The sequence below is a fragment of the Dufourea novaeangliae genome, unplaced genomic scaffold (genome assembly GCF_001272555.1).
Source record: "Dufourea novaeangliae isolate 0120121106 unplaced genomic scaffold, ASM127255v1 scaffold418, whole genome shotgun sequence".
NCBI lineage: Eukaryota > Metazoa > Arthropoda > Insecta > Hymenoptera > Halictidae > Dufourea > Dufourea novaeangliae.
This window is the reverse complement of record NW_015374285.1, coordinates 1-72,089: the sequence shown is the minus strand read 5'-3', so window position 1 is coordinate 72,089 and position 72,089 is coordinate 1. Positions and strand designations below refer to the sequence as shown.

At 32.5% G+C, this 72,089-nt stretch overlaps 4 protein-coding genes across 4 annotated transcripts; 3 read left to right on the top strand and 1 right to left on the bottom strand.

Moving 5' to 3' along the window:
- Positions 1-2,163: 2,163 nt before the first annotated feature.
- On the bottom strand, positions 2,164-7,253 carry LOC107192763 (adhesive plaque matrix protein-like). Its single transcript, XM_015582096.1, has 3 exons — positions 7,188-7,253; positions 4,778-5,041; positions 2,164-2,565 (listed from the first exon to the last, which is right to left on the bottom strand). The coding sequence occupies exons 1-3, from the start codon at positions 7,251-7,253 to the stop codon at positions 2,164-2,166; spliced, it is 732 nt and encodes a 243-aa protein (XP_015437582.1).
- An 18,322-nt stretch (positions 7,254-25,575) lies between these two features.
- LOC107192762 (mediator of RNA polymerase II transcription subunit 15-like) lies at positions 25,576-28,052 on the top strand. Its single transcript, XM_015582094.1, has 3 exons — positions 25,576-25,596; positions 26,165-26,267; positions 26,905-28,052. The coding sequence occupies exons 1-3, from the start codon at positions 25,576-25,578 to the stop codon at positions 28,050-28,052; spliced, it is 1,272 nt and encodes a 423-aa protein (XP_015437580.1).
- A 19,418-nt stretch (positions 28,053-47,470) lies between these two features.
- On the top strand, positions 47,471-56,108 carry LOC107192761 (mediator of RNA polymerase II transcription subunit 15-like). The gene is given in 7 exon segments (XM_015582093.1): positions 47,471-47,491; positions 47,716-47,845; positions 49,419-49,667; positions 51,799-52,099; positions 53,546-53,815; positions 55,308-55,973; positions 56,021-56,108. Coding segments are annotated over 7 exon segments (1,725 nt in total).
- A 10,338-nt stretch (positions 56,109-66,446) lies between these two features.
- LOC107192760 (RNA polymerase II degradation factor 1-like) lies at positions 66,447-68,222 on the top strand. Its single transcript, XM_015582092.1, has 2 exons — positions 66,447-66,543; positions 67,786-68,222. Exons 1-2 carry the CDS (start codon positions 66,447-66,449, stop codon positions 68,220-68,222), a joined length of 534 nt encoding a protein of 177 aa, XP_015437578.1.
- The last annotated feature ends 3,867 nt before the right edge of the window (positions 68,223-72,089 follow it).

The following is a 72,089-nucleotide window of genomic DNA, read 5'->3' as shown; positions in this document are numbered from 1 at the left end:
AATATAAGTATTAAGAAGATGCGCTTACTTTAAAACATACGTATAAATACTATTGAATTACAGAAATAATGTTATTTCGTATAAATGAACGTAATTCTTATTTTGGAGGCTAAAATGGTTTCAAATATATTGCAATTTATTTGCATGACATTTAATCGTTAAAGGATATGGACTCGTCCTAAAGAACCATGTATCTTCCCTTGAGAATCGTGAGATTCTTATGAGCTTATTGCAATACTGCGGAGAACGGCGAAAGGTTGCTCGATGAAAGTATCGTGACCCCGAAGTGCGCGGGATTGTGCTCGCATTTGAAAAGGAAATTGCTATGCAAAACGCAGGGCGTCGGCCAGGTAATGCGACGTAGAGAAACCGATTGATCGGCATTCGTCAAATATCGAATGCTTAGTTTCTTAATATTTTTTATTCTACTACGATACGTCACATCTATCAGGAATTTTTATCAGCTTTCTACTTCATCAGTTTTATATAGATTTACAAATTTATTTAACTTGATTTGGAATAATATTTATTTTGAATATTACCTAAGAATTTCATTGGTTTTAGAAGAAAACATGCATAAAATTAATGAATCAATCATCAGTATCTGTTTTATGGTAAAAAATCTGTTGTATATCTTTTGTTTAAACGGTTGAAGATAGTAAAATTATTTAATTGGTTATTGTCATTAGCCACTGTGATTAAAGAATTTAATTATTTTTTATCGAACACGTACTAAAAATGTCAGGGGTTGAAGTTCAGCTTTGCTACTGCAGTTTTAGAACAAAACAATACAATAAACAATAATTGCAACATACTAATACTTACTAAAATTTTGTATAGGATATACATATGTCAGAGGGGAGCTTCTACTTTGAAGCAGAAAACAAAATTATAAAACGGGTACAGCTATAATATAATATGTAAACGATATATGTTGTATTTGTTTAAAAAACATAGTAATTCAATCATTCTGGAACGCAGTCACTATTAAACTGATATTTCCGCATTCAGGTTGATATCAACAGAATCTGACGAGGGGAAAGAAGATTCATTCTATAGATCAACAAGACTTTCCAGTAAGGGTAATGTATCGTAATAATGCCAATCTTTGCGTGACTCAATGTATAGAATCGGCGAAAATATAAACGAAAGAATTGCTTTTAATTGAGATAACTCACTCGTTAATTTAATTCACTGGTTACATTTCCTTAGAAATTTCTGCAAAATTTCTGTAGTCTTTTATAGGAAGCATGACTTGTTCATGCCGGTAAGCCTTGTGGTAAGATCATGGACAAGGCTCTGATTGCCTACAATCTCTTGATTATGAATGCATGATCGCGTATGCAAATCAATGTTCTACTATTTCCGCGTCTATAATTTATAAATACGAGAAACTGTTCAAATTGTATACCTCATTCCTACTGGCTAATGACATTTTTAACTTAACAGATTTTAGATGAGTTGAAATTGAATGATATTATATTTCCAATTAATATTATGTAGAAGCACGGCATTTTTAATAAATTTCAAATCAAAATTCTTTAATTTATTTAGTATTACACTTTGAGCAAAGAGAAAAATAAAAGTATAAATTCACAGACTTTTCTCAATCGATGTATATGAGAACTTCAATATGTTGCAGATAATGCTTATACATATATGTATGTCTATGTTATAAACCCAGCCTAAAATGTTTGATTCTTATGTACTGTCACAGACGAGGTATAGGAGTAAACATTTCATCTCATGGGAGTTGGTGGCCCACCTAAAGTGTAGTATCGACACCTTAATAAGCCTGTGATTGTAGTGACCTCTACGTTAAAAGACCGGTGAATAGGTAGCGACACTAAAATGGAAATGGGGCGACGTCGCCCCAAAAAAGTGGGGCGAAACAATACATTGGATGAAGTGTCTACTCCTATACCTCGTCTGTGGTACTGTGGTTAAAATACAAAACGGACCAACTATGCCATGTCTGCAATCGTGTTCAGAAATAATGTTTCTTCAGAAAAGGATAGATTAGATTCTCCAGAAAAAAGTGGTTCGTGTGTAGTTCAACTACAATACATAAGGATTTTAATTTTTAGGGTGATTTTCAGAGGTATGCCATGCAGCGTAGTACTGAACGTGTTAAATATCGTTTCAGATCCCGTTGAAGAGGACTTAGCTTTTACTGAACGTGTAGGAGTAACCATCGGGTGTCCTGTTGAAGCTCAGCTTACCCGGTGGATAGAATCTTCGCGGGGATGGCGTTGTAATTTCGTTGTATTGGGGCAACGGCCTGGCCGGGGGTTGATACTGCGGCCGTGGGTTGTACGAAGGTATGGGTGGGATTTCATGTGGTGGCTGAGGCCTGTACGGATACTGCGGCTCTGGCTGGTATACAGGTTGAGGCTCTTGCTGCGACTCGTACACCGGTTGACTCGGTCGTTGATACGGTTGTTGTTGTGGAGGTGGATTGTACCTCGATGGTTGATAATCCGGTGGGTTGTATTGTGGCAGGGGCACGTATTCGGGTTTGGGCGGCACTTGCGGAGGTGGAACGGGAATACCGTCGCCACTTGCCTGTAACATTGACAAAATGTAACGAATGAGAATTATTTGTAAATTATTGCTGGTATAATTATTAACTTTTTATATACCAGGGAGGGAATACTTTATGTCCACTATATTACTATTTTAGGAATTTCCTCTAAAATAATTACTTAAAAATTCTGAGAAAATCAGATATTATGTACAATTATTACGAGAATTTTATACAAGAATTTAAATATTGTTTCCTGGAAATTTGAGAAAAGTTTGAAAAATAATCAAAATAGTCTCAATTGCGTAAAGGAAGGCCGTAGCAAACGTGAAAAATGCAATACACTAATCAAGAGAATAATTATATAGGGTGTAACAAAAATGTTGTCCGACCCGGAAATAGGGCACTTGGGGGATGAATTGGAACAAGTTTTTCATTAGCAACAATGTAATCTGTGGCTTCGTTACCGAGATATTAACGAAAAACTCGCGCTGTGATTGGTCGCGGTTTTTCGTTAATATCTCGGTAACGAAGCCTCAGATTACATTGTTGCTAAGGAAAAACTTGTTCCAATTCACCCCCTGAGTGCTCCATTTCCGGGTCGGAGAACATTTTTGTTACACCCTGTATATGGTTCCGGTAACAGATATGTATGTGGGAAACAGTAAAGGAACTGTTATACAGGGTGTTTTCGAAATAGTGATACAACCTAAAAGGATGTGATTCTAAATGTAGAGATAAGTCGAAAATGTAGAATAACATTTTTTCGTACGATGCTTGGTTTCCAAGATAATCATTTTTTAGAATTTATTCAACGCGTATGTAGCATATTTATGGGACAATAAGTAGAAACAGAACGCAATAAGCAGACGCGTTAGGCAAGACCTATTCAATTGCACGCATATCCAGCAGATATTCGAATTCGATTTTCACGAAAACGAAACATTGTACGAGAAACCGTTATTCTAGATTTTTAACATATTTTTTCACGTTGAATCACATCCTTTCGGGTTGGAAACACCCTGTATGACAGGATTGTGATGATTGTCAAAGTGAAAGTGATTGAATTCGCACAAGGCTTATCTTGAAACAAATTCTATATTTTTAAAAAAGTACTTATAATGCTGTTTATTCGCAGGAAATTAAAAAAATTTTAATAGAATACTTTATTTTAAACGTTTTATTCCTAAGTGTATTCAAAACATAAAGTTTGTGTAAGACATTATAGGTTTCTATTAGGTGAGCATAAAATAAACTCCATCCCCCTAATAATTATCTGATAAAAAAAGGCTTGATATGTATTGCGAAGGTTAATCAGGTTGCTCTAAAATATATTACTCAGCTTTAGTCTGTTTATGTTTGTTTACTAGGGGGATGCAACAGCTTACTGTATTTTGGTGATTGAAATTATTTTTCCTTATTCTTATGGTTTAATAAACCTACATTTTATCGTAGTAGTGAACACGGTGCGCTATGAAAGTGTTGAGACTGATTTTTGGATAACAATGTTACCTATGATAGTACACAATCAGTTACTCCAAATATCTTCAATAATTCTTGAGTTCGTACGTGTTTCATTTCGTTCGTCAATTTTTCATCGGTCTCGTGTGGTATATTACCTAAATCGACATCTTTGACATTATTATTTAGCTAATAATAATAGTAGAGCCCAATTTCAAAAAGATATGCATTGATTTATGTGAACAGCATGTTTATTACAGGCATCACTAATTTTGTATTACTATTGTATTAATATGTTTGGTATGCACCACGTAAAACACTATTAAAGATCCAATTCCTAATATTATTTTTCCGATTTAAAGTTAAAACACCGGTTTATATTAATTAAAAGATCTAATTAGCCTTTGAATAATCATAAAGATAGTCAGTGGGCAACGTCATGCTGTTAGGATTGCTTGCGAAGTCACAATTACGAAAGTTCGTGTTGCAATTATAAGAGACAATTGCATTCCATGTACTGATAGGCGACATGAACATTCATTTGTGGAAATTGGAAAATATTCAAAGTGAACACTTACTTAAGTTAATGTTGATTGTAATAGTATGTGACAATTGTGAATATGAATAGAATAATTTGAGATATCGAAATTTAATATTGATTCAAATAAGGAGAGAACGAAACTTATTTATTTTTCGACGACTTTAATTACTTTTTATACATGTATAACGTAAGAAAACGAAAGTAAAATTTAACGAAACCTTAAATTTGGATTAAAATATACTTTGACGTACCTGGAAACCATTTTTTCCAGCTGTATATGTCACCGTGCGTCTTTGACCAGTTGGATCAACGTACGAGTAGGATCCACGACGATTTCCGTATACGTCGCTTTCCTCCTTGAATTCGACGCCATCTTCTTGCGAATATGCGGCTCCGAACGTTCCATCACCAGCTAGGTATCGCGCATCACTCAAAATTGCTGCCTGATGAGGCGACTGATACTGCCCATTTGATGTTTGGCACAATACCAGTGCGATCGTATAGAAGAGGAATATCTGAAAATATTGACATTTGTTTGAAATTCCTTATACCGTCACTTTTGTAGTTTAAGATAGTTGAAGCTGAAGATTTATTCCATATTTTCGGATAGAAATAAAAACATTGTTGTTTAATATATTTAATATATAAAGTAATAAATAAAGTAATTTAATATGTGAAGAAAGGTGCTATTTTTGTGGATATAACAAAATATTTTAAATTATTAGTAGATTCACCAACTATTTGCTCTATTATTTATTCAAGTGCACAAACTCCAAAATCATACAATCTGTGTGTCAGAACAATGTGAATTATATAAAAAATGTGGAGTAATCTCTAAAAAATTATGTTACATTGATTTAGTATTCAGTATGTCAAAATGTCTCAAAAATAGAGATTTCAGGGTGTTTTTAAAATAAAAATGTACATAAAAAGTCTTCTAATAATTTGTGGGTAAATACAGCCTAATATGGTGTAAGAATAACAGGATCAAAATTGGAAAGCATGTTAAACAGAAATTCAAGTTAAGCTACGTGATTGTTCACTATACCAATAAGAATATTGTAAAATGTAAACATTCTTAGATCGAGTTGAAAGTCCTAGAAAATTTATCGAACCACAAAAGAAACGGACGTTGCAGATGCCGCGACGAAGCGATCGATCATTGGGTAGAACAACGGATTGTGAAGTGGGCTGAATAAAACTGAAAGCGACTACTTACGAATATGGCACCCATAATAGAGAAATAACGACAACTGGGCGACGAGAGGTACAACAGTGCTCGAAGGATCGTCGAGAGGGGCGTTTTATACGGCAGATTGGATCAGGTTGACCTGAAGAGGCCTTGATGTCCGCCCGCGCGCCACGGCTACAGAATAATGCAGATTGCACTCTGATCTTCCACCACGCCTTGCGACTACTACTCAACTTTCTTACTGGTAACTTGTACTAACACTTTTCAGACAGTTTCTTCGTCATTACAGTTTTTTTTGTAATTTTATTTAAATTGTTGATACGCTTACATTTTTTCACTGTGTGTTTTCGCAATTCTTTTGCTTCGGGTGCTTCACAAATTAGTGATAATGTCATTTTGTGTAATTTATTTAAATAACGGAGAAATAAAAAAAAATGAATTACTTATCAATGAAATTGATGTTTAACCTTCAATTAATATAATAATTAATGGTATTTAATTGTAATGAAGTACTAGTGGTATTCGGTTAAAAAATTAAAAATATTGTTTGAAAGCTCATCTTATATTAGTTTAATCAGAATAATAATTTTATTTTAAGATCCGTGAATATTTTGAGGACCTCTCATCTGTTTCTATGTACATTTGCAATAAGTCGTATTATCGCCGTAAGAGTGACAGTAAGAAAGATAAATGAGTAGTACTGTAACGATAATTAGAGTTACCATTTTCTCGGAAACTGATTTATAAGACACGGTCGTGTGGGTATAAAACAAGCATCCATTTGGATAATCACACGATGAAAACCATTTGACATAAAATTATACAGTAGGATCATATTTTACAAATAAGTTAGATGACGCGATACTTACAGAATTATTTGTTTAAATAATAGTTCGATTGTATTGTAATAGGCGATAAGTGTATAACTTCTATTATTCTAATGATTATAACATTATTTAATTAAAAATAATATGTCTTTATAGTGTAAATTTGTATTCTTTTGTGTTATGATGAAATTAAATACATGAAAGCTTAAGGAGTCATTTGTGGTTAGATATTTTAAAAAATTCGCAAGCATCAAATTGACATTTTGGAAGCGGTCAATACAACAGAAGGTCTACTATAATAGACCTAGAATAGATGACTCTGTGTAAGTTAAAAAGACATTTGTTATACATGTAAATTGAATTTTCAATCTTTAAACACGTTTTTTTTTCAAAGTTAGTGACCACTATCATAATCCACCATAAAAAAATATATTTTTGTATGAAAATTTAACAAAATATTCTTTAAATGTGCCTTTATTAAATACAAAAACTATCGTGAATGCATACGCTTTTCGCTGTGTAATTAAAAAACAATCGCTTTTTTCGCTTCATAACCACAGAAGATCTCTTAAAATCAATGCGCAAAACATCGTTTACGATTGCAGATATTACTGTACCGACTGTATCGGAGTCCTTACTTACCAGCTTGAGAATTATCCTATGAATAGAGTTTCCTTCGTGCACAAAAGGTTCGTAGTTCTGTCGCATTGTGTCAGTACTGCAAAACGGAGGACTGATACTTAAATTCTGAGAATAAGACTTTGCTTTTTCATGATTGTTTTTCAATTATTAATGTTTTACATATTATGTATCATTCAAAGCATATAGTGTTTATTTCTTCATATATGTTATTTTTTATTTTTATTATTTATATAATATTTATTTTAGGCATTATACATGTATCTTTAGTAGTCAGTATAACTTTTAACATACTTTAGCTTGATCTAAGTAAAAAGTAGAACCAAACTTTTGTTATAGAAACCATATTCCATTACTAAATGATCAGGTTCATTGTAAACTTTTGAAGTACATTTGTCTTCTTTTCGTGATGTTAAAAAAATATGATGATAAATGTAATAAGTGCTGGGAGCACTATTTTCATTTATGTTTAATACAAAATTCTTTAAGAACACGCTATGAAAACTATTTTTTACTTGAGTAACTTGACTATGTTGTCAGTTATTATAACGTCTGTGTGTTTAAGGAAATAATTACTATTTAAGGAAACTAAGTAAATTTCTTTTTGCATTCTATTTAATTTGTTTCGATATTCTTTACAATATTATAAGCGGAGAATCATGTGACTGTATTTAACCAGTTCGAGGTAAGTGATATCTTTCGCAAGGAGAATGTAATAATATCATCCAACGCCGATGTTTATGAAATTTGACAAAAATGTAGATAAAGGGTCGACACTATGTAGGAGGAATACAAAAAATGAAGAACTTATTATCTCAACCAATTTCAACCATTATGCGATGTACTATTATTATTCTTTTCTACCTATTGTATAAAACACTACTTTCCTGTTTATACACAATAAGATGGTTCAACCGTCAAGCGTCATGATACATATCAAGCATCGATCAAAGAATTCCCACTGTCCTAAAAACACCATCGATGCATTATCGTTATCGATTTTATTGTATCCTACCAATTTTCATTCTTATTTATTAGTGTCATATTATTATTAATATATTAAAATAAAATTCTTAATACGAATATAATATGTTGTAAAATTGAATTTTTTTTTGTTTCAGTGTTTCAGTGTCTGTAACTGCAAATTTGCATGAACGATACGCTATCTGTTAATGATTCCATTTCTATGTATAATAAAATCGAAACATTCGTCTGATTACTGTCATTTCATATATTATAGAGTTACTGATTATGATATTCTTACGACTCAAGAGATTTTCCCAGGCATTGTCCGCCATTGCGAAACCAGCAGGTGTGCCTTTTCCTATGATATTGTCAGATCATATGCTTATAAACTATACGATTACGCCTCTGACGTTTACACGGAAATCCGATGATATTGTGCTTGTGTAAGCTCGTGAATTGCAACACTGACGAATAGTTAGTCTTGGAGCAATATGAAAAGTGTTTCGCGTTAACGTCAGCATCCCCGTGCAATGAAATCTTTTATTTCATCTGGAAAAACGAATTTGCCAATAGAGTTTTATATTGAACCGGAACAAACCTAACGTGTTCTCCAGGATCTCACGTAACACGAGGGTAATTGAGTCGGATGGTAACTAAGCATTGGCTAGAACTTATAAAATAGTTGTACAATAGTCCTTGCAGTTCCGCGTTAGAATTAGCAAGAAGAAATTTCGACATTGCCAATTTGAGGTCACGTCGTTAATCGTAATTATTCTATTATTACCTTCTGCTCGAGTTCGACACACGCTCCGCGCGAATATCTTTCGCGGAACAATGTAATATACATATACCTCTTAGATCGCCACGGTCTATATTTACAATTTTATGATTCTTTTTATTCTATTCTTTAGTATTAGCCAGCACTTACATACCTTAAATAGTTCAGCAGTATTTCTATGTATTTTTAATTTCATTTGGTTGCACATAATGGTGGAGTGGCTTTTAATAATAAGGAGAAGGCAAGTAATAGAATCGAAAAAAATAAATTTACGATCACAATGCAACCGATTCTCGCTATGTATTTTGAAATCTGATCGCAAAGGGAACATTTCCTGATTTCTTTTATTACTGTAATTTTTAAATTTGTAATATATCTGATCAGTGAAGACTATCAATTCCATAAAAATGTTGTATGTTTTAAGAACTAGCTGTGGAAAATGTTATGTACTTAACGAAACCTTTTATTAACATTGTAAGGACAAAGTATTACAAATATGATAATATTTTTATTTGTATATATTTATGCACATACGTATATTGTATATTATGTATATATTTTATTCGTTATTATTGTGTATAGGTATTATGTAAATAGAATAAATAATTAATACATATATTAATATAAATTGTGATGTACAAACATGATATGATATTATTAATTTTTTGTTTCAATATATACGGAACATGAGTATGCATATACACATATGTATAGTTGACGTAGGTATATGTTGGATTATGAACTAAACTTTCTTTAGGATTGAAGTGCTGACCTTCTATTGAAATTGCTTTATATGTTTTTCATAGCTATGTAATACTTTTAATAATAGTATGATTTTATTATATATAACTACATAACGTACACGTTTCTTTGTTAGTACTTAAAAGTAAAAAACACTATAGCTTCATTTATTAACAGTTCCTTCCGGGTCAATTTGAATTGTTAAAAATGAGATATAGAAACGTTGCCTCCTGAAAATGAGATATAGAAAATTTCTCCTATTTCATCTGATACTTCGTTAACAGTTGTAGCCGCAACAACTTCTCATTTTTGCAATACATTATTATAATTAACGTTCCTCTCGCCGACGTGCTATTACCTGTCTGTATTTCATTTTCATTTTTCCATGTATCGTGACTCAGCCTCTTACTTTTACTTCTCAATATCGTTGAACAAACCTTTCAGTTGGATTTTGTTTAACCGTTTTGGAATCGGCCATTCAACGAATGGAGTTCTTTCTTCGATGGCGAACCGCACTTTCTATACAGATTTTATTTAACAAAATGTTTAACCACGAAAAAGCAATCGTTTCGAACTATATACAGGGTGATTCACCTAATGTGACCCCCTCAATTACTCATAAATTATTGGCTGTACGAAACAGTCAAAGGTTGCATTTTACCAAGAGGGACATATAATGCAATAATATTTTTTTTACCATGTTACATTTTTATCAAGATATAACAACTATCATCACTTTTTTAAATAGAATGTCCGGTATTTCTTCCCGAATTTTGATAAAGTATCAAATATTGTATAAAAAAGTGTAATGTCCTATAGGGTCTAAAGTGAACAGTTTCTGAGATATCAGCAAGTAGTTTTATAACATGTTGATGAGATTCTTTCGATTTAAATTAGACCAAACATGACATAATTTGGACCATATTTCTTGATTAATACGTATTGAGTAACTCAGTTTATTTCATCACAAAAATGATAATAGTAAAGTATATTATAAGCTGCCGACTGAAGACCGCGTTCTCGTGCTGGGTATTGGTATCTCATTCACATTCGTTCTTTTTTGCACTTTCTTACATCGAACATTTTATTCACTGAAGAAGATACATTCTGAATTTAAGAAATAATGTAATACCTACTGGTCAATTTTTCGGAATTTAAGAAGTAATGTAATATAGGTAGGTACATTATGTTTTCAATGTTCAAGTTCACCTCAAGGTCATAATTTAGACATATTTGAATGCACCTTAAAACATACTACATGCTGCAATAAAGAAGAGTACCTACTTGCTGCCTGGCAAAAGAATATATTCCCCTTCTGAAATCATTCAGACTGTGTTGGAAACATTTCTCATTTCATTAAAAATAAAGTAGTATTTAGTATTTAGGTGTTTTGTCTTAGGTGGGATACCCAGCATTGTATATGTATAAGTTAGGCTTAAGTACAATTAGAGTGAGCTATAACTTTACACCACAGTTGTGATGTGTTAAGTTTTTTTTGTACTTTTTCTGTCGTTCTTTTCCTTTTTAGTTTCTTCTTTTTGTTGTATATTTAATTTTTCTGCAGTGTAATAAATACGTTGTCATTGTTACGTGTGAGGCGCGCGCATGTACCTATATGCGTAATTGCGACTACTATGCTTTTGGTAGAATAATACAATACAGAAACGCAGGAATTGAATTAATGTGAATTTCGGTAACGTGATGTGTCTGTTTAGTTACAGAGCGAAACACGCGTGCGACTCGCTAGAATAAAATTTGTTAGAATTTACCCGCAACAAGCAACGAATAAATATCCTTAATCACTTGTGATCAATAAAATCTAGAACAAGATCAATTAAGGTTTTTATGTTGTTTTTGGGTTCGTCGATACTTTAGTCCCATACGGGCCCTTTCACCACATCGCCCTGTTGGGAATTTAGGGAGGCTAAATACTAGGTAATGTAAAAGAAAGTAAATGGTTTGAATTTAGAAACAGAGTAATATATATTGAATTATAATAGGAATTTACATACAATAACTGTGGTAAGATAATATAATGATAGTATAAATTTTAAAAATGTGTACAACTTAATAGCTCAGGATATAAACGATCGAATGAATATAAAAAGACATGTACTAATATAATGAGAAGAAAGAAATTTAACAGGGATTATCGCGAGGAGAATATTATAACGCACAGTTGCTCGGTATACGAAACGGTTTTGAATTTTAAATTTCAAAGACAAACAAATACGTGTACACAAATTATTAAATAAAAATAATTTCCAGTAAGGGAAACCCTACAGTTGTAATTCAACTACTGGAGACTATTTGTCTAATATTTTACGATGAATTGATCTGGAAGAGTAAAGGAAACAACTCACCTAATCTTTAACGGTGATGGACTCTTGTCAAAAAATTTCCTTTTCGTAATTTCTAGAATTCTCTCCCTTCTTGGAATATTATCTTTGCGAGTTACCGGAAGTGAACCTGATGAGGACGAACACAGACACACTGTGATTAATTAAATTTAAGTAAACGGAATTTAATAAATATTGAATTGAGTAGAGTCACGAAATAAAGAAGTTGGAACTGTTAAAACTAATAATAACTGTTAACACTATGTAATAAAACTAAAGAAAAGCAAAGAAAAAAATATTTAAACAATGAAATGAATTTTCGTAAGGGTATGAGTCCTTTTGTCGTATTTTCTAGCTCTTAGGCTAGCGCGAACAAAACTCTGTCTCAAATAACACCTCACGGACCCTTCGACACGCACCTCACGATTGTACATCGAAAAGTATCGCAGCATTGTACCTAGTGATGGGCACCATCGACTAAAAACTATCGACTGAGTCGATAGTAACCAACGACTACTTTCAGTCGACTAAATTTAGTCGCTTGAACTATCGAGCTATTGATCGCTATTGACTGGATCTTGATTATTTTTTTCGCGATGCAAACCAATTGTAATTTTTCCATGTATTTTTTATGCATTACCAAGAACTGTGCAAATTATTGCTTATAACCTAATTGATTTTCATAAAACATTTAGAGCCGTTAATTTTTTAAGTGCCAATATTAAATAGCTTACAAAAAATCAAATATTAGTAATTGTTTAAAAAAACTTGTTTACCACTTATATTTTTGAAATTCTATCTATGAATTAATTCATTTCCAAAAGGTAAATACACCAATGGTGCTGAAAAGTTGATGACATAATCTATATATAACCTATAAAGCAAAATTTCAGTCGAATAAAAACTATCGATTAAATAGTCAATAGTATGTTGCGACTAAATAGTCATTAGTCGATAGTTTAATTTAGTCGATGGTGCCCATCACTAGTTGTACCCTCGGAAGAGACCAGGGCGGGCCTATGTAGTCCGAATTTGTTTACACTGCATTACTGTGGTGCTTGACGAATCAGGCTGCGAGATTAATGCGTTGAGGACCTTCATTCGTTAATTGAACGTGTGATAGGAGTGTGTATGTCCTTCCTCCTCTAATTCTATCTTTCTTCCTTTTGTTTCTCCGAATTAATTCCTTTACTCTTTTAGTCACGGTTATGGGAGTCTTTGCTACGTTTCGATATACTAACTGTACGTCGAATTTTGATAAAGTTGTAGAGGGAATGTTCAAAAATTATATGACGCCAATAGAGAGAAACGCATAACTTCGACAATTAATTAAATGGTATATGAACGTAACTATTATCCGATGAGACAGATAGTAAATGTTGAAATCAGATGTGCCTTTCCTCTTACATACGAAATACATATAGTAGGTAATTATAACAATTTAGATTATAATTTTGAATTTAACTGCGCACGCGAAGAGGAAAGTTCGAGATGCTCGATATTTTATCGGACCGGACGTCAGAGGTTTATATTCGGCAGTTCGGCGAAGTAAATATCTACCTCGCATTACAATCAAGCGGTCTGAACGTGGGACCACGTTGACTCCAAGGAAAAGAATGTGTTATATAATACAAGCTTATTTGCGTCGCCAATGAGAAAACTATCTTATAAACATCAAGACCGTACTGCGTTCGATTAGGGAGCTCCCACAATGCTATGCATTAAAAAAATAAAAGAATTTTGTTCGGAACGTAACCTAATTATTATAATGCCTATTTTAAAAGACTAGTGAATCACTCATTAGTATAATGGTTTATTTCTAGCTGTTTTTGACAAGATTATATATTTAAGGCTTTCTTTCTCAGCAATACATATTGAATGCAATTTAGATTAGAGTTGGGCATAATTTTATTCGAATAATACATATTTAAAAGCAGCCATATCTTAGAGCGTCAACCTAACCTTTAACACTGGAACTACGAGACCTGTAAAAATGACGGATTGCAGATTTCGTATTTTACGATTATTGAAATTATAATAGTGTTTCTGATGGATTTTATGTTGGCTCTTAATTTACTATACGTTTTATGTTTTACTATAGTATTATACTAAATTGTACTATATGTTATATGTATATATTATTATATTATACAATTTAATTTGGTGTACATTCAACGCTCGTAGTGGTAGTGTTAAACAGTTAATGAGATTAAATAATTGTTTGCCAAATATCTATTCATTCAAGAAGGAGTAATATTTTGTTCCAAAAATTGTACATTTCATGTTTAATCCATTAAGAATTTCTATGTACCTTTTTAACTTTTATTCGTTATTCGAAACTCTTCATCCAGATAATGTGTTTGTCCATCTCTGGTTCGGATAAAGGAAAATCCCTCGTATTCTAATATCTCCGATCCGACTCAGGCACCGTTCTATTTTTAAGCGATTCTGCGGAAGCACAGTCTTCCTCACGATGAACTTTCTCCGTCCGTTTCCGCAGAACGTATCCTTTTTTCTCATCGTGCCTTTCGAATATCATCGGGGGGAACTTTCCTCGTCGAAGTTCGTGCGTTTTTTGGCCACCTACTTTATACGGTGTTACACGACTAGCAACGTTAATTAATTTCCGTACAACACGACTGTACATTGGTTCGTTTTTATTGCATAAGACAATTAATAGAATGTTCTGAAAGTAAGTTGGCGCGTAAAAATGTTTTTTTTATTATGAAAACGGTTAAAGAAAAGTATTTTGTTCGAGCACAAAATCACGAAGGAAGTTTCGTCGTTCCTACCTGGCGTGTATCAAGCTCATTTGCTTTCTATAAATCTTTAGACGAAGGAATTAATTATGGGTCGATTTAATTAACACAAATCAGACACTTTGTAAACGTGTTTCATTTAAAACCAATGAACTATATTAATATCTCTGAAATGTAATTAAACTTTCATCTTACGATGAATACTACACTTTGTAATGAGTAGGGGTAAGTAGATTTAAATGGGGTATTTAATATACTTTTTCTGCTAACAAAAAAAAGTCAGAGGGTAAAAAAACTTTAAACGCCACTACCAGTTTTAAGTTGACCTTATATTATCACCAAACGAGAACTTTTGTTTAAAAAAGATATTTGACTAATAAGGGGAATAAGATTTTCCAGAAGTTTAGGAATATCCCGTGTTGCCCCGTGGGTAGGGTAAAATGGGGTAGTCATTTAGTATGTAAAATTTCATATAATTACGAATTCTTTATTTCTTTGAAGTAAATACAAATTATTTTGTATTTCTGACAACAAAAATTGCAAATAAATGTATAAATAAATACACATAGATACTCGAAGAGGTTAGAAGTGATGTATGACATAGACTCTTCTTATCTAATATACGTGTGTAATATACATATGTACGTGGATATTATACAATTGATACGAGTATGAATACTTCTGTGAGATTCAATTTACGAAAATTTGATTGAGGATAAATTAGTGACATACTTCAATTATTCCTACAGCGAAACTATTTACAGCTATTTTGCTGCTTTTTAACTACACGCACATGCAGCGTTTTTAATCGACGAATGCCTCAATTAATAGGTTAATGAAGAGAAATTTCTATAATATTTAACATTATTAATATGATAATAAAGTAACATGCACAGAACCTGTAACACAATGGTTTTATACAAATATTACGGGAAACTGAAATTCAAAATATTTGTATAGAATTAAGTGTATGAAAAAATATTAACCTTTACCTTGAACGATTTTGTATAGTAATTAATTAAAAAAAATCACATGTTTAATGTATAAATTATGTAAAAAAAATGTAGAATAAACGTTTCTGGTATCACCATCATTTTCGAGAAAAGTGACTGTGTACATTCATCTGCTACACACGTATTCGTGCTTACAATAAGTAAAAACAGTAAGTAATGAAAAGACACGTTAACCAAGTTCTTTCAATGGCACGCGTATCCAACAGATTTTTAAATTCGATTTCTACGGAAATAAACCTACATACGAAAAAATATTACCCTTTTGTTTTCACATGTAAAAACATGCATTTTCTGGATGTGCACGAACTATAGTGCATTTGTACGTAACACATTGAATGAATTACTAATTAATCTTAATAGTCTTATTAAAGGAACAACGAATTAGATCGGAATTCATAGAACAAAAAACGTAACAAATAACAATTCTAACTTCATGCTCGTATTAACGTCAGAGAACTTAATTTCGCTAATAGAAACTTGGCCTGACTCATTCTTACAACACCATCCTGATCAATTTGTTCGTAATAACGCTATGTTATCATTTCAGGGGCATAAAACAGTCAGCCATAGGAACGCACGCAAATTAATTAGTAACTTAAATACAGACTGACGCGGAAAGTAAAAATTATCTTCCACTTTCGTACGGCTCATAGCGCCAACGTAAAAACTTCCTGCTTTTCTATTTTTTCTTCCTCGTGAAAAAAAGTATGTGTCGTAACGAAGGTAACAATGATCTGGCAATTTCGAAAATTGCTGTGATTTTTCAGGCGCGATAAAAAAATCCGCCGTCGCCCCCTTTGAAACTCTGGGTTATGGGGTTTTCATAGTTCGTTCGGAACGTATTACTGCTCCCTTCGGTAATGTTCTGTAACTTCGCTTCGCGTAGCTGTCATTTTTTCACTCTGATCGAGTTAATGAGGTTCTTGCTTCAGGAACGAGTTCTGCGAAGCATTCTTTCGCAACAAAATGATAACATTTTTTAAGACTGTTTGAAGATTACCAAAGAAATGTTTAGTTAGAAAACATTTTTCTTTAAGCTTGTGCATATACTATAATTTCCAATATGTTAATCTAAATTATTAAATTAGTTTTTATGAAGATGTCATTCGACCATTCAGGATTTTTGTACACTTTTATGGAAAAAGCGCAAATTCATTTTAGAGTTCATCAGGTTAGTAATCGAATATTTAGTAAATCGGTCAACATAAAATATTCTGAACATTCTTCATTGAAATACATATTGTAAAAAATATATTATAAAAATGGAAAATTTATGTTTAAATTATATTGCGTGAGTGGAATTTTGATATTTATAATAACCATGTTTTTAAATGCCTGAACAGATACACCTTCTGCTTAAAAATTTATTCATACACATCGAATATTACTATTTTACCTTTAATTCCTTTAAAAAAAAACTTTTTGTAATTTGCTCCTTACTTACTGTACTTTAAGAGATTAATTCTTAGAACATCGTTAATGAAGTTTACCACAGTATTGGCATAAGTTAAGAAAGAAAATTTCCTTCAAAATTTTACTGAAATTTTGATACAATTTTTCAGCTTTTATACATTTACGTTTCGTTTTTATTCAAGAAATGGATACATTAAACAAAACTAACGTATACGCTTATAGAGTATAAATAACAAATTACATATTGTGAATGTATGTAAACCACTTAATTATGATATAAATCCATTTTTAATATAATCTGTAAATCCGTTTGCAATGTATAAAAGGAATTGAAGGTATTAGAAATTATTCAGAATACTTTGTACCGGCTAGTGGAATTTGAATCATTGTAAACCTGTTCGTATACATTACCATTGAATTACGTGTTTGCTCTTGAGCATTGAGGATGCATCCTGAGATAAGCGCAGTTATTTACAGTCTGTCCAGTTTCATTTTTATGTATTCGAAAGTTCAGGGGTGCTGCATGAAAACACGATTATCTGGTCGGATCGAGAAAGTTTCGCAGAATCTCCACGACATCATTCTTCCCTTTTTTTATACCATTTTTTTCGTTACAAATTGATATTTATTCTTAATTTTTCACAATGGCTATGAAACAAATTGATTATGAAGAACTGTTGCGATTTTGTAAACTTAATGATGTGTATTTCCAAAAATTATAATTTAGTACACATACGTTTGAAGGAAATTCATGTTATTGTTAAATTATGTAATAGTGAGAAAAGTGTTTCTTGTGTCCTGTTCAGAAATTTTGATTTAGACAAAGTTTTGCTCGTCTCTATGTGCAATCCCTATACAATGCAGATGCTTAGGTCATACACAAAAGAATGGCTCTTGTCTATTTTTTTAAATAATTACGTCTGCATGTACGTGTTCTCTCTTTCTGGAATTATACTAGGATCTTTTTCCTTTTTGGCTAATTGCAAATAAAAGTCTATTAATTATTATATTATTATTATAAAAATCTTCACCTTTATAATATTTGATAACTTTTCCCTTAAATTTATAAATTTATTTTATTTATATCAAAACTTGTTTCAAACTGTGGTATTTTATTAAACAAATTTTTTACTTTGGCGTACCTTCCTATTTTATGCAACTAAATTGATAAATACAAAAATGAAGATTTTCCGTATATGTAAATGTGCCATTGAAATCGTGATATACAAGAAAATTACTTTGGCATTCTTTAAGATAAAAACAGTAATCATAGTTTTAATCATATTTACGTTTTATAAATAAAATATGAAAAGAAAAATTACAGATTTCCATCTAAAAATAATCTTTCTGGTTTTTGGAAGGTCAAACGATGCTGTAAAGTTTTATGCAACAGTGTAGTATGCATTACTCCGATTTACTTTCCCGATTGTTAATCCGCGTAAACCGTTTTAGGTCATCAGTTTATATAATCTGTTTCTGGAGAAAAGAAAAACTTGGAAAGAAAGACCTAGTTTCTCTCGTGATATGTTATAATGGGGCACAGGTGAACTATTTGATGTACGGAACAGGTTTCATTGGCTTCAAGATTTCTTTGACTTATAAAGGACTGATTGAGTAACAGGTTGTTGTAACTTTGTCCTAATCACACCGCGGTACATAACCGTTCTTTTCTATTTTATTCAGTGTAAATATTTACATCCCTCAGTACGCCAAATTCTAATCTTTAATTTTTGGAATCTTATAATACTGCAAATATTACTTTCTTAATTTTTCAATCTTCACATTGTAATTATTTTACAGTCCCTATATTATCAACTATATTTCTATCAACATATATTTATTATTCTGATTTCTTTCCTATTTGTTCATACTCACAGGATAAGAACAAAATTCCAATGAAAAATCTGTTTAGATAATATGAATCAGAACACATCTATGCATGGACGTAGCAAGGGGTGGGCGCTTGCCCCACCCCCTGGACGGAAAAATGTGGCTTTTGCCCCACCCTACAAGAAAAAAATTGCATTCTGCCCTCCCCCCTCTCCTTTCCCAAAGTTGCAAAACTTTTTCAAATATTTAATATTGCGGTATAATTTGAAACACGACCAACAGCCTCTATTAACAAAACGCATACATTTTCAATGATTTATGACTTTAAAAACAAAACAAAGCGTGTCTGGCTACGTACGGCCTTTTTCACTGTGGCAGTCAATGTGTTAATATTTTTCATCATGCATGCAATATTATTTATTATTTACGTAAATATGTTAAAATACAGGAAAATTATATTGTGAAGTAAAAAAGATTCCTTTTAACTTTGTTCCAGTAAATCAAACTTGGGTATTTGGAACTTTTGCTATGCAGATAGGAATTTTATCAATATTTTCTATTTGCCAATTATTTGATAATTTTCAGTAAGCAAACTATATCTTAAATCAAATTTCCTAATTCCACCCCTCACGGAATACTTCTACCTACACTCGAATATTTAACTTCCTCCTCAGTCACTTTTAAATTTCCAGCAGTTATCTTAAAAATAAGAATATGTATAAAGAAACCAAATAAGATCAACGGCAAAATTATGTGTAATTTGAAATTACATTTAACATTAGGCCTACGAAAGCAGTTGAAATGACTGGTTCGTAAACGCTTATAAATATTATTAAAATATCAGAGCAGTGTACTTTCTGAGATTCTTTGCTACTTTTACTGCAATATACAGGAGATTCACGCAACTGTAACAAGCAATACCTTTATTTTAGTGAAAGTAAGAAAAAAATGATGGAAGACCAAGATGAATGGTTCAAGGTGATCTACATATTCACGATCATCTTTTTGTCGTAAGTATGTACCTACAATAATACATGAAAATTTGGAGTTGCACTAATTTTTTTAATTGTATCTTTCCTCTTTTTTGCATATATCAAATCCTCTCGCTATTCTACGTAAAAAACGTATTAGGGTAACATGGTCGAAAAATGATTAGTTCGCGGGATATTTTGAAAAATTTTTTTCATTGAAGGACATAAACGTCATCATATTATATGTATATTCTAAACATTTCGAACTACGCGTTTTAATCGTTTTCTTAATCCAATTAAACTGATCCTTCGTTACTGTTTTGCAGTTTACTTTTATTTGTTCTTTTATGTTTTCTACAGAATTTGAAGAACGTGAGTTTATTTTATTTTTTTAGTAACCCCATTTTTCAACTTTGAAAGTATCTCGTGAACTAATCATCTTTTGACCATGTTACACTGACACTTTTTTATATAGAAAGACGAGAGAATTCGATGTCTGTAAAAATGGACGGTTTCTATATAAGAAAATAGTGCAACTACAAGATGGACGTGCATTATTGCACTTGCGAAAAAAATACGATCGTCAATATGTAGTCCACCTTGAACCATTTATCATTTTCTCCCAATTTTTGTTTCTAACTCCGACACAAAGAAATGTATGGCTTGCTACATTTGCGTGAATCACCCTCTATAAGTGAAGAAGTTCGTTAATTTATCCTTGGTAAAAGGAACAGCTTGTTGAAGGTCTGCAAATCGACAAATTATCGAACTTTTTGATTTATCTCGCTCACTACATCTTTTTGGTATCTTGTACAAAATTTTTGTTTCACAAAATCAAGAACTAACTATTTAAAACATGTATAAAATATTCTGCTTTTTTTTCCTAAACAATGTGTTTCCTCACGATAAATAACGAACTAATAGTCACAGTAACATCGTTTCTCTAGTGTTTGCATATCATTTAACACTAGAACTACCAAACCCGTCAAAATGACGGATTGCAGGTTTCTTATTTTACAATTACTGGGGATACAATAACGCTTCTTCCGGAATTTATGTTGGCTTCTAATTTAACAATTCATGTGATATTATATTGCGTTAGATTGTATCACGTATGATGTATATTACAAAATTTTACAAGCTAACTTAGTACACACTCAATGCTGGTAGTTCTAGTATTAAAGAAGTTTCGTACTACCGGTTGGCAACGAATGTTTCATATCTTGCCACTAAAATGTTGCAATAAAAATTCCGAAGAATCTCAGCAAATACATTGTTATGACTAGGCTGCGGATTTTTATAGAAAATAAAAGTTTCTGAAGTAATTTATAAAGACAGAAGCAATCGTAGAAATTGATTTTCCCTCTTAAGTATCTTATTGGGTTCGCAATAAAATAAAAAACTCGTTGGATCCGATGAAAATTTTGTTTTTTATTGTATTTCACAGAGCCCTATAGGCTATATTAGGCCTGGCCAACACGCGGCCCGCCAGGCGATTTTATATTTCTATTGAAACTTTTGTTTCTCGTTGTATATGTACAAAAAATATTAAATAAATGAAAATTTGCATGTGTCATTGTTATAATGTGCAAGTGCGACTACGAACTCCAGTTCTATATTTGATATACACGAACGCCAAATGTTACTGAAAGAATCGGTTTTGCACTTAGTAATGTAGGAGAGTGGAATGATGACAATACTTATATTACATCCGAGAGATATTCCAACTTAAAATATTTTGCACAACGAGTTATAAGTGCTTTTGGATCCACATATGTTTGTGAAACATTTTTTTCGAAGATGAAATTTACAAAGAGTTCATCACGTGCTTCATTAACCGATGTCAATTTAGAAAACCAGCTAAGATTTGCAACGTCGAACATAAATATAGATTTACAAAAATTAAGTAAAAGAAAGGATAAACAAATATCTCATTAATTAAACCCGAGAGTTAATTATATTGAATCATAGTATAACAATAAAATTTTATTCATTTTGTATGTGTATTACATTTTTTAAAAGCATGTTTACCTAAAGTGCGGCCCGCTGTACCGTTTTGGGTTGGCCAGGCCTGTATAAATTTATGAAATCCGCAGTCTAATTATGACATTTTATTCATGTCCATAAGAGTTCACCAGTAATATCGACTGTTTTCGTAGTTTAGCAGCATTAAAGCATCATCTTCCAATTCCCATTTCCGGTTGCCCGACCGCTAAGTACTAAAAAACCCCATTAAAAATGATCTAATCGTGCGAACGTCTCGTTAACAATGGATTCCTGAACCAAATCTCTCGTACTTCCCGTGGAAGGTTGTAAACCCGTAACCTCTCAGTAACACTTTTGGTCCCTCGCAGCTTCCTAGATCGACTTTGTAACCGTGTTGCGCCACGGACGCATTCTTGCAATCGGGTGGCGATAATATCCCGGGGGCCCCCCGCGTGCGCGGCACGCTCGTTACCCGGAGACAGAATTACTTTAAAAGTAGGTAGCCACCAGCCGTCTGCCCCGCCGGCCAATTACACGGGGGGCAACTACGAGTATATAGAAGAGCCACCGCGGCACCGTCGGCTGATTTCCACCCATAGACCCGCGAATCGAGGATCCAACGTTCATCGTCTTCCTCTACGGCAACCATGTGGCTTCGAGTGAGTGCATTCGATCCTCAAACATACCGTCCCGTAGTAATCAGATCACCTCGAGAAGTATTTGCGTATTTTCGTAGGATCCAGTTGTGACCCAGAGTTTCATCGCGTTTGTACTTTTTATTTACACAAACGTTTTGTCTTCTTTTATCGAGCATCATGAGTGTAGTGTCGATATTCTGCCGGGAAAATTGAATTTAGAGTGGTTGGATACTTTGAAATCCGATAAATGGACGCTGATAAAATCGAACACGAGGCAATGAATTGAAGGGAGGCGTAAATGCTGCAGGGGGTTAATGAAAATATTAACACGTTATGGGCTAAATTAATATCCTTGAAAAGTCCACGAAGTGAAAGCAATTTTTGTAATCGTACGGTTACTTGTAAACCCAGATTTGTTACGGCACTATTCTTTTAACCTTCTCAAGTTTTGTAGGTCTTTGCTGAATTTGTTTTATTCAGTACCTGATCATAAAAGATTAATTTCGAATTGTGAATTAAACATTGTGTCACCTATATGTGGGTGACCTGGCAGTCAAAGTGTTAACGGAGTGTACGGGTCGAATGTAGTGAAAGTGAAAAACTGGCAATTTTGATTTTCGAGGTTCCGTAATGGTGATTTTAATCTGAAAGATCGGGAACGCTACGGACGACCGTCAAATATCGACAGCGAATGTTTAAAGGGTATAATTGGAGCAAACCTATATGAATCTTGTGAAGAACTTGTCGAAACATTAAATTACATTGATGTTTAAACTTATTTCTTTGTATGTTTCTTTTTTGTAATAAAATTCACGTCAAAGTACGTTAAGACTTCTGAAATAAACTGATATTTCACGGGCTTCTAAGCGGTCTGTCTGATTCATCGAGTCTTCTGAAACTATCTTCGATAAACTTTACTCGAACACCGAGGTACATTGTTCCTCGAGTTTTTCTTTTTTTTGTACGTTTTCGTGAGTGATGTATCGATTAGTTATACGAGTGAATATACAGTATCGGACAAATGTTTTCGGACAAAAACCGTTTCCTGTATTATTTGAATTAAGGATACTTATATGTATATATTCTGATAACTTATTTTATATTTTGTGATACATAGGTAGCTTCGTGTAACTTATATGAAAGCTTGCATCGGAATAATAGTAAACACTCTGGAGGACAGAACTTCAGTAATACCACCATAACAACAAATACAACGAAAAATGTCTTTGTCTTAATTCATTTGTCCGGTACTGTATATCCATTCTTAGATGTTCGCCAGTGAGCGGGATTAATTCTTATTTAAGTGGATGCCCAAGTTACTGATTTGAATGATCTGAAAAAGTGAACGGCATCCTTTGTGATCAGGGTTGATTAATTTCTTCAGCACTGTCACTTTTTTCACTGTCACTTTGGCGGTGGTAAATATATTAAACATGATACGATTGATTGCACTACTTGCGTATTAATGCTGTTCAATTTTCTTGTTTTGCCTTACAAGTTTTCTACTTTAGCTTCTTTTTTTATTAACCTTTGGAGTTTTCAATCTTGTTGACATAATAACAAAGTTACACAGTTGTAGACTAAATTCACGAGACCAGAAATTTACTTTTTCTATTAAAGAATTCTTAGACAGAATATAAAATAAAAGTGTAGCGACAATAGTGTTGCTGCATGTGGAATTTGTAATTTCTAATTATGTCGATAATCATTTTCAGAACGTTTTTAGTGATATAAAGTTATTTGTTTATATTTACATCTCCAGTGGAATTTACCTTTGCTGTATTTCATATTACGGATGACTGACAAAGTATTCAAAGCAATTACGTTTAAATATAATTGTTAAATATTTGTAGGCATATAATTTCATAGTGATAAAAAAATTAGAGATTTTATATATCTATAGTGCACGTAAAAGCGTGAAACGCATATGAACCCAAAATTCTATCTGAATTTAACCCTCCGTTGTCACACCTCTTTTTTCAAACGTACTTATCACACTGGGTCAATTTAACCTTAGCCAATATTCAATCAGTTGCTGTTTAAGAACCATATGTTAAATTAAGTCAACATTCTGAGATGAAGTTTGAACATTATAGAATATATTTTCATTATGAAAAATTAACATTTAAAGTATCATCATGTTTAAGAAATTTTGGAGAAAACTAAATCTGAAGAAAGGTTTTTTTTTTAGGGTACCTGAAATTACTATTACATGGCGCCAAATAGTACCATTTTCAATGATGCCTCAAAGATATTTTACTTCAAAGTCGATTTTTGAGTCAATTTGACCCTTTGTGACAATGGAGGGTTAATGAAGTCTTACTCTGGTTTAATTATTAAATTATGTTAATTGAAATATACATTGTTGTTCGTCAAATAGTGTATAAAAGAACAGAAAATAATTTTGTAATTAGAAGATGATATTGTTATAATTTCGTTTCTTTCTGTATATTCTGAACTTTCACTTAACAGTAAATTTATACTTCCCTATATAAAGTAGTAGCATCACACAAGAGAAGTAGTAGAAATTAGAAATTTCGAGGACTCGATTCACTCATGCAAATAAATATTTCGTAACAGTGAGTTTATAGCTACAATCTCTAGGTCACAACTAGGGAAATAAATTCACTTTATATTAAAGCGTAGAAACATTTCGAATCTATGTTCAAACGTGCACTAGATAAAATAAATTTCTGTATAGCAAAAATGCGGAAATTAAAACCTTTCTAAAATCATCTCACGGGATCATTTTATTCAGTTTCATTTTATTAGCTTTCTAAACCCAACATAATAGAAACATCGATTATGCGTTCGTTATATTTCATTCCTAGATACACATAATTTATTGCTCAATTAATCACATCTGAAGTTTCACGCGGTAGCTATCTATCAAAAGAAATAAATACCCGCAACAGCCGTTAAACCTTCACAGTATTCAACTTCCTCTTGCCTGAATAATGGAAAACGATCTACAAGCGGTACAATTAACACATTTGTGATCCACACGATAGTGACTCATTCATTTCAGTAAAAGTTCCCAGCATCCACGCGCCAGGTTATGAAATTTGTTTCTCTCTATCGTCTTTACTCGTTGTCTCAATTTCTCACAGTTAAACGTTACTTAAGAAACGATTTTGTTCTATTTTATCGTATTCGAAAGCGGTTGGGGCTTAATTTCATGATAATGTCGGGTCCATAGAAGGAAGTGAAACGTTAGAACTGTGTTACAAAGGAGGGCCGAGGCGGATTGTTATTTGCAAACCATGGGCCAGTTTATACAAAGTAACGGGACACAGCCGGAAACACAGTGCGGTAATGTTTTATCGAACAAAACGATATCGCGTACGAATTCTCTTCCGCGTGCGACGTCCTCCACCGTCGGTTTCCATCGGCTCGCGGAGAAAGACGGATTGTCCAGGAAGACTTTACTTTCTAACGGATCCCATTACCGTTACTGCATCGTTGCGTTCCTCTCTACCGCAAGAGAAGGGAATGGGAAACCATTCTTGCAACGAATAATTTATTCACCATCGAATCTGTTTCCAGATCATCCTTGTCGCCCTGATTTCGACAGCGCTCGCGCAGAAATACAGTGCGCAGCGGCCCGCTCGAACAGCCCAAGCGCAAATTAAATACGACGATCCTAGTGGTGAGTCTGAAATTTAATTTGCATAATACACCATGCGGATAATATTATTATCTGTAGAAAGGTGTCGTGCTGATTAGTGTACACTGTTCGAAACAATTAAAGGTAGGCACTTTTTGGAAAAAATGTTCTATTCTTTTTCAATACAGAGTGAAAGAAAAGGGTTCGTAACTACTAGGGTAGATAGTATTCGCCAAATGGAGAGAAAAGGTCTTAATAAACATGGGTCGAAAAATTAAGATTTTTAGACGCGTCAACAGTTTCCTGTTTCGGTTGAAACGGGTAACTTTCTTTCGGTTATCTTCTGTAACCAAGAAAAGAAGAGAAATAATAAGGGAATTCGTTGTTTACATACAATATGATAGCTCCCGAAGCAAGAAAGTCAGTCAAACCGAAACAAAGAATTGTTTATAATTTTGAAAATAATAGTTTTCCGAACCATGGTTTTTAGGGTCTGGGTTAGGTACTAAGTACTATCTGCCCTAGAAGTTATGAATCCATTTTTTTATCACTCTGTATACAAGCAAAATGTATGGTACATCAAATTCCTTGGTAATGGCATTTTCTATGGGATCCCACGTTAGTGTAATTTCGTTTAAGAATACTCAGTGTGATAGTAACACGACAAACATCTTTCCAGGCCTAAAAGTCAACTGGAAGCTATTCGCTCCCCAAAACCAATGGCGTGCTCACCTGGAAAACTCGCATCGTACCCAGCGAGGCCAGAATGAGTACGTTCATCCTCAGCAATCAGTGCAGAGACCGCAACAATCCCAATTGGTGCAACCTGACTTCGACCAGGCACACTACAAGTCGTACCAGCACGCTCAACTAGCAGAGCCAGATCCAAACCAGTACAAAGGATATTCGCAAGGTCATGCAGTCCAAGCAGACCCTAATCAGTACAGAGGATATTCGCAAGGTCAAATAGTCCAGGCAGATCCTAATCAGTACAAAGGATATTCACAAGGTCAAGTAGTCCAGGCAGATCCTAATCAGTACAAAGGATATTCTCAAGGTCAAGTACTCCAAGCAGAGGCGCAACCAGAGCCACAACAGATCCAATACAAAGCGTATCAACAAGCTCAAGCTCCAGTACAGGCACAACCGGACCCTGTCCAGGTCCAATACAAAGCGTATCCACAGGCTCAGGTTCCAGTAGAAACGCGACCGGACCCTAATCAATTGCAATATAAACCACTATCAAATGCACCGTCTCACGTGAAACAGTTACTATTCAATCACTTCAAGCCCCAACGTCCTTACGTAGACCCATCTGCCTTCCTGCAGACAACGAACTACGCTATACCACAGCAAGTTGATCAGCAACCAGCCAATGCTGAATTATCTCATTACGGGCAACTGTCAGAGAATTATGAACAATCGGAGCAACAGAAGATCAGGCGAGAGTACTCCGACAGAGGACTCCAAGGAAGAATTGTATACAAAGACGATTATCAACAGCCAGAACAACAGCAGTCACCAGAGGTTCAGTACGTACCGGTGCCGATCGAGAAATTACCTATCCCACCTCCATCGAAACTGACTTTTGATAAGAATATGCCACCTGAGATCCAGCAGCTGTTGCAGTTCCAAGCTCAGATACCGTACGATGTTATAGCGAACAGCATCAGCTACAAACCGAAATCGCTGTTCGTCCCCAAACCCCTTCCGCCTGATACACCTGGGCCGTATCAGTATCGCAGTAAGGTTTATTACGTGAACAATGATCAGTACGAACCGGAGTACGAGACGTCCAAGCCCGTCCAAGAGGACCAAAGGCACTGAAGAGAAATTGAAGATACTTTGAATTGAGAACTGGATTTATGTTGTACCTAGGGATATGTTGAGGGCCGAGTGAACTGAGGTGAGGAATTGACTGAGAGATATGAACAGCGATTTGAAGGTCGATGTTGGACTATATGTTAGGTTGGTGCATATGAAATGTTTTTCATTCGATTAAGGTTCAAGGATAGATTGTTCCTTCGATTTGTTGTATAGAATTTAAAAAATTTTTCAGATTAAGTATTCTTGACTTTCTAATTGTCTGTTAATTGATTTTTTACTGGTTAAATATTCTTGACTCCTATTGCGATGAATTCACACTTTCCAAAAGATTTCAGAGTTAATGTTTAATTTTTGGAGATTAAGCGATTCTTTAACTGTTTGATATTTGATTTTATAATTACTATCCTCGTACTCCTGTCATTCTATGACGAATTCGTAGTGTCCAAAGGCGTTTTGTTTGTCTCAACCTAATATTGCAATTTTGTTTGAATCTTATTTATATTAAGTTCTATAGCGGATATGAAAATTAGAAATTGTAGTTATTGCTATTAAGGATTGACCAAACAAATCGATGATTCTTTTGATTGGTTGATGGTATTCGTGAACTGCTTTTTAATTTACTTGATTCTCTGATGTTTCTGCCATTGGGAATAAGGTATATTAAAAAATTAGAATGTCCTACTTATAGTTACCTAAAATTTTATAATTCAGTTCACTTGTAGTAAAAGTAAAAGTGTCATGCTTAAATCCTTAACAGTCCGCACGAAGTAGCGAAATTGACAATTTATACTTCTCGTCTGATATGCGGGGAAGATAGTTTTATAACTTCTGGTTGTTTTTTATTTCAAATAGTTTTATATTTTTTTACATTAGCTGACATTAGCATAAGTTTTCCTTTACTCCTTCTGCAGCTTTAAATGGGCATAAATACTTGTTATTCTTTCCGATTTACGTAATAATTACAATATTGAACATTGTTTTTGTACCATCAATTTCGTCGAACAGGTTTCTACGATAAATACTTCATTTGAAACCGTTAATTTGTACTTAACTTATATTTAAACGTGCGGATATTTATGCAAAATCGCACGTTGCCACATGTGTTTATAAAAACCGAAAGAAAATAGAAATATACATTGTTCTTTGAAAGTTTTTTACTACATTCACAATAGAACAAAAACGTTATCAGTTAATTATTTTATTTCACGAAGTAAATACATAAAATCAGCAATTTACATGAGCCAAATTAATTTAGCTTTGTTACTATATCAGTTACATGTATTCAGCGTCACAGCCACAATTACAATTTTCTGTTTATACAAAATTGCTAATAAATTCATCTGTTGATAAAAATGCGAGAGAACGCGTTTGCAATAAATTCGTGGTACTTTCTATTAAAACCAAATAAATTATTCAAGTGGTTTGCGTAGCGAGAATCATTTTCTATTTCCATGAGACCATTCCCCTCACGTTAGCCCAGACGAGTGGAGACGGTGGTGAACGGAACTTCCGACGTAAAAGTAACTCGATCGAGTGGTTACGAAATGGTTATCGATCTGTCGATCACCGCTTCCGAGGTGAATTCAATTAAACCGCAGCCGGATGAAGAACGCATCGAGGGTATTTCGTGATCCGTTTAAACCAACACGGCTAAATAGATCTCTTCTTATTAAGTCTGGTTAGAAAGTAAGATGGTTGGAAACCTTTCTAATAAAGACACGATCGGTTTTGTGAAAAAAAGCAATATGGCGCCGGTTGATCATCGACAGACGGAAAGTACCTAACTATATTTACTTATTTTGTTTCCCGATGTGATATCCGTTAGAAAAGTTGATGATATCTTGTCAGGAACTTGTCAAGGCTTACAGGTCGATATAGTTTCTGATACAGCGTTTGGAAATAATGGTGTGCAATTCTCTGCTAGAGACCGGTTCGTTTTAATTACGAGGAGAAGAGGAAATGCCTGAGCGATTGCAGATCGAAAGTGTTTTTAACTAAGTACACGACGATTTTATGGTGGTAGATGTTTATTACGACGATTTTTAGTAGAATTTATCGAACTTCTACGAAGTCGTAGTGTGTGACGAATTTTGTGGTAATAATGCGCTTTTCTTGTGTTGGCTAGAGTGGGTAGTTTCCACGTGGGCGGAAGTAATGGTGGATTTAGAATGAAGATACTAGGTGAATTTGTTTGAAATATAATAGGAAATCAAATTATGTTTGGAAATGAGTTAATCTGGGAGGAGAGAACTTTTGAAACATTTTTATATTCTAATTAAGATACAGATTTCGTAAGGAGAAGGTAGGGTAATAAGGATTCGTGCAAGGATTAGAATCTTACGTGGAATTGAATGTACTGTAATTATAACATTAATACAACTCTTATGTCGATATCACTAAATTCCATAAAATTACAACTATTTCTTCTATGTACTAATAACAAAAATTTCGAAGGAAGCATAACTATATTATGGACTTCCGTAACGTTTCACTTTTCTATTTTAGAAATCAATGAATAAAAATTAATGAATGTCCGTAATTAACAGTCTACCATATTTACTTCAATAAATATAACTAGAACACAGTTATTACAAAATAATCACAAAGAGTTCAAAAGTTCAATTGCCATAAGTTTAAGGAAAATAAAAATTTCATTTCATTATTTCAGTGTATACAACTAGTTATAATTATTTCTAACTTGTACTTCTGTTAAAATTCAAGAAAATTGAATTATTTTTGTAATCAGGTTTCAATAATTTTTACATATAACATTAAATATTTATGTAATGATTAAAAAATACAAAGTATTGCATGTTAAGATTGAAAAAATTATTGAATCTTCGTCATTTTTCAAGTATTTCATCACTAAATAAGATTTATAATATTATAACTCCATTTTTCCTTAAATAGTACACTGAATGATGCTGTAAATCAAGTTAATATGTCGAAGGAAGAAAATTATTTCTACACAAATGTGTACGCATGAAGGTAATAATTTCTAAACAATAGATAAGTGGTAGTAGAAAGAATACTAAATAACATCTTATAGTCTACTTTCATCCACTTAAATAATTAAGGCAACAAATAAATTCACTTTTCATGGTATACCTAATGCACTGCTCAAGGCAATTAAGGGATTACTAGTATATGCGGTCCACTTGCGCGATTTAACCGATGAAAACGGAACAAATGCCACAAGTTGCATAGATTGGCATCTTTTTTAAATGATATTAGTACCTCAAAATCATATTTTCATAATTTATATTTGTATCTTTAACTATACATCGTATGTACGATCACAGCGGTTGCAATATACACTCCTGTAATTATTTTGAACAAGAAGAACACATGTAATAAAAAAGAGCATAGAGTTCATTCTATCAAATAATTTTTCTTCCCAATCTTATCAGTAGGTGCAATATCTACAAGAATTTTCTGATTCTGAAACATAACTGTTTAAGTGAATCAGTTGCTAATTGTTTTACTATTTTTAACACAGAACTATAAACTTCCACATCTGTATGACTTTGAAATCCTATTTATCGATTAAGTGGAACGATTTCAAACATATCCAATTAGTAATTATCTAATGCACATAACATCCGATCATCGTCCATGCTCTCAATAAGTAGAAACAGTAAGCGATGGGCAGACGCGACAGACACGTCATATTCAATAGCTCGTCTATCTGACGAATACGTATTCAAATTTAATTTTCTCAAAAACGAAGCATAATATGAATAAGTTTTCTTATACATTTTTGGATCATTTTAACACAAAGAATAATTTCATCTCTTGGTACGATCGTTATAACTACACCATATAAATGGAATCATCATTTCGTGGCAAGACCATCTTGCGTCATATTCCATTCACGTTACAGAGGCCATCGATGACTCACGTTATAAGTATACTATGAAACTATAAATGGTTATAAGTAGAATGCGGACGTTTATACAAATATCAATTTCTGTGGAGTAGTTCATAAAGATTGAAGTCAAATACAACTTCATTTACTAAATTAAAGTCCCCTATAAGACTCAACAGAAAATAAAAATCTCCGTAAACTTCATTAATTAACATGTTGATTGCCAAAGTGAAAAAAACCGCAGCCAGGCATACTTTATTATGTTTTTAAGACATAAATCGTCGAAAATATACGAATTTAGTTAATAGTTGCTGTTGGTCTTGTATGAAATTACACTGATTTTACGCAAAAATTTCGTAACGCTTTTAAATAATTTAGCTTCTTTACAATGTGCATGTCACCCATATTTGGGTGATGTAGCACTGAACGTGCTAAAAGTACTGCGTTGAATTTTAGACAATTTTGTATGCGATGAATGCATAAAATCCGCAGTCAGTTTATAATACACACCGCATCATGTACGTAAGAATGGAAATATCAATTTTATTAATGCAAAGGTGTGGCGTACATTGAATAACAAAGTTAATACTTTAATTGAATAATTAGAACTAATTAATACTACGAGGTTCTGTATCATCAATACAAATGGTTAGTGATTAGAATGAAAAGATTTAAGCTACCGATGACCCACGCAGTATAGATCCTATTGACGAAGATTTTTATATTAAAAATCTATTGTCGTAAGGGAAATTGCAGGAACTGTCCATTTTTATGAGTTTCAGAACGGAAGCAACATTTCTCTGAACAAGGAAGACCGTGTAAATTGATCCAGTGGCCTTCACGCATTCTGCACCGATTCGCGTTGTTCTTCGCAATCGCGATTATGCACACGCTTGCACTTTATCGCGGTGCAACTTTCGTTTCTGCGTCGCTTGTTTGCACAAATGTATAATTCACTGCGACTTCTTGGAGTTCACCGAACTGCCATTGAAATATCGTTGAATATTGATAGGCAAGTATCTTGTTTCCAAAGTGTCTTCACTACTTTTGCTCCAGAAAGTCATAATCTAACAGAAAACTATACATATAATTTCATTAAAATTGGCATTTTGGTATTTAGAATTAAAATTGGCTTACAAATTATTTTCAGTGATTTATAGTTAAAAAATTAGGGTATATTTTTAACATTATCTTCAGAGTAGACAGGCATCTTCTTTAGTGCTCATGAATGGTTATTTTAAGCTATAAATACTATACACACTGTGAGTTAATTTCAAGAATACAATACCATATTGCTCCTTTGCTGCAACAATGACATAACTCAAAATACGTAGTTAGTTATGAATATCGAAAAAACGGTTGATGTTTGTATATTTTATCGGTTGAATTCTGTAAGAGAATTTCCAAAACTTACCACGTCAGGACAGTCATTTTAATATGATGTTCGTACAAAATTATATCGATCAAAACATTCAAAAAAATTTTCCTAAAATCGTGAATTTTTAGTTATGTATGTCGTTACTGCAGCAAATGAGTGATGTATGCAATACATTTCTATAAAAACAGGTTTATTATGTTTCATACGTCCTTTTTTGTATAAATTATTTTTTTCGCTTATGTTGATGGTCCTTCATTTGTAGGTTATTTTAATATTCGGTGTTATAATTTGTAATAATTTTTGGTCACCTTAAAATCGTTAAACATAATTAATTGAAGTTGGTAACTCATCCACAAAAGCGTGTTGTTTCAGATAGACTTTACTACAATAAAAGCCCTTCAGGCTAAGGCAAACCTTAATCTTAATCATTGAAATTTTACAGTTCCAAAACGATATTTATTATCTTACCATTGAAATATTCATTTAAAAATATGTGTACAATATCTTTTGAAATAGCAAATACTTAATAAATAAAATAATTGTTCTCCATTTGGATAGTAAACTTTATAGCAGACGTTTGAAGCAAAAATTTACAGCAAATGAAAATTTTATTTTTATATTAGTGGTGATTGTCAATTTCTTTTCGGTATGTCTTGTATACTTGAACTGTAAGAAATAAACTTAAGTGAAAGACAATATACATACATATGTAAGTAGAACAGAGATATGATTCCAGAAAGAAAGGGGATGCGCGTGAATTGTTTCACTTATGAAAGTTGTGCATAGTTTCATTTTAAGAAATCAACAGCTGTTTGCATGTAAATTGAGTTATATTATCATAGAAGCAGCAGTTTATTCTCTAACGCGGAGATGAATTATTTCTGGCCGAGCATGATGTTGCATAAGATTTTACGGCACTTGTTTCTTATGAGCATCCACTTTCTTCTCAAGTCTTTGAACGAATATAATGTCGCGTCTTTCCAGTAAATATTTTAATGATAACAAATTGCTTACAGGAAGTTTGAATGTTTATACAAGATTCCTAAGCAGTTAGAAATGTTTGCTAAATTAAAAAAAGATTAATCTTATTTTAAGTAATTCACAAAATGTATATCAAAAGCGTTTAGGTTTATGGTTCTAATTTGAATATATTTATTTTCCTACACATTCGTCTATTTAATACTTTGATGAATTATTTCATTGTTTACTGGTAAAAATATGAATATACTATATTTTTATTCACTTTTTCAATAGTACTATACCGAAAAAAGTCTTTTTCAATAAGGTACCTGTCCTTTACAGTTTGTTCGAAATTTTAAATAAATTTGCAGCTTTGAAAAATAAATTTAGACTTAATCACTTCAGTAAAATAGTGTTTTATTAATCGAAGTTCAATTATTTACCTATATTTTGAATATGTGTAATCCTTAATTATGTACATATACAAGGTGTCCAATTTTAATATATGTATAAATACGAATTACTTGTAAACTACCCGTTGTATGAAAGAATGATCTCAGAAAGGAATTTAATGATTTTAAGAAAGACATAAACAGATGTAATCGATTTTTCTGTAGATGGATGCGTTGAGGTTATATGAAGGTGACATACTTTTTGTTAAATGGAATCGTATTATTTTTAATATATTAGTCGATGCTCTTTACTTTAGATGCACAAGTATCAAGGTAATTATGTCGGAAAACCTAATATTTTCTTATCTTACATAAAAAGCTTCAACGATTAATGTATTAAAAATTATTTGATTTCATTTAAGAAAACGCATGTCACCTCCAAGCGTCCATCTGTAGACAAACTAATTACACCAAATTATGTCCCAACGAAACTATTCAATTCCTATTGGAACCATTTTTTTATAGATCGGGTAGTTAACGAGTAATTCGCATTTACAGATTAAAATTGGACACCCTGTATATCATATGTATGGTTTTTACCATTAATTATCCACGAGAAGAATAACTAGTTACACTACGTATACACGAATAAAATAATAAAAATCAAGTCTAGTAAATAGTTCAGTGATTATTAAAACATTATAAACTTAATTTTTACAGACCAAGATTCTAAGTCACGTCTTGTATTCTAAATTATAGAAATTTTATTTAACACGTGTAATCAACTTTTCGTTTTCTAAATATCACTTTATATTTTCAGTTTGTTTATCTTCTTATTTATCCTTTATAATTTGCCCTTCAAGAAAACTTGTATTAGAAAATTTATGAATATAGTTATAACACCTGTTCGCTACATTTCAAATTGTTAGTCACTGCTTTCTATTTGTGCAGTCTGTTTATCGATAATTTTTTAAGAGCCGCTTACGTTTCTATTATTCTTTGGTAAGTATTACCTACGTTCAGTGTGTACATAGATGGATTAATTGATGCGCGCGGTCATTGCACAGTAACCTTTGAATAGTATCCTCTTGGGAAACGTATCTCTGAATCGCATTCCACGACGATGCCCGCAACATTTTCCGAGGATGCAATCGTATACACTTCTGTCGAGTAAGGTGAAACTACGGTATGTAAACTCACATTGAGCTGCGCTCTGTAGTGTACCAATTACATTCTGACATGTATTTAATAACAAACATGCATTAATGAAGCGCAATTTACTGAAATACCATTAACGAGAATTCGAAGGAAACAAAATCAATTCAGGAACTAGTGAACTACCTAGAACATTTCAAATTATACAGTCAATAGTAAATTTATTTAAACGTGTTATTATAAGAGTCGTTAATAACCAAAGCTAGTAGTTGATATGGTCATAAATAACAGAGAAAGGAAAATAAAAGTACTTTTACCTTTGTCGAATACTTTAATCATTATATTGATAATATAATAATAGCAGTTAAAAATAATGTTTTTTAAGGTGCTATTCAGAATTTGTTTCTTGTAATGTTGTATGTTGTAATATATTCTTGGTATCGACTTTAAAATATTTTTCAATTTTTTAAAATTGATTTTTGTAGCATGAAACTTAGAATAATTTTATTTTTGTGTGATTCCTGAAATTATTGTATATCTCGTAAATGGCCCTGTTACGGAGAAAATCGATCTTGAATATTTATCCGGCATACTTGAAGTCGTGTTTGTAGTGAGTAGAAAGAGTATCCTATTGCGAGACAAATATGATTCTCTCGCAATAGGAGCTTTATATTCAATAATTTAGTTCTACCTTTTGGATTTACATTTAAAATCTACTGTCCTAGTTTTAATTGTAAATTTTACCATATTGCGTACATTTACTAACAGGAAATACTTTAAACAAATTTTCTATTATGTTTGCGTTTGTAAGCGTTTCTGTATGCATATTCATGTTATTAATAAATAATTCGTTACTAATAAGCATATTACAAGTTTTATTCATTTACGCTTATTTTCTTGTAGATCATTCATAATCTACCAGCATGATTGATAGATCATGGGTGTAGTAACAAAATTTCATAATAAAGCATAATTATTCTGATTACTGAGGATTAATAAATTCAGATGAAGATGTAATTTTTAGAAATTATCGTGTCCTTTCTGCAGTTGTTAAGTAGTACTGACACCAATAAAATTGTAATTGCTAACTGTATCTGCTAGTCAATAATAGTTAAACAGTTGCTAATTGTAAACACGTAATAGAAATTGAGTTGATAAAATTAGTGAACATTAAGATATTTACTAACTTCTAAATACACGATACGTATAAATCTATAAACGAATAGTAAAATCATCGGGGGTTATTATTAGCAAAACTGTGCAAATTATTTATTAGAATTGAATATTCATGGTAAACGCATACAAAACATATGTCTGCCTGATAGAAGTAATTATGTCAATAATCTTGATTTCGGATTTTATGCATTTACTCCAAATGTAAATATAAAAAACAATATGATACAAATTTTATGGAAGATTAGTAAAGGCTACAACTTATCCAGAATCTACAAAAATCTGAATAAAGGGCATGTATTCGACTTATAGTTTTATACATTAATCTATGAAAACATAAGTCATCATAAACATTCGTAATCTAGATGTAACTTTCTATTCACATATAAAACATAAATAACAATTATGATCATTAGTGAAGTTTTTATAAATTCTGTTTAATCGTAAATCATCGAAACTCTTGATTAGAGAAATAAGTTGATGTTCCATTATATTTTATAAAATAGTTTTCAAATAATTACATAAATTTATATAAACATTTATCGTCTACTACCTACTTCTGAAGTATAAATATAGTGCAGATAATTATTTCAGAATTTTACTTTCCTTCAATGATAATTGTTTTTCTTACGTATGTAAGTACACTGTAAGTACCTATAGTTAGATTAATTCACTAATTAATCAATTACATTATATTCCTGAGATATAAATGCAATTTTGAACACGTAGGGTTACCACTACCCTTACAATAATTGCAAAATATGTTCAACCACTACATTTAGTAACCATTACAAAGTTCAACCACTTACAAATGAACTGTAGTAGACAACATCAACTACATAAAATTATTAGGTATAATACTGTACAGATCGGTATTAGGATCAGCCATACAAGGTGATAAAAAAAAGGGTTCATAATTTCTAAGGTAGATAGTACTCGCCGAATGATGAAAAAGAGTCCTCATAAACTTGGGTCAGAAAATAAATATTTTCTAAGTTATAAACAACTTCTTGTTTCGGTTAAAGCGATTGACTTTCTCCCTTCGGGAGTTAAGTATCGTACCGTATGGAAATAATGAGAAAATTGTAAAAAAAATAATAGAAATTGTTGAAAATCTTCTATACCCAGGAAAAGAGGAAACCATAACGTAATTCATTGTTTCCATATGGTACGATAACTTTCGAAGCGAGAATATCACTCGCTTTAACTGAAACAAAAAGTTGTTCGAAACTTTGAAAATATTACTTTTTTGATCCATGTTTATTAGAACTTTTTTTTATTATACGGTGAGTATTATCTACTCTAAAAGTTGTGAACTGTTTTTTGAATCATTCTGTATATTATCTGTTCGCAGCCGAAACTAACTCCGCGTTTTCAATTTTTTCAAATTTTAGTACCACGGCACTTGATTGGCGTTTAACTTTTTATATCGTCACCCGAGTTTTTAACTGTTCTAACTACATTTTTCTACAAACTTTAGTTAATTAATCTACGTGCGTCTCATTGGTCCAAAGAATACAAGTTCTCCATCTTCCAAATCCTAACTCCGAAACTCTGAAAATTCTTTTTTCTTAATTCTTGTATCTCCAAATACTAACAACAATTAAAAATTTATGTTGATAATAAGAGAAAATTTTGTTAAATATTATAATAAATAGCTACTCAGTAGATGATATTATAGTCTGTTTGATTATTTCACTACTTTCCAGCTTCTATAATATTAAACTTCTCACACTTCAAACTCTGTTTTCTCAGTTTAGAAACTAGTGCAGATAAAACACTTAAGAACTAGATCGACGATATATGAAGTAAATTTCTTTGATCTTTTCTTTTAAGAAGTCAATCACTCTGGAAAATGAACGACCAGTATTTCCCACAAACTTAACAATTTCCATTAATTATGTTCAATTTTGCTGGCAATAACTGTGAACAGCCACGGACAATAACATCACGAAATGAGAAAAAAATTGTTCTATAGAACGTTGCTAGCTACGCTGATAATATGGACGGCCTATGGAGGTGGCATAAGAAGTCACATCCCCGTCGCCGAAAGGCGCCTTTTACGTGGCCGCCTATAAAGTTGTTCCGGTGACGGCGCGGCCGCCTCAGAAACACTCCACCCTTGAACGCAACGAGCAGCCAGCTTTCTCACCATGAATTTGTTCGTAAGTAAATTTTCCATATCCTATGCAAATTACCGCCATTTTCTCGTTTATTTCGTCACCGGCGCCGTTTCGCCTTTCTTCAGCCGTTTCTTACGCGGACGTTTCGCTCCATCTTTTATCTCGCGCGGCGTTGTCTTTGAAACAGTCGACGAAGCGTATCAATGGGAAAATCGGAACTGGATAAGTAGGTACTTGGTGCACAGAAAGTGACATATATAATGAAACTAGACGCGTCTCGCGTGCAGTTGATTGCTATAGGATGTCACACATACTCTTGAATTTTCCCAGTTAATTAGCGGACGCGTTTGTGGATTAATTAAACGAGGGAAAGCATTTGAACAGGGCAAAACTTGGATTGAAATTAGGTTCCGTTGTGTTGGTATATTATGATTATAGAAGTAAATTTGTCGTGACATTACTTAGTGGTATAATAAATTATATGCTTGTATATTCTACTGATATTACGGAATGGAATTAAAGGTAAATCTGACTTTAGTTTATTGTAGTAACTTAGACGTGACGTTATTTTGTGATACAAGAAATTATACTAGTAATTATACTAACATATTCTAGTAATGTATGGCAATGGAATTGTAGGTAATTCGGATTTTAATCTATCGTAGTAATTTGGTCGTGATATTATTTTGTGATACTGGAAATTATATTTGCACATTCTAGTGATGTTACTAAATAGAAGTAAGAGTAATTCCGATCTTAGTTTATTCTTTCAGAATCATTGTGTTGGAAGTAGGATAACGAGTCAAGATCGGAAATGAAATCATAAATTTATTATTTCGATTCTAAGTTTTGAGTTGTTTCTTATGAGTGGAGATATACAAAGCTGTGCATTTAATTTTATTGTTAACCAACGTTTCAACGTGTATTTCAGTTGCCACGTGATGGGGATTTTTTTAGCGAGTGTAGTACATTTAATATCATATAGGAGAAATTATTGTTGTAATAATATTATTTGCTTGTTTTACTTTTTCTTAATATTTCTAATTTGAGGGTAAGCGAAATTTATGAAATAACTTGAATATTCAAATAAATAGGCCAAGTAACTATCCTTACGAAGTACTTTCATTTTTTTGCTATAGATATATAGTTGCAAATAATAGTTTGTTCAAGATCTGTGTAGATTAGTTTCATTGTTTGCCTACAATGGAATAGCGTAGTAGAATTTGAAATATTACACTTTCATGTTCTGGAAGTACATATAAATAGATCCGACATGATCAGAGCTCTAATCACGCTTCGTCTAATTGATCTGTGTAGTCGATTGTAGATGCGAGACTGAAAAACGAGATAACGATCTAGATCAATCCTATTTAAACTTGCTGAAAGAAATTCAACTCTTATTCTATTTCTATGATCATAGTTCACGAACAAAAAGGTCGTATAAAATTGTAACTATCGGTTCTACACGCTGTAATAAATTTCACATATTGGAAGCAGGAGAAAGCTAAGGAATAATATTTGCAAGAAACTAAAATTATCGTAACCATTATTGTAAAATCAATGTTCGTAAAAGAAAGAGTTTTTGAAAACACTTTAACTATTCTAGTTTGTTTTAAATAATTATGACACATTTCATCAGATAAGCTTTCTTTTAAACATAAATAAATAATCTTGTTAAATCGTTTATCCAACGTTTGATACACTATGAAAGAAAATGCATAAATTATAATCCTGATATGAATTAATTTATCGAATTGTTGTCAAGACAATTAAGTTATTTTGATAGTCTTTCTTGACACAGTAATAAATTTGAGAAGTTTTAGAAAAATGAAGAGTCAAATTCCAGTTTTACTTTCAACTGAAAGACAAACATATTGCATTCGTCGTACTTTGTTTACCATATTATAACTTATTGGGGTTTATTAAGGAAATTTTTATAATAATGAAACAACAAATAACTTTCAGTAGTTTCTTCAGTTTCGAATTATTTTCTGTGAATGAAGTAATTTGAAACAATTTTACTCTATATTTTCCACTTATTTCTGCATATAAAATGATATTCTATTTGGTTGTATCACCCGTCTTAACCCACCCTTTGTAATAAATAGTAATTTCATAGTTTCGTTTTTTTGTTTCCCTTTGAGATTCTATAATTAAAATTTTTAACAAAAAGTAACGTGAATAAATAAAATGGAAAGGATTAAAGGAATCAAGATTTTCTTTCAACTATTAAGTGGAGTATATAACGTTTTAATTTCTTCTGCTTCATAAAAAAAAACTGTTGTAACCAGTAGTGTACAATTATTTCGAATAATTTTTATTCTCTGTTTAGTATAATTGAACCAATTGTTAGTATAATTTCCCTATATCGGCTAACATACGTAGAAACGAAAAGTGGAATACATACGTATCTATATCGTGATGGTGAAAGTGTAGACTTTCTTCCGCTTCCAACTGAAAATGCTGTAAGACGTGTTCCCTTTTTTTATTTTATAACTTATTACGAGTAGAGGATATTATATTACTAGTGTCATAAAATATGTCAGACGTTTTCCATTTTGTGGATAAAATTTTAGAATATTTTTAGTTTGATTTTCAAGTACTATGTGTGATAATTCATATAATACAGCCTGTATTATAAAAATATAATTCATTATATTGAATGTCGTTAAGTCTAAATATTAATGGTTTAGACATATCTGTATATCATTAAGCAAAGAAGTGTGGATACAGTTATTTCATCAGTTCAAAGAAACAGCAAAAATAATACCTTCTTAATGCGCCCTATATATGTCAAAGTTACTAATGTGACTAGTTAAACTATAAATTCGTATGCAATTATAGTAGTTAATGAAATAAGCTGCCTTATTAGTGGTCATGCTTATTGATTATTTACATTGATTTTCTGCTACTAAGTGTGACAAATTAATAAATATGCAGCGAGGAATTTGTTAGAAGTAAAAATGTCTTGTACATTTGTCTATTCAGTATTCAATGTATCGTTAAATTAATTACTATAGATTTAGTAACGTTATAATGTTATTCAATGAAGCACCAAATATGTTGGGTGTATATTTAACAAGATGAAAACATATTTTATAATGTTAAGTTAATTGAATAAACTGCGGTTAACAGTTTTTAGAATAAATGCAAATTTTGGTAAAGGGATCAATGAAACATTAATTGCGAAGAGAATGAAAAATCGAAAATCGTTCAATACTGGAATTATCAAAGCACTTAAAGTGATGTATTCGTAAAGTCATAAAAGTTGTTAAAACGGTATAACTAGACTGCACATTTTATGAATTTATCTCAAATATAAATGAACAAAACGCAATATAGTTATAATTTTCGTCAAGATTAGCCTCAATTGCAATTTACGTTGAACTTAACAAAACCGATAATTAAGGAAACAAATAAGTTCACTACATTAATCCATAAAAATTTTAATTTGCATAAAATTCCGTAGTCTAGTTACAACACAGTATTTTCTACTATTTTTCATAGCTATTATTGTGATATACCCAGAATTTCTACAGTTAATACAATTTCGTGCTAAAATCCGCCTTTAAAACAGAACACCTCTTTCAAAATTGGACCAAGTGACTTCAGTTTCTTTGTGAACTTCGAAGGATTAGTGTACTAAATGATGTGTTAACAAAATGTTGAAAAAGTTGCAATTGGTCGGAATCGCGAAGAAAATAGTAAAGGTCTCTTTTTGCGACTTTTTTATCTGAGATTGTAATGAATATTTAACAAATACATTGCTTAGATTTGTGTTAGTTACATGCATGCTGAAAATTTCATCGAAATCGGTTTACGTTGTTATGAGATACAAACGGTTAAAAATGTTGAAAATCGCAGTTTTTCGCGACTTTTGACCTACAACTGTAGTAAAGCTAAAGATTCTTACATCTTTCGATGTCTCTTACTCGTTTCTGCATTAACCGATTTCAATAAAAATTGCAGGTATACATATAACTGACATAAATCTTCGAAATGTATTTATTAAATTTTCATTACAGTCTCAGACAAAAAAAGTTGTAAGAAACTACATTAACTATTTTCGTCGACATTCTGAAAAGTAGCAAATTTTTCAAAATTTTTTTAATACATCATTTCGTAAACTACTCCTTTTAACTTCACAAAGAATTCTCAAGTCACTTTTTCTAATTTGAAAGAGTTGTTCTGTTTTAAAGGGTGTACGAATACTTTTTTTACTGTACAATTTTTTCTGATATCATGGTAGAAAAAAAATTGTATTTTAAACAGCTGTATCCTTCCTTAACTGGTAAATCGAAATAATTCGAATAATTCTATTAAAATCGAGTTCAAGTGAAATCCACATCGATCTTTAAGACTTTGTTCTCGAATCGTTAATAATCCGTGTAACGATCGATTTTTTCTTCACGTCTGTCGTTACGGTAGACACTTCTAGATAACTCGTACCCGTAACTCGGTACGTTTTTTTCCCGTCTTGTTATAATCGAACCAGGCGTGTCTTGTCGGTTAATTTATATTTCACTTTCTACCGGTGAGCGTGTAATTCCTACGATGGTGTGTGCTCGATCGTTGCACTCGCGGCGGCGGCGGCTTAGTCCCGGTTTCCAGATAGGTTTCGTTCCTTTTTCTTGCGGCCCGATTGCTGGAATGTTCGGGTAGGTAAGGGGCTCCCTCGGCGTCACCTTTTCCCGATTACGGAAACTGCGTTTGCCTGATCGAAGACGGGGAAACTTTCCCCGTCGAAACTAGAATTGCATCAACGTGAAATCCAATTAAAAAGCGTTCGGTTTGCTCCACTTGCCGAAGATCCGTTCGTCGTTTGTATAATCAAATAACGAAATTTAAATGAACTATTCCATCGAATGACCAGAGAATATTTTTATCCTTTGTGAAAATTCAGAAGTGTTCAGTATTCGTTGCTGTTTCTAAAAATTCTTACGCTTGAAACGTGTATCTTTAATGTAGGAATATGTATTCGATTTTTACATTGTTATTACTGTTAATAGACAAACTTCATACATAAAGGGTGTCACCGAAATTGTTGTACAACCGGCTGGGTGGTGATTCTGCATGAAAAAATAAGTCAAAAGAAAAGAATATTATTTTTTCATTTAAGGCTTCTTTTTGGAAAGAAATTAGTTTGAAGATTCATCTAAATCACGTGTATTTGTGCTGACAGTATGTAGAAACGACTTAAAATGAAGAGTCGTGCTAGCCAAGTCCTATTTTATTGTCCGTGTATCCAATAAATTTTCAAATTCGAATATTTTAACAACGAAGCATCACCTGAAAAAATTTTCTTTTTTTTTTTACTTTTTCTACATGTAGAATCACCACCTTGTAGGTTGTAATACGATTTTGGGGACACGCTGTATACACAATAAACGAAAATCTAATTACTTTCCTCTATTTGTATTTCATGATCTGAATGTTTTTTTTGAAATAATAATTTTTGTGTTTTATAGCATTTAACATTTGTTTTTACCTATTAGGTATACCAATAAGAAATCCACTATTTGTTGACGAAATCGATATTCGTTTGTATAGAAGTCAAGGACCTATACTGTTTAATTTATATTCATAGTGATTTTCGTTAGCTTACAATTTCAAAAATAGTGGATTACTATTTGGTACACCTGATACAATCTATGCAAGTAAAGGTGAAACGTTCTTAATCTATATGAAAGCAGCATTTCTGTTTCCTTTACTTGCCTACGATGGATATATTATTTATTAATGAATTAATCGAATCATTTGTAAAAGGTGTGAAATGTAACGAAAATCAATTTTTAAAAAACTCTTTTGTCTTAAATAACTAGTAAAGAAAAATATGCAAATTAATTATAATATTGTTGCACTTCTTTTTAGAATTGAAGAGTTTAAAATAAAAAAACACTCAGTATAAATTGTACATTATTAATGTTACAGAAGGGAAATCTGTAATGGTTTTCATTTGCTATACTATTTTAACGCCGAGTATTCAGTTCACACGCTCCTTACTTAACTATAAAGATATACAATAATGTAAGATAAGAACTTATTTCCTTATATTCCTTTTTAAATCCATATAATTCAGTGTATCAACTATCTTCCTAACATAAGTAGATGATATAACGAGCATGCAATGTCATGTATTAAACTCTAATAGATTTAAATGGTTTCTTGCAAGGTAGGATCTATTATATGATCGATGAAAGGAACAGATCAGTCTTCATTGGATTCATTTAATTACCTTAATTAGCTTCGACAAACATACACGTAACAGTTACAAGCAACTGTTCTTCGGAACTTTACAATTACAAGAATTATGTAACAAAGTATATAGACACATATATTATTGAATTATACAGGGCTATGAAATAATATTTTTACAATCACTGGGCAAAGCGGTTACTTCACTTATTTACAATAAATATAGAAACTTCTATAGATAGACAGTATAAATATATAAAATGTATTGTAACCTTACCTTTTTTCTTAGAGAATTTTGAAAAATGAGCTTCCCACCTGCTGATTCTGCTATTTTTTTTTAAATAAACCAAATCTTTTGTTGAAATCTTAAATATGAAGTTGGTTAAGTCTATACGTATCAAAATAATATTTTTGTAAAAATGTCCATTACTGCTATATTTATAAAATGTGAAATTATTAGGTGTACGAATAAGCGATCCATTGTTCCTTTTTAATGAAATGGCAACATCGTTTCAATTTGAAACATCTTTCTGTCTTTTTCTTATTTGAAAAATGGCGGCGAGTGTTGAACAACTGAGGCACATATCGTACCCCCGCGAGATAAGTGTCACAAGTCAACAATTGTCAATTTTCATTTTATCGTATAAAATATCTTCCAATACGTAGTTCCATCGTCCAGAAAAATGTCACAAGTTGAAGTGCAATTCTTCAAGCCACATGGTGCTACTCTTACTTTGTTTAATACATGAAGTGCTACGTGAATGAATCAGTTTCTTTACAGTCTCCTGAAAAATTACACGTTTTCGACTTGTGATACTTTTCTTGCAGGCGTATGATATCATTGAGGTATATATAATAGGATTCTGATTTCTTCGAAAATAAGAATTGTGAAATCCTCATTGGTATATTTAAACTTAACTATTTCCGATGATTAACAACCTAGTCAATTCGTGACTTGTACTTGTAACTTTCCCCTACAGCTAAGTTGAACCGCTTTAGAGATGCAGTTCCATATAAACGCGTTCAGCACAAAGTAGTATGTAGTGTATGTAGGTACGTAATCGTAGCTGTTCCAGGATCAAGTTCTACTGCATTAGATAATACTGTGATCGAAATCCAGTACCTAATATGTAATAGGACGCTGAAAGTTTGTTAGGAACTGCACATCCATTCCATTTTATTATTCCTACAGCTATTATCTAAAGGAATGTAATGATCATAATATTTATGTTGACGTTATTCTAAATTATTGACATTGATATTTACTAGAAGCAATTAAGTACTACAAGTACTGAATGAAACTTAGCGGTACGTATACATTATTCATAGATAATGATTCGTTTCTTCAATGTAATGCCACGAACATTATTACGAATTTACGAACATTATTTTACTTTTACCTGATGTAATAATTAAAATATACAAATGTTAGCTTCTGTCTAGTCGTCTTGTATAAACTGACTAATTAACTGCAGTTCTGGACCCCAGAGCCAGAGTGTATTAAGTCAACATTAAAAAAAAAAATGACATTTTACGTTTCCTGTATGAAATTTCTCATTTTTTCCGATGGTCAAAATCATTTTGCTCTAGGTCGGTTAGTTTTTAATATAATGGTGTAAAAATGATATCAAGTCCATATCTTGTTTCAAGCCAAACAGTGTAATGTTCACCATTTATAAATATGCAGACCTGTTTTAAATCTATTTAATAGTTCGAAGATACAAATTGTTTCTCGTTCAGTTCTTACGGAACGGTTCTAAAATTACAAGGTTTTTGCATCTTTGATTTGATCTACTCTAAAGTTCGAAGAGTGTGACTTAATACACTCCGGCTCTGGAGTCCAGAGTTTATTTGCAAACTTCATTGTCATAACAACACTTTTATTCTTTTTGGAATAATGTAGATGTTGTGAGCAAATGAACAATACATTATAAAGTAGTACATAACTAATAGTAATTTAGGTTCACCGTCCATTTTTAAAAAATATTCAACAACGAAGTAGCCATTTTTTTACAAAATATGATGAATTAATGTCACTTAACCATAGTATTAATTTTTATAATGACAATTGTAAAAGTGATACCTTTACTGTTTGGGTACAATAAAAGTAATTAGTAATAACATTTATTGTAATACAGTAAGAGATTGATATGAAACTGATAACGGTGAAGAAAATGAGGTATAACAACGTGAAAGTAAAATAACAAATAAATACGTATTTGCTTTAATGTTTTGTAAGTACGTGCAACGTTTTTGAAAACTATGAACGACATGATAACAAATATTTAACGCTGATTCATAAAGGAAATATTGACATAAAAATATAAATACACTCAACTCAAACAGAAGAAATAAAAATCATTTAAATGAAAAATAAAAGAATTGAACGCATATTAATCGAAATCATTCTATTTTACAGGTGGTATTACTAATAGCACTTCCTATGTGCGTAGCACAATTCAGAATACAAGGACCTAGTGACGGAAATCGAGCTGCAGAGAGTCTAACAGTGGAAGAGGGTGGAAAAGTTCAATACAGTGGACACAGTGGTAATGCAGTGCATGATATTGTTAATTCATAAAGAAATATCGTTACTCATTAATATTAGTTATCCACTCCGTTTGATACAAAGACGACGACTAATAGATATATGAAATTCTAATTACTTGAAAATAAGAAACTTCCACAATAATAATGTTCCTAATTTTGTATCTATAATAATCTGTATGTTCTTTGTAATTTTACACTAGATTACGGTTAATATAAAAATTCTTATTCTACTTATACAGAGTGTTTGACTACTGGTGTCAGAAACTTTAAGGGATAATTCTACGTGTCACATGAAATGAAAATCAAGAATGACGAAATTGTGTTTGACGCTTTGTTTTCAAGTTGTTAACAGTTAAAAATTGGAGTCAGAAACGCCTGAAATTAAGCAATCTGCGTACAAGTGGTAAGCGTAGAATACTACTGTGCCATCACGTACAGTGGCGCCGCTAAAAAAGATATATTTGTACCTCGTAGCCGAAAAAGTGATGTGTAACACCTGCATTCGATCTAAGACTATCGTCTTGCGACATTTCATAAAGAAGTACACCGGGATTTTTGCACGTCATTAAACCAGGTTACCCGTTCAAATCCACAAGGGAGACCACCCCAGCAGTAAATAAACTAACTTAAATTAAACTGAAACACAATATGTATGACAAATAAATGAAATTAACACTATACAAAAATTCGAGGGCTATTTAACGCCGACTAGATGTTTTCACGTTGACGACTGCCATCGAACTAAAGAAACGTGTATTCGAATCCAACGCAAAGAACAGAATAGTAATAAAAATGTGTAAACAGTAAATAGATGTAATACTATTTGTTCTTTGGTAGGGTCGTCAATGCTCACGAATGACCTGCAGGTGTTGAAATTTACCAAAGGAAGTGTACAAATCATATGTTTGGCTAAGAAATAAAGGTGTTTTTTTCGAGGAATGCTAGTGTACACGTGTGACTGCCGAGTACTACGCTTACCGTTTGTACGCATATTGCCTGGTTTTAGGCGTTTCTGACCCAAATTTTGTATTGTTAGTAACTTGAAAACAGAGCCTCCAACATAATTCTGTCATTCTTGATTTTTGTTTTATTATGACGCGTAAAGTTACCATTTAACGTTTCTGATTTCAATAGCCAAACATCCTGTATATGTATATTAATTAAATCCTTGCAACACTCTTAACACACAAGTTAAAATTATTACAAGTGTGATCCTAGATTCAACAAATATATTACAATTTCTTTTTTTTCGTCGGTTAACATATTAATTATAGACTCTACATTATACAAGGTTCCCACATATTACATTCCTACTATGTGTATATACGTTCGAAAAGTAATATTTTTATACGCTAAGAAATATTTCAGTAGTCATTTTGATACTTTACGATTTTGTATTGTAAGCAATAAGCGTTTCGAAAATTTATGATCTATTATTGATATATGATTATATCATATATTACTCATTTTTACCCATTTTGAACATAAGACATTTTAATTGAATCGGATTATTTTAATAGGAATAATACCAGCACTGATTCATTTTATTATGTACAATTTTTCACTTTCCAGTCCCATCGAGTGGAGGGTTCAGCATTCAGGGAGCCTCTGACGGTCATTCCAATGTTCAGGGTGCCAGCGACGGCCACTCCAATTACCAAGTTCAGTCTGCCTCTGCAGAGGGCGCAAACAGATATTTCCAGTCAGCGCCAGCTCCTCCTGCGTATAATATTCAACGTGCCACGGATGGGCACAGTCAGATTCAGGGCTCCTACGTTGGCTCTGGCGATGCGAAATCTCTTCAATATAATGATCCCAGTGGTAAATGATCGAATACATCTGTATTTTTAGTGTGAAGAACAAACAGCAAAGAAAGAGCCAAACAATATAAAATCTTACTGCCTGTTGCTGCATTTTTTCTAAATTGGCAATTTTTCAACCGGTAAATATAATTCTATGCTTTCAAAGAAAAATAAACCACTGTTCTGTTTCACCACTAGTCTGTGTATAAAATTAGTAAAGTACAGACACGGATAAACAAACACCTCACAGTATGTGAGTATAATGGTGATATGATCATAAATGGGAGATTCCTCGTGTAAAAATAAGTTCTACATACAGAATAAAATATTTTTAATTAATGGCTGATTGAAACACTCGAAAGATTTAAAAGAAGGAGGGTATCGAGGCTGGTCGTAAAATTATTGACTAACCAGCCATAGTTCGAATCTTATTTGCCCAATTCCTCTTGTTCCTAGGTTAGATATTGAAACCTAGTGTTTCATAACATAACAGATAAATGTCGAAAGTGACTATTCTAATCCAAAATATTGTTTTAAGAAATTTGACACTACTTTCTGGCCAACTCAATATTCTTTCATACTGTTGTCAATATAATAAATGAAAGATTTAAGGACCTGCAATGTACAGGGTGTTAATAAAAATGTGAGATACTTTCACAGGGGGAGAGGGATTCAACGTGTTCAACGAGTTATTGAAAATATAATCGAAAAACGCGTAAAATACGTGCTACTCAATTATGTTACTCGGACAGGCCATTACCCAGCTGAGAAATGGCCTCGACCGAAGGCCTATTTAGTTAAATTTACGGGTACATTTACCACTAAACGCTGCAAAAAAGCGGCATTTTTAGGATTTTCGTAAAAGAAAACTACAACACATAGCATAAACAATCAATTCGGGGTTGGTTAATACACATTTTAAATACGAACAAAATTTGTTTAAGCTATGAAAATGATTTGTGTCGTTAAAAAAAGCGGATATTTTGTTAACAGACCTATTTTTGGAACACTCGCGAAAGCAGGTACCAGTCAGTGAATTGTCATTATATTTCAATAAAGGTGCTTGATACGATAATTATCCTTATAAGTTTGAAGGAATTCTATGGTTTATAGATGAGTTTTTTTAATGTCACAGTGAATGCTGGATTGTGTAACTTATTAAAGAAAACAGCATAACAAAATTTGATTGACTTTTTACTCTTTTTACTCTTTGTGTTAATTTATTTTTATTCTTAATTTTCTTTTCCGAAAATTCCAAAAAAGCCTTTTTTAAAACGTTTACATGAGAGTGTACCCTTAATAGATGAAATAAAATGAAATGAATGAGACTAACTCCTGGAACAGTTGAAAAGCGCACCTTTCAAGTTGAACAATCCGTCGCGTCAGATGTATTTTACGCATATGCCGCTTGTATTTTCAAGAATTACTAACTTGGAAACGATGGTTCGAACGCAATTTCGTCATTCATAATTTTCGTCTTAGTTTGGTATGAAGTATATTGAAGAATCCATCTTCTGAAAGTTTTTTTTTAATTTTATCTCCACTTATAGTTACATTTTGCCCACTTGACATTAGAAATTATTTATATATTTTGTTACCCGCATACATACTCAATCCTTCTATTTAGATACTTTCTCAGACCATTAATTCCCACTCCTTTGTTCATGTTACTTTCATCATACACATATAAAAGTCTATGAGTAGTTTACATATTAAAGCTTAAATTCATAATTTGTTCATGGCATTGCATCGTTGAGCTTATACGTATAATTGTTATGTAACAAGATCTACTGGAGGTTTTCTTTTGAGTCTGCGGTTGATGGGTGTGTAACAGTCAGTTATCGTTGTATCGGTGTGGTTATCGATTCAACTTTCATATTTTCAGCTGTATTTCTATACTTTACTACTGAGAGTATTAATATTTAAGGATTTTCTAATATCTTTGTTAGTGTACCATGGAGCTGCTCTAATTAGCGTTATTATTTTCGTTTGTTCTATTTTGATTTTCTTCACCTTAGATTTTGATGCTGTAATCCAAAATGGTACTTCATATCTCCACAATGGTTTAACTTGCGAAAATGTGCCATCTTTTTAACACCCTGTCGTTCCATTGCAATTATCATGCTTGACATTTTGATATTGTTGGAAAGGTTTAAGAGTCAGTTGGAGATCGTACGATCGACAGCCACGACCAGGGTTGCAACCGGAACAACAATATGCGTACTCGGAAGTCACACCCAGTGCACCAAGAGCAGCGCCCCAGAGACAACGATCACGCGCCCGTCCGCAACAGCAACAGCAGCCGCAACCGCAACCGCAGCGGCAAGCACAAAGTCACGAACCCATTCTACCACCGGTACAACCATTCGAATCCGCATCGCCGGAGATCAAGCAACTTCTTCAGTTTCAAAAACAACTTCCTTACCTGAACATCATTCCCGAACCTTTTAGGTAATTTATACCTCGATATTTTTTATAATTAATGCACTGCCTTTCAGAACTATAAAACCACCCGAAAATCCTAGTTCTGACTGAACAGCCGTAAAACAAACAACAACGAATCTGTGATGTGCACTTTATAGTGCTTCTTTTTATAGTGAAATGATGCTTTTTAATCTGCAGTGATACACGATACAGTGATTCTTCGATGAATGCGACACGAGCAATTGCGTTATTCACACCACTGGGGGGGGGGGGTCCCTTCTGGAATCAATTAAAACAGAGTAAATAGAAGTTAACTAGAGGCTTGGCTTCGGGCACAAAACAAATGTATAAAGAGCAAAAAAACTTTCCGCCTTGACTTGAATGCTCCGAAGCGGACCCAAGTACGTCGCACTTATCGAGACATTACCGTATACAGTAAAGGACTCATGAGAGTTGGATAAGACGCTGGAAACTGTCAAGCGTATAATTTATTGCCCCCAAAAAAATAGATTTATTTTGAAGCGGACTCGAGTGTCAAACTCTCATGGAGCTTTAACTGTACTTGATTCAATTAAAGCTTAAGTGCAAAATACAGGAATTGAAAATTTCAAGAAGGTATATATATATTTATACTTACGACATTTATTGTATGTTTACAGTATGATTATTTTAAAATGAGTTTTGTGTTACTGATTATCATTATTTCTTTCTGCATTTCGTGGCTGACATATGTGAATCATGTGGATGTAATAGATTACTAGGTTGTTGCATTATAAATGTCGTTTTTTAGCGCATTTCATTTCAGCCATCTTAAACTTGTTAATTGTAGGATCAATATGCTTATAACTTGTTGTTGACAGTGTGTAGATTCAGATGGACCTCAGTTGGATTAAAGATCTCCTTTTCGTTCGTTTGTTCTAGACAATTCATTTCAGTGTGACAGAATAAAAATCCACTTCTTTGTTGTTTTTATGGACAACATGAAATACGTTATAGTACATATAGTTCTAGTCAATAATGACAAGGTCAATCTGATAATGCAACAGACCATTACTAACAATTCAAGTTTTTCGTACAAAACATTTGCGTGAACTTTCATTAAAAATTCCTACAACGTTTTCATAATAATGGTGCGATCAGGCTCTTAATGATATAATAGATAAACTGACCCTTTATATCCTAGTACGAACAACACATATAATCGATATAGTCAAGATATTATTATTAAAATGTTGATTCGAAATTTATTAAAAAAAAATAAATAAAAAGCGAACTGCGTATGAAGGCAAAAGTTATTAGAAAACAAAGTAAAAAGTGTGTATTATAATAGAGAATGTTATGACCCACAGAGTTAATAAATGCAAATCATTCATCTCAATATGTTACAAACCAGTTTTAACTAAGATTTTAATTATCTTTAATTTTTTGGGTTGAGCTACGAAACTACTGTAAGAAAAATTCTGACATCCGTAGATACGAGAATATAATAGGGGCACAGGGAAATCTGCCACAGCCTCAACAACAACAGTATGAAGATCAACAACAACAGTACGTTCCAGAACCACGACGTCCTCCTTCTCGTGGAAAAGCGCGTATTCCATCTAGGCAAAGACGACAGGCGCCTCAACACCAACCAGCCGAGCAACAACGCCATTACTCCACCAACTTGCCTCCTGACATTATCCAAATATTGAAATTCCAGCAGCAAACTCCATATATTAATGGAATTCCCGAACAGTTCAGGTAAATTTCATATTTTTTTGTTAATTTTCGAATAAGTTATCATTACCTGTAGTCACGAGAGTGAATTTCGGAATCGATTTTTTAAGGAAACTTATACGGATTGAATAACACTTGACTGTACATTATAATCTTTAATAATACCGAACATTCACTTTAACTGGATAAATATTGTTTGAATGAATACTAAAGATTACCTTTGGTCTACGATTTGTTGATATTGTGGTTGAGGTACCACAATATTATTACATAAGTATATTATACATCTTACAAGTTTCATTGTTACCCGACGAATTTCAAGTTTTTTCAAACCTTACATGTCATAATGCAATAAAATTAAATTTATTTTTCTTATATAGGTACACATATAATTATAACTAAATTATTTGGAATTTAATAAAAGCCATGGAGAATGATTGACATGAATATTCGAATTATAAGGTTCTACATGATGATTGTTTAACTTAATTATCTATCATTTGAGTATACATACTATGAATGACCTAATTATATGAATTATGTTGTCTCCCAACGGGTTCGGATAAATTCTGTGAAAAGAATTGTTACCATTAAGTAAGAACACAGCGAGCATTCGACGTCGACTGACATTAGTCACCCATAACGGCAAAAAGGTTTATCCATTTCAAATATTTATACATGCTACTTAAGAAGTATCTATCAATACACTTAGAGGTGTTGTCAGTCTACAATAACCTGTTGTAAATTATTCTATCGTTCAAATGTTTTCGTTATTGACAGTCCGTATAATCACCAGCCGAAAGTACAGTCGCTTCAGAAACTAAGAACTAGATCACAATCTGAAAACTCGGAAGTAAGACCTAGAAACAAGAATGTAACAAGAACGTTTTGTCCCACAGCAATACGACATTGTTTCTGAATCCAAAAAATTAACGAGACCGTTAACCCTAGAAATAAAATCTTAATATTTAAAATACTGTTTAATATTTTTGAACTATTTTTCTTTAATTCTTTTTTAAACACCTTAAGAAATAAAATCTGAACAGTGTGATTTCTGTTAAAAAAATAAAAGAAAGGTAAAGAAAAGCTGAATGTTCTGTGGCGGCAGTACCTATATTCGCCGTCAGAGGTCTACCGAGTTCACACCTTTCCCGCAACTACCTGAAGCCTTCCTCGTTCGTATATACATCGTATACGTCCTTAACCGACCATCGTATATCCCCGTGTCTAAGGCAAGGTCTGCTAGGTGACCTTACTGACGAGTCCACTAGAAGGCGCAGGACGCAACGGCTCCCTCTGTTTTCCTTCTCACATTTTCCAGTCTACAGATTGCCGCCAAAATTCTAATGTTTATTTTCACGTCTGTAGACAAGACTCAAATTTTGCGGGGTCGCCGGTAATCGCAGGGTGGCGTTCTAGGGTTAATTTATTTTCTGAAGAGACTGTACAAGATAGAGTTTCGTAAAATCCTGATGAAAATGAAATAACGGTAACAATTCGATTTTCCAAAATGAAGGTTCAACACGGATGCAGCCGTGAGGGAGCAGTTAGACGCTGTTCGTGCTCACTACCAAAAGTTAGCGACCTCGCCGGAATCCCAGGCGCCCAGACCCAGACACAGAAGGCAAGCGCAACATCCTCAGCAACAATATCAACCGCAACAACCACCGCCTGAACCCAGATTGCAATATTCGACCAATGTTCCAGGTTACATACAAGATCTGTTGAAGTATCAGTCTCAGCTCCCTTACACCATCTTGCCAAATTTGATTGGTACTCAGCGGCCTGAGAAACCGTACGTGCCTCAGCCTGTTCAGGCACCAGCGCCTGCGCCTCAAACTCAGTACCAAGTACAACCAAACGCGTACCAACAGCCAGCAAACGCGTATCAACAGCAAGGAAACGCGTACCAGCAACAAGCAAATGCGTACCAACAAGAAGCAAACGCGCAACAACAACAAGCAAACGCGTATCAACCGCAAGCAAACGCGTATCAACAACAAGCAAACGCGTACCAACCACAAGGGAAATCGTATCAAGGTCAAACAGAAGCGTACCAAGATCAAGAAAGATACAACCAGGTGTACCAGAGCGAAATACGGTACCCACAAACTCAAGGTCTGCCTGGCTACCAACAATCTCGAAACGGAATTCGTCCAGTCACTGAGAATCAATACTAAAGGCAATGGTTAATGTATCGATTATTCATTATGTTTTTCTAATTGGAAGTTGCAATGTCGTTAGCGACAAATTGGTTTGCAAAGACGGTGTAGCTTATGGAGAAAAATATTGTTGCAAAATGAATACACAGTTTTGATGAGGGTAAGGATTGTTGTTCCAATGATATATCGTATTGGAAGGAAATTATTTATGAATTTACTTCGTTGGAGGTAAATTTAATGCTTTATTAAATAACTGTGTAGAAATAAAGTACTTCGTCTTGTTAATTTATGTGTTAGTTCTCTAATTGCAGTTTTCTTCTGTAAGTTTTTAGTTTGAACGTTGTCGAATTTTAAGTACAGGGGAAGATGTGATTTTTATATTGCGACAATATTTTTATTATTGTGTGGTACGTTTCGGGTGACACAGAATCGTGAGAAAATTAACGCATTCGTTGTGAATAATTTTTATTTATTCACAATTGTTGTGAATAAACTTAATTGCTTTTTTATTCACGGATCGTCATCAAATATTTTAACTTAATATTTTGGATGAATGCAATTTTCGTCTAAAACCCATTGGTATTTACCTTGAGAAAGGACATTATTAGAAAAGTCAGCATTAGCAGTGTTCAAGTTATAAGACAGATTAAGAAAATTAAGAAGAACAGTAAGAGATAGGAATGTTTGCAAAAGAGAATAATTCCTTATCTATTTTTATGGAACGTTCGATTTTTTTTTATTAGTATCCGATATTTACTTTACCAAGTGATACACTTGTTTTTTGTTACGTAGCTGTGGTAACTGGAGGTGAAAAGACCATTTTTCTAATATTAGTTTGTGATTTTAGTAAAGGAACAAAACATTTCGGTAATTCTGAAATGTTAGGCGGTTTAGAGAATGTTAACTTTAATATCCAACGTTAGATCAGATATAAATAAGAATTTTCTTTTATAAATTTTATATCAGCCTTGCGGTAACTTTTACTTAACTCTTTATGTTATGACATTATAATTGGTAATATTTGTATATTCTTAATAGTAGTTTTGTAATTTTTTAACATTGCTTTCTTGTGAAATCGTGTATTTGATGACAAAATGATTATTGCATTTGTATACTTGAAATTTGGATAACGTTTCATTATTAAATATTGTGTAAATGGAACGCTTTAAAAGAAAACTATGTTTTGTTTGATATGTGGATCAGTACGTGGAAAGTTTCATTTATATCTCAATTGCTCCAAACGTTGTATCTATTTCAAAAAAGCTTCAGTTTTGAGTTTATTCCATTCGATTTTTGCATAATTTATTAATATGAAAATTGAATGCATTAAAACCTTTTTAGAAATTTTCATGTTCATAATTGTCAAAGTTTACCGAAACACTCGAGTGGAGTTAATAAAATAAAGAAAGTAAGTTACTAGGATGAAAATTATTTTGCGTTCTAAGATTATCAATGTGTCAAGGCGAAGTAAATGTCTTTGGCAATATGTATAACTTTTCTGAATGAATCATCGGAAAGAAAAATAGAAAAATATCAAGTTTCCTGTCGTAATTTTGTAAGTTGAATTATAGGTAAATGTAAGAATCAATATTTTGTAACTGTTTACCAATAAAAATAATGTCGGTGATACGTAAAATACCTTTATTATAATCGAATGTGACGAAGTTGAAAGATTAATTATAATGAAACAATAAACACGTTTAACGCGATGATCCACTTTCCCTCTAATAAGCTTTTCTCCTGCGTAACGACGAGTTAATCGTCGTAACGGTTTAATAGTTCAGAAAGTTGCTTTAATCGTTCTAACGGTTGGACTATTGAGAAGAGCGTATAGAAAATTACAGTTCGGCCAACATTGTAGTCGGTGAATACATTAATTAACGGATGAAATCGATGATTTCATGCAATATTAAATTTTCATGCGATGTAACATTAAGGACAACTGTGAATGGCTCGTATTTACGGGTACGATATTGCATACGCCGAGTGAATTGAAGCTTTTTATAGAATATAAAGTGGCCCGACTAAAACGGCCAAGTATTAATACGATCCAGTTAGGAATACGGAAGTGACCGGTGCATATGTTTCCCGCAACGATTGACTGTACCGTTACGTGACCAGAAATACGTGTTTTGTCCGTGTATAGGAATTCAGCCGTGATTTATATTTGTGTCGATATCAATCGTCGATCTATTAAACTAGATTTTCCTTATCAGGTCTGTGTTTAAACTTCCTTTCCTTTGCACCTGTTTCAGTTTTCTACTGCGATCTCTACTGAAGCACTTAGTAACGCCAAATAGGAATTAAGAAATTTTACAAAATTTTGTAAACTTGTACTAGGAAAAATGTTCGTAGAAAGAAAAATAAACACCTAATTTTATTTTATATTATCATTACATATTTAGATTGTTTAGTACTAGTTGCTTAAATAGATAAATAATATTACGTTTTTAAGAAATTTTCAATACTTTTATTATTGTGTTTGTTTAGAACACTAATATTCAAAGGTAAATTCTTGGAGGAGTTTTTAAATATTAATTGTAGAATAAAAATTACATACTTGATTTAGAAATTAAAAATAATATGTAACTTACATTGCACCACCATGTATCGTAATATTTAAATTAAAATTTTACGTGCAATTTAGTTCAATATCTAATATTGATTTATTTTCGATTTTTACTAATTACCGTAATAACTAATATATAATTCATTATTAGAGATATTAATCTACCATACATTCTTATGAATATTTTATCCACATGACAATTTTCTTACCTCCAATATAGTTTCAATGAGTCGTTCCTGAAGACCTTAGAATCATACAATTTTTATTTACATCGCAATGACTAGAACTGAAAGTTAAAAAGAGGTTTTATTAAATGATTGAAATAAAATGCAAAATAATATTACATATTGCATGATACCCACATTTCTTGGTTACTTTTGCAATCAATGAATATTATTGAACTACATAATATGTTACAATTGCTAGACGTTACATAATAACTGTATGAGCAGTCAATGAATTCTACTATAAATGAGGCGGCTTACGAAATCAGTTTCAGCAAAGGAACAGTCATTAAAATTCTGACCATTCAGTGAGTTGGAAATCTACTACAATTCTAAAGAATCTATTATGTGAAAAATTACTATAACTCTCATAATTATCAGTTCGTTATCGTTATTCAGGTTCATTTCACTATACGAGTACAGCTTTCATGGGGAAAAGTTAATCGAGCGACTTTCATGTAAGTGTAAATCAACTTCTGATATAATCCATATTCAGGAAAAGCCGTTCTCCTTTTTACACACCGTAACAACGATTTCGTTGGGAAAGTTCGTTCAACAGACGTAGATTTATTGCACCAAGACACTATCAGAGTTCAATATGCACGTTAATGTAGTTCTTCCTTAAAGAAAAAAAATTTAACCACCACAGCTTGCGGTAATCAGGTAAAATTGCGTGTTTGTCAGATTATTATTTGACCATCGATCATGTAAAATTGCGTATATTTTCCATATAGTTTAATATACCCAGTTAATAATTATATGATGTAATAAAGTTTAATATACCATAATTATATGGTGTAATGAATTCAGTTAAATTTCATAATAAAAATATTGAGGATATATTATAATTTTTGCAAATTTCTAAAAAATGGTGTTCAGATTCAAATGTAACATTTTTTATTAATAATTAAGCAAGTTTCAAAAATGGCGCGAAGTATGTTCGTTCTCTCATTCTTTTCTAGGATTTTTGTTTTTACATTTTGTTTTTGCTTATGTCTTTCTTAATGTAAACATATTTATATAGATGTCAAATCAAATAATTTTTTATATACTAATTTACAAGAGTATGAGATACACGGAAATATATTTCTTTTTTAAGTAACTTTGCACAGTTAAAATTAAAAATAAAAATGTTATTAAATTTGACAGTGGTTTTTAAGTCATTGGATTTACTGTAACCGTAAATGTTATAAACGCGTAAATATCTGTAATGTAATTATTATATAATATATTTGTATGAATATTAGCAATGTATTTTGTTTTTAATGATAATTTAAAAAAATATAGAAATGAGTGATATGTTCTCATATTCTAATAAACTAGATGAAACCTTCTGTAAATGAAACTTGCATTATCGAAAGAATCTTAAACTAGTATAGTTGCATATCTATAGTCAGACAAGTACCTACTTTCAAAAAACAGTAATGTTATGGAAATGATTTCGTAATATACTGCGTGAAGCAATATAAAACGCGAAAACTACGAACCCATAATCATTTCTTGCAAGTGACGTGTCAAGATCAGCGCGTAAAAAATTAAATGTCTTTTACACGTCATTTGCTACGACTTTCTCGTGCATATATGTATAGATTTTCATAGGTACCTACATTCGTAGTGGACACTGAAATTTAATGATAAATTATTCGTAACACTGCGAAATGCAAAGAATATTAAGTGTAACTTATAATACAAAATATTTGTAATTTCATTCAGAATTATATATTAATATTTCTTGCAATAAATTATAAAATTAATCATAGTCATAATAAGAATGTTATTTATTTATGTACATCTTCATTAAGAAAATTTCATATTTTTATAGTATTATTCAATTAACAATTTTTTGGAGATGTTATTTTCTTCTTAATAACCTTCATATACGAATACAATTTTAATAATTGCACGAACTAATTGAAATTAAATTTAGAAAACAGTTTTAATCCTAATTTCAATGTTCAATGATTCTGTGTATTTCTAAAAACTAATTTTTATCAGATTTTGAAATGGAGTTTTCTAAAGTTGATCTTGTAGTTTGGCTTAAAATTTTCAAGTGCAAATGTAAATACGGTTTTAACTAACTTTCATCACAAATCTTCATCGATTTTATTTTGTTATTATACAATGAGTAATAAGATATGTACACGTTTAAATTGATGTTGTGTTCTTTTTGTCGACGAGGGATTCATCAGAACAATGGTAAGAAGTTATGAAATATCAGAGGAATTAATTCAAATAACGCTGTAGAAATTATTTAATAATAACCCTTCCCATGATTATGTCGAATATACTTGTCATGAAAAGATGGCATTTGCATTTGCTATTTAAAATAAAATTTATATAAAACGAAAAACATATTCGTAATTTTAATACATTTTAGAATATTTTACGACAAAGAAAGGGAAACATGTAATGAAAAAAATAAATATGCAGCAGTATATGTACGAGGGCTGTTTGATAAGGCAGACTTTTTTTCGACAATATATAGATGGCACTCAAGTCGCAAGAGTACTTTTATTCTTTTATTAGAATTTCTTTCAATTTTACAGCAAATGTGTTTACTCTGCTTTTGTCGAGTATACTCGTCATACTTTTAAAATAATTAAGCACACAATTGCACATTTGAAAATGGAATAAAACACTTGAAAGGTTAATAAAGATTTTCTTCGATAAAACTGCCATTACCTTCGAAGATAGCCATACCTCGAACTACACCTGCTACTATTTAATGCCTCTTAAAAAGCACAGAAACTACTCTAACGTAACATGCAAATGGTGACCACTTTTAACAATATTCCTTGATTAAGATGTGATTAAATTAGTACACTGTAACGAGTCAGTAAACCCGTAATTTCCTATGCAACAATCCCATGTATCGTCGCTAATAACCATGTATATGTATACAGTTGTCACGGTGATCAAACTCTTAAGGGGTCACATGTGGTCCTGAGGAAGAAAAAAGCGATTTTTTGAGAGTTTTTCAGAGAAAAGAGTGTGCATTTATTTTTACGAAACCTTTTGCATTTAATGAAGGCACACTGACATCCAAATGTCGGAAAACTTTAGTTAATCTATTGGTTCGTCTAGTCTTTAATTTATATGTAGAAAAAAATTGTTTGCGATGAAATGGCGGAGGTGGAAAATTAAGTAACCAATTTTTATTTAAAAAAGACGGCCATTTATCGACCACAAAATAAAAACTAAGCTTTGATAAATGAAATCCTTTAAATGGAGACTAGATTTTTATATCTAAAATGAGCCTTCAAAATTTGGAACGTGTCCGTTTAGGAGTTTTTGATTAATCGTAGTTACCGGGTTTGAAAATGTCGTTTTGAGAAAAACGCATTTAATGATTCAAAATTCAATTTACCTGTAAACCAAATATTTTTTTTAATTTACACTGGGTTATCTATTCCAAGCCCATATAATAGACGTTCTGCTGCATTGGCCGCCACCAAAAAGTTAATTTGATGCTGTCGAGTTTTTAAAAACTTCTAACCGCAGAAAACTTAAGAAAAAAATCTAACATTATTTTCTCTTATTCATGCTTTGGAATGTCAGTGTATCGGCTGAAAATGTTAGGAGGGCGAAAAACTTCCCCGACCCAAGTGACCTGAAACCTGTTCAAAAGTAATTGGTTCCTTAAACCAACCGTGATATCAAAGCGAATTGTCGTGGTCCCGGGTTTTCCAGTGCAACTAGCTGGATCACTTCCTGGGTAACAGCGACTGAAATGTTGCATTCCGTGCATACGGGGCGCGTGTGTTACGTGACGAACGAGCCGGGGACCTGTACGATAGTAAGGAAAAAAAAAGGATCAGTCGAAACCGACCAACCGTGAAAGTTAGTGGTTCGCCGGACCATTTACCCTGGAAACGCGCGTCCATATAGAAGCGCGTCGCGACGCGGCCGCCAGTTTCGTCCAGCTACCATCTCGAAATCACCTACACCTTCACTATGAAGTTTCTCGTGAGTACAAGCCGATTTTCTATCTTTTAGCCTTTATTTCGAATTATTTCGTTGCTTTTACTATTCTAACCGTTCATTTGCCAATGTATAAGACTCCATCAAATTTATATTCAAAATCCACAAAATTTACATTTCAAATTCACAAATGTATCTCTTAAATTTATTTAATTCTTTATTATATTGAAAGTTATGTTAAATATAAAAAGTTGAGTACCAATCAGGTGATTTGGTACTAAAATTTTGAAAAATTAAGAAATAGAGTTAGTCACTTTGTTCACCTGTGAACGGATCATTTTTTTGTCAATTACAATTGCAGTTCTGAGTGGTATTAACTAGTTTTTATCTTACATATATTGATGTATATTGATTGGCAAATACTTTTGGCAAATTACCATAGCAAATACTCTTTTTATCGTGTGTTAGAGAATGTGTGAATATTTCTTGAGGTCATTTCTTGTACATTCTGTGATTGTCACGGTGTTATGTTCCTCAGTAAATTTTAATCTTAATTGAGATTGAGTGATATTGTGAAAAATAGATCTGTGTGATTGGACTTTGACCATTTGCGTGTGACAGTGAACAAGATATTGACAAATAGGTTCACCTTACCTGGACCTAAGTTAAATTTACTTTACAGTCACTCATTCAGTCAGGGAAGTTATTTAGTGGTATTAATAATTACTAAATAATATTATTGTATATCCTGTATACTACTTAATATTAATAATAAAGAAAATACATGACATTTTAATTCTTGACTACTTTATACATCTGTATTAATATACAGGGTGTTAATAAAAATGTGGGAGATTTTCACAGGGTCGATTCTACCTGCAAAACTAAGACAAAAATCAAGATTGAGGGAATTCCGTTCGACACTTTGTTTCCGAGATATTAATTGTTGAAAATACGGGCGAATTGTCTGTAAAATACGGCTGACACGGCGGGTTATTATACTTGAGAGGCACGCTCTTCAATTATTTCACGTGTTGGTGTAATTCATTTAATTGTATTTCATTCTAAATTTAACCAGGCCATCGTATCGGTTGATATCGTGTATTAGCTGAGAATCGACTATTATAGATAGTATAATCAATTGCGCCAGGTGTATGTATTTCACGGGTATTTTGCCTGTATTTTTAACAATTAATATTTTGAAAACAACGTCTCAAACGCAATTTCGTCATTCTTGATTTTTCATAGTTTTGCATGTAGAATCTGCCTTGTTAAAGTGTCCCACATTTTTATTAACACCCTGTATTTTTGGAGTAATATATAATTTCCGTCTCTTGACATATTAACAATCAGTTATGGTTTTTATCTGCTTTTTAAAATAGGATTTACTAAACATAAAGAATTTTTAATTATTGGCAAGGCGTTTTATTCACTTATACCTAACCTCGTTGTAGGTTAACTATACCTGCAGGCATAAACAGATATTAGACTTCATAGGTACCTACTTACTTACTTATTTACATACGACAGTACATATATCTAGACCCCAGAGCCAAACTGTATTAAGTCCATTTTTTTGAAAAATGACATTTTACATGTTTTCTGTATCAAATTCTTCACTCCTTCCAAAGGTAAAAATGATTTCGTTCCAAGTCGTTTAGTTTTTAATATAGTATTATGTTCATATTTTGTTCCGAGCCAAACAATGTAAAGTCCATCACATAGGGCACGTTCACCAATTCTACATATCCAGACTTTTCTTAAGTCCATTCAATCGTTCGAAGGTAGCGTTTTGTTTCTCCTTGAATTCTTACCCAAGCTTTCCAAAACGACAAGGTTTTTATAACTTTCATTTGCTCTTCTCTAAAGTTTGTAAGTGTTGTAGACTCTGGGATCGAGATATTTTATATTCCTCTACAACAAATTGGCTGTAGAAACAACTAAAATTACTCTACGATACTTATGCTGAAGACATTTTACTTAAATAACTGCATGAAAATTTATTTAAAACATTCAGAAGTGGTAAATCCTAACATTAATGGCAGTAATGACCGGTTGTCTATAAGAAATCATACTATGAGCTGGTAAGACAGTTGAAAGTTAAGCACTTAGCAATAATTTGTTCCCTACCAAAATTTATAACAACACATTTCTTCGAAATACACTATGACATATATGTATATTTAATTATCAGCACTTAAGTGGCTAAAATGATCTTGTTGTATACCATATTAGTGAAGAAATCTGATCGAAGAAATCCCATAAGAAATTGTATAGTTTCATGACTATTAAGAACTTCAGGGTACTTTTCATGATTTCCTGTAATAAGAGATTCGTGTTTGGTGTCGGTCAATGCGACACAAAACAATTGGAATTGAAAAAAAGAAGTAATTGTAATAATGTTACCTTATTAACGTAGTAGATCAAATAAAAGGTTTAATTACTTGTAGCCAGTAAATGGTCTAATTCATTTTTAAACAGAAAAATTCTAGTTACACGTACCTATGTCAGTTTCTTAAGGCTATTAAAGTTTCCTAAATTATCAAATTTGTAATCAAACGTTTGAAAACGTATGTGTTCCTTCCGATTTCTTTTAAACGTCTGATTACAAATTTAACAATTTAGGAAAGGTTTTAACTATTTCTACTACTAGGACTTACAAACACTGCAGACAATAAAACAGATTATTTTTATATATTATATCTATTTTAGTATCAGATTAATACAATAAACTATCAAATTAAATTATTCCCTCGCTTGTACAAATAAATTGTCACCTACTATATGTATTTCACGTGAACGGTACTATATTAACGGATAAAAAAACAAGCTTCCGCTGTCTCTTCTTCTACATAAATCTTGCAAAAATACGTGCAATACTAAAAAAGACCAAACAGTACCAATAACTGACTTTCTAGTTAAGAGGAAATGCATGGCGTCATACTGACCTTAATCGGTGGAAATCGTTCTGACCGACATTATTTCACATAAAATTTCTGTCTTCGATCGTCAATCTTAAACCTCATTGGTATTTGAAAGGTGTGTACCTATCGGATGCTTTCATCTTCTCGCTTCATGAGAACCAGGCGTGATGTCGTAGCTTTATCCATACGTGTGTATGCAATACGCAGTAGTGTGCATCGTGAGAAATCGGCAAAGTGCATTACCTAGCTTTCTCAATCGAGATCGATTCTTTTTACTGCCACCTGGAAATATGAGGCACACGCGAACATTTGTTCATATCTTATAAAACTCTGTATTGGTAGAAATGATAGTCCCGAGATAAAACGAAATAGAAACAAAGTGGGCCAAGTTAGAGAGTGAACTTTTATGATCTCGCGTTATTAATTTTTCTGTTTGTCAATATTCATTCCATGACGGGAAATAGAAACTTCGAGAGAGTTCACACTACACACATTTTCTTATATAGGGTAGTGGAGTTTAATCTCTTAAACATTTTATAGTCAAATAATAAATATCTACTGCTTTTATGGAGTACAATTATGTAGTAGACTGCGTAATAATTATAAGAATAATAGTTTCAATTCTTGGCTGCGGAAAAATACTTTGAAAAGAATTTACAGTGATAGGTACATGTGGATACTACATTTTTTTTATAACATTATGGTTTTTATTACAAATACTAGAATCTTCTTATGAATACGTGAACTTATGAAATATTACTGAATGGTAATCACCAGACCTTTTAATCAATCTGATTAACAATTTTACTATTTCGTTACTAGATTAGTTAATGATTTTAACTAATATTTGAAATTATGAATGAATTCCAGGTTTCAATATTATCTGTGGTGCTAATTGGTGCCACTACAGGTGTATTTGGTGACCTCTTGGGACAAGAACTCCAAAGCATTGGTAAAACATATTTCGTCACAGTATTCCTAAATTTAAGTATAATACTTCTAAATATTTCTTGAAGTTAAAATTATCCTGTCAAATTTATTATAATCTGTGTTTAACATTAATTAATGAATAACATGCAGCTCTTCTTTAATTAAATTCTATATTACTTTCAATACGCATATTAAAAATATTGTTAGTTACTGTCGTTTGTTTACATAAAATTTAGATTATAAAGGAATGAACAGGATACAGTTGAGAGAGATAAAATAATTAGTTAATACACCGAGAATATTTCTGTATAATCACATTTTTCTGAGTATCTTACATTGATATTGCAAATAAACTCATGTAAATTGAAAACTTCTCTAAATTATTGTTGAGCCTGTTATTTTCGTATGTTACATACATATCTGCATGTTCTAAACAAACTAGGGGTGTTTATGCAGATTCACAGTTGTAAAACAGTCGTGAAAGTTGGACAAAATTGTATGCCATGCAGTAACGGGTTTAATATATTTAATAATATATACACAGCATTAAACTTTATTAAAATGCCTCTATTTGTAACGTTTTATATTTCAGAAAATCCTCTAAATGCATAGACATTTGTAGTTTAGTTATAATTGTATAAAATCCACAGCCTATTAATCAATCTTAGTATTTATTAATTTTTTAAGTAACTAGTGTTAAAAAAATCTTTGGTTCACGCCACATGTCAATCAACAATCAACGAGTTCATTTTAACGCTTTGATTGTCAAACGAGCATCCATAAGACTTCCAGTGTGCTAAAATCTTTTTCAAAAACAAGATTAAACTTTTTTACAAATTCCGATCTGCCATAGTCACTATTCTTTAAACTTTCATGAATCTCGTGGACCCATACTGGGTTCCACAAAAACAGATACTTGTTCTGAGCAGCTTGTCCCTATGATCTTCCTTAAAGTGGCGGGATCTTCACGAGCTCTGCTAGGGGTACGTTGTAGGGGATGTGTACAGTGGTGACAGAGCCAATGAATTCATGACAACCAGCGTCCACTGCGGAGAAACTACGAAAACTGATCGACAATTAAGTACCTTCTCTCGTGGAATGGAGTATAAGTTAAATGTGTTTCACGTCTCGTTTCGTTACAGACTAATTTTCACCACCAGACGTAAGAATAGTATCATCTATTTGCGTGTAACATGGCAGTCGAAAGTGTTATATCATCAATTAAGCAGTTACAAATTTTTTAATTAGCCCCTTTAAATTTCAGACCATGTTCGTGCGAAAAGGCAACTTCAAAACTACGCTCAAAATTACGCTCAACTGAACCACGGACCGTCTAATATACAGCAACTGTTGCACGCTCAAAATTCACGTGCTCCTCTGGTGAATATTCCACCACAACCAATTCCGAAGCTAGGACCGTCCCAGCCCATCAGGCCCCAGACCATACCTCAGTCGCAGGTCTCTCAGTACCAACCGCAAGTTACTGTCGGGAATGCACCCCAGCAGCCGATTTACAAAAAGCCAATCCTCCCTCAGCAACCGCAATACCGTCCCCACCCTGCTAATTACGCTCAGCGGCCAGCACAACCGAACTACAATGTGCCGCAGCAGCCGCAATACTCTTCTAAGTTGCCGCCTCATATTCAACAATTGTTGCAGTTCCAAAGAAGCTTGGGCGAAGGCACCCCTAACAGAGTGTAGCCGAGAAATTATCATGGTGTGACGTTTTGATGAGAAAGAATTTGATAAAATTTTCGAAAGCATATTGGGATTGAAGCTTTACTGGTAATAATAAGGAGTTGGAGCTTTGTTCGTAATAAGAAGAAATTCAAGCTTTATTGATTAAAGTAAAATTGGTCTAGTTTTAGTACATATTTGAATCTATGTGCACCAATTCCAGCGTGTTGGAATAGTTTGTTGATACAAAAAAATATTATTTAATTATTAAAGTCGATGCATGATGTTCTTGAAACGAAATTCCTTACCTCGCTGTAATTGGTGATTTAATCGAGCTATGTTTGCAGATGTTCGTTAGAAAAGTCGTTATGCTCATCATTTTGATTCCTTGTACTTTCATTGTTTGTCACTTATCATTGTATGTTTACCTTTGTTAAAGTAAAATCGATTTTATAACAGCGAATACTCCTTACAACTTGTACTTACTACTTACCTGTTAGTAAGTTCGTCATCGATCTCGAATTTGGAGTTTAAAAATGTAGAACATCTTTTTTATGAATTTCGCAGAACTTTATGCGTCAGAAATTTCATATAAGATATCTGTATAAACCTACGTTGTAGAAAATTGTTTTTTATAGATTTAACAAATGCTCGGTTGGGATTTCATGTTAGTTAAGAAGAAGTGTAATCATTGAAGGGTGCGATTTATACTGTTATTTATAAACGAGAAAATAGATTGAAATGGGTATTTATGTAATAATCATAATTGCTGCTAGAAAAATGTGAATACACTATTGTTCACCTTATAAATGTCTACTGTTTTTATTTTCACAACCACGAAAGCATTTCCATTTAGATACCTTACTTGCATAATAAAATTATTTTCACTATATAAATTTCACTATTCGTAAATAATTATCTTCATAAAATTCAAATATGTAACTGTGTCCCTATTCATGAATATGTATTTATATCTACAACTAGAACCTATTTAGGGGTAAATCCAGAATTGAATAAGAATAAAACCAGTTTATGTGAATCTATAGCCTATTCTATAATCTACTCAGTGGCCTATTTTTGCTAGTTATAAATTCAAAATGAGTTCCTTGGTATAATTAATATCGTCTCCGGAGTTCATACATCAAATGGGCGTTCAAATCATTAAAGCCAACTTCATAAATCGACGTTTGTAACTGTTCTTGCCATAATTATACAGGTTAGGTTTAATTTGTTTGTATCTTTTTTAGTGGATAATTGTTAATTGTAAATTATCCAGTGTAAAAATCCGTAGTATAAAAAAATGTTGATATAAAGACGAACAGAAAAAAACAGTAATGCAATGACACGATGGCCAAGTCGTACTCAAACGTACCCTATCCGATTAATCTTCAAATTCGATTTTCTCAAAAACGAAACTTCAAAGGAAAAAATTTTATATCAAAATTCTTTCTCATTTTTTCATGTAACATAACTCACTTTCTGATTGTACTACGATTTCCGACCCTTCCTGCATCTGGACATCAGACAATGAAACGTTAAGTTTCTTTGCAAATAATGCTTATTGGCAAAAACGCTTGGATATGCGTCTGCTTAATTTTGCTCTAGATTTACCAGAAAAAGGTTGATTAAATTCGATGACGCCACAGCTATGACCACTTCTTGTGGGTGTATTGTAACGTAGTTTGAAATTTAATTTAACTCTACGTTAGTACCTTTCAATACCCCATATTCAAAATTTCTTTTTAAAAGAAGTAAACGGTTTTTTTACATTCATATATTGCTCCAAAATATGCCTCATTTCATTCTGGAACATATTAACCTTGCTATTCTTCTCGGGTCTATATGTATTACCCGAAATGAAGATACTATTTCAATAGATTTCTAATACAGTATTCCAATTCGTACAATTTAAGGAATTTACAAATATTTACAAATATTTTGATTACACAAGGACACAACTATATAGTAGGAATACGAATACCTTTTGTGAGCTTCATTTATATTACTATGAATTTATATGTATACTATATTACTATGCGTTTTTATTTAAATTACAGTGAATTGTTATTTTTCAATAAACGACGCATCGTTTAAAAGCTTCGTTATTGCACCAGAATCCATATTGATAAACATTTCAGAATATATATTGTTAAAGAATTATTAGTAGAAACAAGTATTTTTAGTATCTATTTTTACCAATTTTAGCATTATCTTCTTCTTGTTAACGTTTTGTAGCAGTGTAAAAATTGCAAAATAAAGATCAATTTAAATAATTATGAACACAATTTATTATAATACAATTTATTACCTAACATAACAATTAAAAAATAATATAAAGTCATGGCAGTACATGGCATGAATTAAGAAATAACAATATAGAAAAATAAAGAATTGTAAAATGAAAATAAAAATAAATTATAACATTAATTTAAAATTTATTAAAATTAAGCATAGAACATGTTTCTACATGCGACTCTTCTAAATTAGTGCGACGATCAGTTACGACTAAACTGTATTTATTAAAAAATCTTTCTCCGTTCACACTATTTACAGGACACCAAATTGATTTTATAGCAGCACAACCAAACTCCTCATGTCTAATTTGTGTTGTCATTAATAATTGTAGTACATCGGGTTTAAACCACTTTTTATATTTGCTGCAAGTTGTTGAAAAAATGTTCATACCCTGCTAAGCATTGTGTATATTTTTTCTCACAAGCATATATATTTCTTTTAAAAATGAACTAATTGTAAATTGTGCTATGATTACAGAATCAATTCGCATATTTTACGAATTTCTTATTTTTTAGCATCTATTCTAAATGTTAGCATTTAATTAACATTTATCGCGAAATCCTAAAAATACGTATCTCTAATTAATTATTAGTCATTCGAATTCAAGAACTGCGAGGGTACGAATACATCTGCGACTCACTGTATGGGGCGCTGGTAGCGAACGTGTTAAATAATATTGTAACGTGTATTTGTAACGTAACCACCTTCATTCTCAGAATCCTTCAAATCTTCCTTACCACTCTTCGTAACCTATCCCCGACAAAATGCATTGTCGATCGAAGAACAATCTTCAACATTGGTAAAGATACTCGATTACCCATCCGGAACGAAGGGGTTCAAGGCAGCCCGGGCATTACGTCAAATTACGTCGTTAAACGCGCCGCGGCGCATTAAGCGCATTCAATTCGTCACTCGAGAAATCAAGGTATCATCGCACCGATGAATCCGCACAAGGGGCGTTTCTGCCGTTCCGGGGTCGTGGCGGGACAGACAGCCGATCTCTACCTCCCCCTTGTCGCCACCGCGACAATCCACGCGTTGCAGTCTCCGAGCATAGAACAGCCCTAAACTGCGCCCGTACCGCAGTCACACCACCCCGCCCCGAGTTTTACCTCTGTGCGTGCCTTGAATACATCGCTCCCCTCGGATGGACTCACCGACAAACAGGGAAGAGGATTAGCGAGTCCATTAAAGTCGCGGACTCTATTATCCAGAGGGCACGGCCACGGTGACATCAACCGACTGTCAGTGGCGTAGGAACGGGGCTTGTTTTCTGGCAAACATGATTTTTTTTTCTTTCTTCAGGGTATGATGTTTTTATTTATGCCACGCGATGTGTATGTTTTTTATTGAATAAGGCATATCGCTGAATTTGTTGTGACAAGGACATAACTCAAAATTTGCAGTTTTCGAGTTATTAGTATAGATCAGGGGTCGGAAACTGCGGCTCGCGAGCCAAGTGCGGCTCTTTGGGTACTTACATGCAGAGATGGGCAAATTCATTATCTAGATAAAAAGTTTCGAATAACGAACAAAAGATAAAAAAAGTATTTCGTCATTTTTAATTGTTTGAACGTGGAATTTTCAATTTTTATA

Coding starts and splice junctions, on each gene's coding strand:
- LOC107192763 (XM_015582096.1), bottom strand. CDS start 7,253: ATGCGACAGAACTACGAACCTTTTGTGCACGAAGGAAACTCTATTCAT. Junction 5,042..7,187: donor ATAGGATAATTCTCAAGCTG/GTAAGTAAGGAC, acceptor CAATATTTTCAG/ATATTCCTCTTCTATACGAT. Junction 2,566..4,777: donor CTGGAAAAAATGGTTTCCAG/GTACGTCAAAGT, acceptor TCAATGTTACAG/GCAAGTGGCGACGGTATTCC.
- LOC107192760 (XM_015582092.1), top strand. CDS start 66,447: ATGAATGAATTCCAGGTTTCAATATTATCTGTGGTGCTAATTGGTGCC. Junction 66,544..67,785: donor ACAAGAACTCCAAAGCATTG/GTAAAACATATT, acceptor TTTAAATTTCAG/ACCATGTTCGTGCGAAAAGG.
- LOC107192762 (XM_015582094.1), top strand. CDS start 25,576: ATGGAAAACGATCTACAAGCG. Junction 25,597..26,164: donor TGGAAAACGATCTACAAGCG/GTACAATTAACA, acceptor ATCTGTTTCCAG/ATCATCCTTGTCGCCCTGAT. Junction 26,268..26,904: donor TAAATACGACGATCCTAGTG/GTGAGTCTGAAA, acceptor ACATCTTTCCAG/GCCTAAAAGTCAACTGGAAG.